The 70095-nt window shown below is 53.8% G+C and overlaps 1 protein-coding gene across 2 annotated transcripts; it reads right to left on the bottom strand.

The window, feature by feature from the left end:
• Positions 1-28924: 28924 nt before the first annotated feature.
• FGR (FGR proto-oncogene, Src family tyrosine kinase) lies at positions 28925-48153 on the bottom strand. Of its 2 annotated transcripts, none has more exons than XM_080802077.1 (13): positions 47968-48153; positions 40603-40664; positions 39398-39627; positions 38804-38906; positions 37888-37986; positions 33275-33378; positions 32899-33048; positions 32070-32225; positions 31813-31992; positions 31165-31241; positions 30756-30909; positions 29830-29961; positions 28925-29717 (listed from the first exon to the last, which is right to left on the bottom strand). In XM_080802077.1, exons 3-13 carry the CDS (start codon positions 39612-39614, stop codon positions 29509-29511), a joined length of 1581 nt encoding a protein of 526 aa, XP_080658203.1. In that variant the 5' UTR covers positions 39615-39627; positions 40603-40664; positions 47968-48153; the 3' UTR covers positions 28925-29508. The 2 variants fall into 2 exon arrangements, with proteins under 2 accessions (XP_080658203.1, XP_080658202.1); XM_080802076.1 differs by lacking the exon at positions 47968-48153 and adding an exon at positions 41679-41804.
• Positions 48154-70095: the final 21942 nt, after the last annotated feature.

Below are 70095 nucleotides of genomic sequence, written 5' to 3'. Positions count from 1 at the left end.
CCTTCAGCTGGGGTCGTGATCCCAGGGCTCTGGGATCGAGCCCCACACTGGGCTCTCTGCTCAGCAGGGAGCCTGCTACCCTTCCTCTCTCTGCCTGCCTCTCTGCCTACTTGTGATCTCTGTCAAATAAATAAATAAAATCTTTAAAAAACAAAACAAAACAAAAACCTGCTGCACGAACAATACTAACGATAACCCCCATTTATAAGTTTATTTAAAACTGCAATCACCCTGCAAACCCGGCCCTCCCCAAGCCCTTTCCCAGTTTCACTTTTCTCTGTGACACTTAGCAACATCTCACACACCATGCATTTTACTTCTTTCTGGGTTAACTGTTTCACCCTCTAAATGTCAGCTCCTTGAGGGCAGGGATACTACTTTGTTCTCTGTTTACTCTACTTTGTTCTCTGCTGTGTGCCCTAGAAAAGTACCTGACACTAAGTGTGTGCACTTGGTAGTTGAGGAATGAATGAATGAATGAATGGAAAACTCCCTGCGTGCCAGGCACTGTGCTAACCACCTCTCATGGGTCTTTCCATCTTAGATGGGTACTTTCATGAGTCCTCATTTTGAAAAATGAGACCTCAAGTGACTTGCTCTGATCACATGGTAGGAAGCAGCCCAGCTAGGACTGGACTCCAGAGCCTGCCCTCTTGATCACTCTGCTCTATTTCTGTTCAGATGGGGGCTTATTTCTACTTCTGTATTAGCTAAGCCTCTTGAATCTGTCACCCTCCCTATTTCCTTGGGGTTGTCACTCTCCTTTCTGCCCCTGAGGCCACCAGTCCTCCCAACCCTTATTCTGACCTCTTTTAGCCATGTCCTCCACTTCTCAGCCCTAAGCCAAGCTGCTCGTTCTCACCTCAGGGCCTTTGCTGATACAGTGTGCTCCACCTGGACTGAGCGGGCTCCCCATCTCTGTCCACTGTGCTCATTTCTCGAGACCTACCTCTTCCAGTCTCGATTTGCTCCCTTCCCTGAGCTCATACCTTGTTTATTGCTGGGAAAAACCACTGGGGGAGCAAACGCTGACTTGGTCCATTCCCTCACTGTTTCCTGAATTTGGAGGCCTCGTTCACTTATGTCTCCCTGCTGGTGAGGTCTCTCCCTCCCTCCTCTGCTAGATCACTGCCCCCACCCCACACCATCTCTTAAGCAAGTTTACAGCTTTGTGATTAAGAGCCTGGCTTTGGAGTCTCTGAGTCTCCAGCTCTAGCCCTTCCTAGCTGTGTTCCTCTGGGCAGGTCACTATGCCTCTTTGCACCTGTGTCCTATCTGCAAAATGGGGACAATACAAGTACCTGCCTTAGGAGCTAATGTGCCTGGCATATAGTAAGCACCCAATAATAAATCAGCCTGTTGTTACTTCTACAGCATTTTACTGTGTCCCTTATCCCCTCTAAAAGCCTCAGCCTCCTCTCTGAACAAGCCACCCCCAATATAATGAGGATACTAGTAAGATTGCTAACATGTACTGACCACTTATTATTTGCTATGAGTAGCAGTATGCTTGCCACCTAGCGGGTGCTCACTATTGCTTACTGAATAAATGAATTAACTAGTTTAATACTCACAACACCCAATGGGGGGGGCACTATTATAATACCCATTTTACAGACAAGGAAATCAAGGTCCAGAGAGGGTAAGTGACTCAGCATCTCTGGGATTTAAACCCAAGCAGCCTGACTCCAAAGGTGAGATGCTCACGGCCTTCCTTACCCTCACTGTTCCCGTCCTGATCTGCTCCAAGGGCAGCCCCGGGGTGGGGCGGGGGGGACCTTTCCTTCTCCAGAGGTGGGACCTGAGCATCTAGATGGCTGTTCACCGAGCCCCCGCTCCTGAGCGCAAATCCTTCACACTTCATCTCATGTGAGCCTTATCAAATCCTAGAGTCAGTGCCGTGTTTACTTCCCCTGGACAAATGGGGTAACCGAGGCTCAGAAAGGAGTTAAATAACTAAGGTTACATGGGGATCAAAGCTCAAAACTCTTTTCCTCTGCATCACATTTTGTGATGTTTTTCTCCTGTTGTCTTATAGAACTGCTGGTAACAGTTCAGACACACCTCCCTTGTTTTTCCAGTCGGAAGGCAAGCTCTCTGAGGGCGCCATCTGAGGTCTACCTTCACTGTCCTCCCCCCACCCCAGCCAGCCCTGCAGCAGGTGATCCAGGCCCCACGGAAGGTTTTCCAGTAGCTGATCTGCACCTCCTAGCCAGGCCCACATTGACGCTCTGACTGCTTCCTCCCATGGAACAGGTCTTAGCAGATTTGGGGTTGGTGAGGGTGGGGCCAGATCTCCCTTTGAACTTAGGCTCCAGGCTCCCCCAAGATTCCACATCTCCGGGGAATTCAGGGCTCCTATCTCCCACCTACAGCATGAAGAGGGTAGGATATATGGTAGCTCAGAACAAGGACTCTGGATCTCTGTGTTCCAAGTTCAAAGGCTGTCCCACAAGGTACCAGCTGTGGGACCTTGGGCAAGTTACCTAACCTTTCTAAGCCTCGGTTTTCTGATATGCAAGATAAAGATGAAAATAATAGGGCTACTAGGTGATTAAATGAGCATCTATTTCTAATGCTAGAAAAGTGCCTGGAATATGGTAAATGGGTTCCACCTAGCCACGAAAGGATCCCCCTGGTAGGGTACAGTGCAAGTGACAAAGCAAACCTCAGTTCCAAACAGACAACTGAAGACACGCAGGGAAATGGAAGCCGGACCTCATACCTTAGGAAGCCCCTTGTGGCAAGGACCCATTCCTCTCCCCACAGCCTCCAAAGTCAGAGGACCCCAGTCACTGGTCCCAATACCCCTACCCTAATCCCAAGTCACTTCCCTTCCCCTCCCTCCAACTGTTAACTTTCTGTGCAGCCAGATAGATTACAGCCAGAATCCAGGCCCTGCCTCTCTTAGTTGCTGTGTGACCTTGGGTAAATCACTTAGCCTTTCTGAGCCTCACTTCCTCATCTCTATAGAGAGTCCATCCTACAGATTAACCAATAATCGAAAACGTGCCAAGGATGTATTCACAGGTGGGTGGACATGCCAGCATCCTAAAGACCTGACCACACAGACGGGTATGCTGTTTGGGCACTGGAATGGGCGAGGGGGCTGCTGTTAAAGCAGATCCCCTCTTTGAAAGTTTCCCCAACCAGCCCCTAAGTACAGCATGGGTTGCAAGCCAAGCTCCCTAACCTTTAAACAACCACCCTATGCCATTAAAATCTATTTGCTGGGGGGGGGGGGGTGAGGGAGGGAGGCAGGGGCCTTGTGCCAGGCCTCTCTTCACCAAGTTACTGCACGGGGAGCCCTGAAGCCATACTGGGGAGAGGGGAGGGACCACAAGTGAGGGAGGGAGGGGAGGGCCCTTTGGAGGAGAGCCAGGGAGAGTGGAGAAGACCCCTGGGTTGAGAAGGGCAAAGGGGAGCAGGGACATGCCCCCAGGGCTCTCCCTCTCCCCCATGGCTAACTCAGCAGTTACCTGGCCTGGCCTTCCACCCCTCTGAAAAGGAAGAGGAGCCAGAGGCAGCAAGTTAGGATAGACGATTACCCGCCGTTAATTAATTAAAATAAACAGCAAATTAAATACAGCAAAATTAAAATAGCACAGGAAATTAATTCTCTACCAGCCCCACCTCACAGGTAAGATGCTTAAAGGGCCCCTTGCAGCTAGGATCCAGGGCAGCTGGGGGGGGTGGTCACCAGAACCTGCCTTCTACCACAACTTCTGGTGACCCCAAGTACCAATGGCGGAATCCACAGGCATTTACGTGCCTCCACCAGCCTGAGAGGGGCCTCCTGGCTCCTCAGCCCCAGGGGATCCCGAGCCCTAGGCCGCATTCCTGAATTCCAGCCCTGCTCCTCCCTTAGTGGGCAGGAAGGGTCCTGATACCCCTTGGGCCAGGGCCTGGGCACTGTGCCCTCCTGGGCATATGGCCCACATCCACCACTGCGTGGGTCAGGGCAGGAGGGAAGAGGGACCTTGGCCTTCTCTTCTAGGTTACCTCCGGGACTTGGAGTCAGACCCTGGCAAAAATGTCCCTCTTTTCATGCTAAGCTCCTGGTCCCTTACTCAGAGGGCCTCAAATCTGTCTCTGGGGAACCCCTCGATTTGCTCCTTTCTTTTGCTCTGAATGCTCAGGAAAAAAGCACTGCTGAGGCCCAGAATCCCAGGCCAGAAGATGCCCTGCAAAGATGGCTAGACCAACCCTTGGGACGTCATACCAGAATCCCCTCCTGTACAGCACTGATCACCTCATCACACAGATGGGGACACTGAGACCAGAGAGGGCAAGGCATTTGTCTGAGCAACAGCTTAGCAGCAGTGCCTGGATGGAGTCTCTCATGGGCCCATTCCACGTCACCACCACAGATCAACCCCATGCTGACCACCCCAGTCTGGCTGCCAAGGCCCCTCCTCCATGATTCCACCCCAAGACTCCAATCTTGTGTCTCCCACAGGGGCCGGATTAGACTCCTTGGCTTGCCCTCGGGCTGTTGTCCACATGGTCCTGAAGCTCTCCCTCCACCTCCACCTGCCCAAGTTCAACCAGCCTCTTCAGGGTCTGGCTCAATGCCAGTGCCGCCACGAGCCACCCAAACCCTGCCGGGTGCTGCCTCGTCCTTCTTTAATCTTCCAGGGGGCTTTGCCTTCCCCCTCACGCTCAGCTCTCTCCTGTCCCATGGTTCTCAGGTGTGTAAGCTGCCCAGAGTCGCAGACCACACCTCTGGGCCCCCGCACAGTACTAGCACGCAGTAGGTGCTCACGAAATCACCTCCTCATTCGATGTCCCCCATGTCCCACGGATACTGACAATAGTGGTTCTCACCGACTGGGCATTTACTACCAGCCCGGCTCCCGTCCTGTCCCATCTTCACCTGATGGGCCCAGCTTAGAGGCTGTGGGACCTTCCTGAGGTCACAGCTCTAGAACTGGGACACCACCGGTCCTTGCTCCTAAATGAGTCTCTTCTCCCATCCCATTTGCCTCCTCTAGATCAGACCAGCATCATCTCCTATCTGGACTCCTCAAGCCTCTCAACTAGCCTCCCTGCCTCCCATCTCTCCCCACCTTGTCTTGGTTCTAAAGTCTTCCCATGAGTCCCTGTGGCCCACTAGATGAGATCCAAACCTGTGAGTAAGGCATCTGAAGTTTGGGACACCCGGCTTCTGCCCTCTATGCATCTTCTCCTCTAGTCTCAACACTGCCCCTGTGCTCCTGCCACACCATACCTTGATTTACTTCCAGGCTTTGCATATGATGTTCCCTCTGTCTGGAACACCTTGCCCCTACTTCTCCTGTGAATTCCTACACATCCCTCAACATACAAGACCAAGGGTTACCTTAAAAATCTCATCAGGTGAGATAAGCAACAAACAAACCGGTCACAAAATTGAGAGCTCTATGCGGGAAGGACCTGTGTCCCCAGTGTCCCCAGTGCTTAACCAATAATCAGGGCCCAATCAGCACCGTTGACTGAATGCTCCGTGTATAACTGTTGGCTAAACAGAGCAATGACAGAAGAACACAAGGCCACAGTGTCCGGGGCTGGAGGTGAAGGAGAAGGGACCGAGGCCAGAAAGGCCAAGGACGTGGTGGAGAACAGTGACAAATACTGTCAGGGGCTGTTCTGCGGCAGAGCTACACTCTTGGCAGAGGGAGTGTTTGTGAGAGACAGAGGAAGGAAAGCGATGGTGTGAGGGAGGCTCTGAAAGTGTGTGTGTGCGCGCACGCATGTGAGAAAGTGGTGAGGATGTGTGTCGGGGAGTGTGTGTGTGTGTGCTGCATTTGTGAATGAGTCTGTGAGGGAGAAGGTGAGGATGTAAAGAAGTGCCTGTATGTGGGCTTGGGGGGGGTCTGTGGAGAAGGCGAGGGCGCACGGGAAGGAGAGCCCGCGTGTTAGATTGGTGGGTCTGAGTGAGAACAGGTGAGGGTGTGTGTCGTGAGGGTTGTGGGTGTAGGTGCTCAAGGCGGTGCATGTGTGCTCGGGGTGGGGGGCAGGGAGAGGCTGGGAGAGACAACCAGCAAGAAGGGGACTACTGGGGGGGGTGCGAGTGAGAAACTCTGTGTGGGCAGCGGGGTGCGGCGGTAAGCCTGTGCAGGGGGAGACGGCGGGCCTGTGTGTGTCCGACGGGCAGGGCAGGGTAGAGATGTTGGAGCTCCACTGAGGGTGTGGCTGCTGTGGCCTCGGCCACGGGCCCTGTGCCAGAGGTGGGGGCTGGCCCTGGGCCCAGGGTGGGGGGCTCCGACTGAGAGATTCCTCAGAGTTCTCCCCGGAGCCACAGGCGCCAGATTACCATGTCCCCGGGCAAGGAGGTCGGGGAGGCCCAGATGTGCGTGCTCCTTACATCTGTCCACAGCTAAACCTCTGGGCATTTATTTGTCTTTGTCTGTGTCCGGGTGTGCACGCCTGTGCCTGTGTGCGCACCGCCGGCTGTGTGTCTGTGCCTGTCTTTGTCTCTGTATGTATCTGGGCCTTTGTCTCAGTGTGTGTGGCTGTTGGTCTGTGCCTGTCCGCATGACTGTGTCTGGGTTCCTGTGTGTCTAAGTTTATCTGTGTCTACAGGGCACTGGGCGTCCTTGGCCTGTGCCTGTCCCTGTCCCAGTAGGGCTGCGAGCATCCCCCTGGGCGGCCTGTTTGGAGCTGTTGGGTCTGTGTGGCCTCGGTGTGAGGGAATGTTGTGCTTCCGAGGCTGTGGGTCTAGAGCTAAGTGTGAGTGTCTGCTTGTGTCTCTGTGTGTGAGACTCTGCTGTGTGCTGTATTATGGAAATGTTTATCTGTGCCTGTGGGATGTGCGTTTGTAAGACCAAGGATATGTGTGTCTCTGTGTGTGTGTGTGTGTTGGGTGTGAGGGTGTGAGGGGTTTGTCACAGACTGGTGAGCAAGTTAATCTCAGACTCCGTGACACGTGGAATAAAATCACGCTCCCATAATGGGATCATTCGTCTTCCTGTCCAAGGAGAGAACCAACTCTTCACCCTCCGCCCTGGGGGAGCCAGTGGGGCCAGGGCCAGACTCGGCCCCCATCCAGGCCCCCTCTGGCTTCGGCACCCCACCCCCACCTCTCCTCAGCCGCACCAGGCCCATTCTGCCTCCAGAGTGCCCTGGTGCCCACTGCGGGCTGGGCTGGGCTGGGCTCCAGGACATGTGACCGAGAGCCTTAGAGGCCTGTCCTGGGCCCCCCAGCCCCACCCACTACCAAGGAGAGCCCAGCCCCAGATGGGAGGGGGGAAATGCAGGAAGGAATCTTTGGGCCCCTCCTCCTCCCGGAGGGGAGGGATGAGCTGCAGGCCCGGCCCGGGATTTTCCATCTCTCAGCAACAAGATTCCTGGTGAGCAGGCTGCGGGGTTTGGCAGGACGCCTGCTGGAGACCCGCCCTCACCCGCCAGGACGCCTGGGTCCCCAGAGCCAGGCAGCAATGGGTTCCCTGGGGAGCCAGGAAGGCCCCAGAACTCCAGTTTAATGCTGCCCAGGCCTGTGGGAAAGCCGACACTTCCAGCCACCCCCCAACCAAAGATGGCTCTCCAAACTCCTAGGCAAACCAACCCCCTTAATCTACCCCCCCACCTTGGGCCTCCCCCTAGCCAAAGCCTTTGCTTCAGAAAACCATCACAGGCCAGCTACCCGGCACCACCCACTTCCCACCTGAACCTCAGCACTTGCCCAGACTGGGTTCTAGACCTCACCTCTGGGTTTGAGGGCTCCCAAGGCCAGGGCTGTGCTTCTCATCTCAGACTGGGGCTTCTGAGGACAGGGCCTTGTGTCCTGCAGCTGCAAAATCCCTCTTGGTCTTAATGCTCCTTCCTGATTGAGCGGACAGGCACCAAGAGAGGATTTAAAACTCAAGACTGGGGAAACTGAGGCATTGAAGCCCTCTGCCCTACCTGCCACTATGAATCTGAGGCCAAATCCAGTAGGCTGGACACGCAAGGTCTTAATCCTGCCCAACAGCAGTGGCTGCAACTCTTTCTTCCCTGTTGGGGGTACGTACGACTCCAGGAAGGGCCGCACATCTTGGAGGGTAAAGGGAATGGGAAGGTGGAGTCCCTCAAGCCCCAGTCTTGGATGCACAGCTGGAGAGCAGGTTTGGTAAGAGATTAAGGTCGAGGAGGAGGAGAACTGAGTTGCTCCAAGATTTACGAGCCTAATTCTTCTCTCTTAAATTCCCCCTCCAAGCCCCCAGCCCCAGCCTGGTCCCTCCAGGGTCATGCTGTGGCCCCAGGCCAATGTCAGGGCCCTAACCCATCCATCAGCTGTTGCCAGGGAGTTTCCACCCCAATGGGTTCCAAAGGGAAGGGCTCAAGTGACACTGGGGACCCAGACTGATGGGGAGGGGGCATGGCCCTAAAGACGCAGTCAACGGCCCCCTACACCCTCCTAGGAGCTGGGGGCTCACAAGCTCCAGGGCAGAAGCTAAGGCTGGTGGGTGGGGCCCAGGAGGAGGCCGCCTCCCCGCCAAGCACCACACCCAGCCCTGCCCTTTCAAGCGGCAGGGAGACCTGGGATCCCACGCGGCCCTCCAGCGCACCTCGTGTGTGACCTTGGGTGGTTGCTGCTTCTCTCCAGGCCTTGGTCTCCCCACCGCACAGGGCAGGAAGTGGCTCATATATCCCAGGTGTCCCCTCTTCAGCTCAGCTCTCTCAGCATTTAGCCCTGCCCTCCCTCCAGTCCAGAATCTGGGCCACATGTGGTGACACTGAGGCAGGTAGGTACCTGGCGGAGCCCCCCAAAGCCTCCCAAGACAGACCCGATGAGCTTATGGTGAATACCCCTCCACCACACATCTGTTTTCCAGAAGTGCAAAACTGAGGCCCTTGAAAGAGGGTCTGAGTCTGGACCAAGACCTGAGTTTTCTTGGTGGGGTGGTTAAGGGCATGTTCTGGGGACAGACAGAAAGACCGGAATTAAAATTCCAGCTGTAACAGAAACCGTGTTAAAAGTCCCTTGCCTTCTCTCAGCCTCAGTTTCTGCATCTGTAGAATGGGTAATGGGGCCTCCCTCCTGTAACTGGTCCAGTTGAAAAGAGAACAGGCATCTAAGGGTTTGGTGCGGGGGAGGAAATGCTTGAACGATGGTAGCTCTCCCATCATGGTAGAACTAACACGAACCCAAGCAGCCTCAGGGGAGGTGAGGAGGGGTCCCAACCTGGCTGGAGAACGAGCCATCCTCCAGCCAGATTGGGACCCCCAGGGCCTCAGCTCAGGAGGGCCAGCCAAATTCCTTGAAGCCCCCAGCTGTCTCCCCTATTTGTTAAAGGCCTCTCATTAGTGAGCCTGGGCACCTGCCCCTCCACATGTAATAAGCCTCATTAGTATCTTAGCCCCAAGCTCTGCGCCCAGAGTCTATGTGTGTGCACACGCACGAGGGCGGGGGGCTCCAACAGGCCACCAGCCAGGAGACGGCATCCTCGCCAACCACACCCCCTGCCTGTCATCAGCAGGGCCCGTCACCACCCAGCTTGTCACCTGCCTGCCTCGCACCCGCACCACCTGTCACCCACCCAGCTCGTCACCCACCCAGCCCATCACCTGCACCACCTGTCACCCACCCGGCCTGTCACCGAAGCCGCCTGACAGGCATCTGGGTGGGGGACAGGAGATGGGGAGGAGAAGACCACAGGGGTGTGGAGCTGGGGGCCCCAGAGACCCTGTAGGACCCCCACTTCAGCTCGGCATCCTGCAGCATCGCCATGGCAACCTCTCAGCCGCAACCACTTTCCCAAACATCCCCCGCCCACCCCCCCCCCAGGCCCTGCTCTTAGCTGAGCTGAGGCTGAGAAGAGCCTGAGTGACAGCAGAATGGGGCGGGAAGGAGGGGCTCATCAGCTGGCTGGCCTTGGCCATCCTTCCCTCTCTGGCCTCGGTGACTCCATCTGCAAAATGGAGGAGCTGGAATGGGTGAGGCCCCGCTAGAGCAGGCCAGCCCTTCCCGGCCTGGATTGGCTGAGCCAGCTACCAGCTAACCTGTGAGGGCTGGGGGTGGGACAAAAGGACAGAGCTTTCTGGGTTCTTCCACATTCCTTGGCTCCCCCCCTCCGCCCGCCCCCCCCCCCCGCAACCCCAACCCCGGCCCAGAGAGGCTGAGCTTCTGGCCCAAACTCACACAGCGAAAGAGGAGGAGCAGGCTGGAAGGGAGAGGGGCTCTGCCACAGGCCTGCCAGCTGGAGACGCCACACTGGGTGACCCAAGGTGACCGGGGGCTGAGCTGGCCCCCACCTCTGAGCTGCATTATTTATAATACCCGGAGCTTGGAGCTGAGCAACAGCTGCGGCGCTGCCCCTCCAGGGGGCACATGCCACAGCGGAATGGAGGAGACAAGGTGCCTCCTCCGGGAAGGCCCCCGGGGTCCTTGGCGCCCTCCGCAGCTGGCTAGGGCAGGGGCTGAGGTGGGAACGGGGCTGCTGCTCCATCCTTCCCCTCCCTGGCCCCTCTCCCCTCCACTCCTCCAGGCAGGCGGCGATAGGATTACTTCTGCATGACTGCCCGCTCCACGGGGTTCCAGAGACCCTCCTGCCTGCAGCAATCTTTAAAATTCCTCCAGCCCAACCTCGCTCCCTTTCTCCCTGCAGTGAATGCTCCAGCATCTACCGCAGTGTGCCCGCCGCTGCCACCACCAAGCGGGCTGGGGGCCAGGTCCCTGGCACCTGTGGGCAAAGGCGGACTGGTCCTCAGAGTGTATGTAGCCCGGTGACCCTCGGAACCCTGAGGGCTCAGGCCCTGGCCCCTCCGGCCCCCAGTGCTGGTCTAGCCCCACAAAGCATGGCTCAAACTGGGGTTAGGCATGCCAGTGGCACCAAGGTGGAGGGGCACAGACATGGAAACACACCTGCTGGGTCTTAGTATGCCAGCCCGTGTCCTCTGCTGCTGGAACCGAGTGGCCCCCTCTCCGCTCCCACCTCTCCCACCTGCTCCACCTTTCCGCTCTGACCCCCACTCTGCCTCACCGATCTCTGCTACCCCTGGGGTGGGCAGACAGCTGGGCTGGGCCAGAGTCTGTGGCTCCCCAGGGCAAAGAAACAGGCAGGAGATCGATCCACTGAATTTTTTAAGGCTCTAATGGAGCCGGCATCCCAGGACTTGGGGCCTGGGACACAGGCAGTATCTTGGGGACCCCTCCCTCAGTAATGCAGTGGCTTCCTCTTTCAGGTCTTGGGGGTCAGGGAAAACTTTCTCCAAGCCTTCTCCCAGCAAGAAGAGCCATGAGGGGCCCCTGGGAAAGAGATGGGATGTGGGGGGCTGAGAGCAATACCCAGAGCCCCCCCCCAATCTTCCCAGCCCTAATGCAGGCAGAAGCAGCTCAGCCTCTAAATCACTCCCCTCACGCTGCCCTCTGAGGCGGATTCTGTGCATCTGTAATTAGGGGGTGGAACAGATGGTGGAGATTCCGTTTAAAATCATGCATCTAGTAAAGTAACCTTCACTGTCGGAACTGACTCCCAGGGAGACCAAGTCCCAAAGCCCAGATGGGGGGGGGGAGTGGGGAGCATGTCAAGCCAACATCTCACCCATCTCTCTCCCAGAAGCCCCAGGCCCAATGTCCCTCTCAGGTAAGCCGGGGGAGGGGGGCAGGCTGGCAAGCACCTGAGAATGTGCAGGCCGGGGTAAATCCCCCTACCCACCCCCCCCAGCATACATGCCAGAGCCGGGGCAGGGCTGGGTACTCAGAGTTCTTGGCTGAGAGACCAGGGTGACCAGGTGCCAAGAGCCCCCAAAGAGGCCCCAAACCCCCAAAGCGCAGGCCAGGGTGCCCAGAGCACAGGGTCTTGGGTGGGGCAGCTCTGAACCAGATGCACAGCCTCACTATCCAGGAATGAAAGGCCTGGGGCAGGGAGGGGGGCGGAGATGCCTCCCCAGGCAGAGGAGGCTCTGGGAAGTGGGGGAGGACTGGACAGCAGAGAGGGAGAGAGAGCTACAAGAGCGAGCAAGTGTGTGTGCAGGACTGGCTGAGGCTGTCTGGGAGGGTGTGTGTGGTGGGGAGCCCCCCCCCCGACAAGAGGTGGGGTGGGGGAGCTGTGATGGAGAGTGCTGTGGGGGGGTGCTGGCATGTGTGGGGCTGGGGGTGAGAGCTACAGAGGAACTGAGCTGGGGTATGTTGGGGGGATGCTGGGGGGCGGGGGTAGGACAGAGCTTCGTGGTGTGGGGCTGTCCCTGGGCCCTGAGATGGCCAAGGAAAGGACTGAAACTGGGGCTTGCTGGGGACATACAGGGGATAGCCTGTTGAAGTGCTGGGTCTATGGCGGAGTGTGCGTGTGTGTGCAGGTGTGTGTGCATGCGCGTGCCTGGGAAGGTATGAAAAGCTGGGGAGACATTATCTGTTTAGAAGTGAAGCAGAACCGAAGCCATGTCTGTGTTCAAGGTACATGGCGGGGCTGAAGAGGGTGTTCTTGTTTGAGTGGGTGTTGAGCGGGCAGTGTGCGTGTGCGTGGTGAACGGGGGAGGCTGTGTGCCCAGAAAGGTGTAGGGGTTGGTTGGTGTGTTCGGGGAGGTGCGGGGCTGCAGCTGGGAGAAACGCTAGGGCTGTAGGGAGAGTCTGAGTGTGCGTCTGGTGAGGTGTTGGGGAAAGTTCGAGTATGGGGAAGGTGTTAGGGCTGCTCTGGGGTCCTGTGTGTATCCAGGGAGGTGGGGGGCTCAAGAGGGGGTTAATAAATGTGTGTCTGTGTGTGTTGGGTATATGCTGGGGATCCTAAGAATCTGGGTTTGGGTTCATGACTAGGGCTGTAACTGTGTGTGTATGTGAAGGTGTGTGGTGGTTGTGTGTTTGGGGCATGCTGGGGCCAGGTGTGTATATGGGGCAGTGGAGTGTCGGAAGGGTGGATATGCGTGGAAGTGTTTGTAGCTGGAACAGTCGTGTGTTGAGGGGTGTTGGAGTGGTAAGCAGAGGAGGGGCAGCTGGATATTCAGGTGTTGGGGGCTACAGTTGGGCCCCTGTGCTCAGACACGCAACAGGGCTCAGGGTGAGGATAGGTGCCCCTCTGGGGAGATGACAGGCAGAGTCCTAGCCTTTGCTTAGGGGCTGCCTGCTGGAACCCCTCTTTGGTGGGGGAGGGTGCCTGCCCACCCCCAGACCCTGAGTGGGGGTGTGGAGAACGGGGAAGGGGGGTTCGTCCATCTGTCTCAGCCTGCGCCCAGGCCAGAGGAGCAGAGCCGCCTCCTCGCTCCCTGGGGGGCAGCAGCGGATCTCAACCCACCCATCTGCCTTCAGATGGTTGAGGCAGGAGCTTCCACAAAGCTGCCTGGAGGGCATCACTGTGTTTGAAGAGGCCCAGGCTGGGGGCTGGGGGGAGCTGCACAGCAAACAGTCCTCATGGAGGCTCCTTTGAAAACCACTGACGCCAGGAGAGAGGAAGAGGGAGGACAGGGGCGGGTATGTCTGTCCTTGTGCGTCTGTGTGGGTCAGTGCCCAACTGTGAGCCTCAGAGCCCCTTCGCGTGTGTTCGTGCGGACAGCCTCTGTTCCAGCAGCATCCTGGCCTCGGAAAACAGCCCTCCAAGCCTGGCTGCGAGCTCGCAGCCTCACCCAGGCAGCTACCCCCCCCCCCACGCACACACGCACACACTGCCTACACCCACACGCAACCCCCCCCACACACCTTCACATCTGCATGACACTGCACCCTCACACACATGCAGCTCGCCCCCAGGGCCCTGTACCTGTATGTCCACACACCCACTACACCCCCCCACTCTGCAGACCCAGGTGGCAGCACACACCTGTGACAGGCACACACGTCAGCACACACATGCCTGACGAGCAGCCATCGCACACACCCCCACACGCTCCACGCACCTTGGATCTCCCCGTCACGCCCATGTCCCACCTCACACACGATCATCTCTTCCTCACACACGCCGTCACAGGCACCCGCCACGCTGTACCCGGACATACGTGCACATGTCTGCAGGTAGTGCACACACTCAGCCTCCCCAACGCTCAGAGAGCGTCTCTCCCATCACTCAGCCCATCAGCCAAGTCCTGAGGAAGGCTCCTGCTGGCCGAGACAGCCCCCCGGTCTCCCCCCACTGCCGGCTGGGAAGAAGTGGGAGGGCACACCACCCTCACCCTGACACCTGGGACCACTGAGCTTCACCTCCAGGCAGAGCCCTCCCTCTGCTCTGGAGTGACCGCCACTGTCTGGGTGAAAGTGTGACTGTGTGCGTGCATGTGTCAGCACGTCCTGGGACCCCGTGACGAGGCATGCGTGTCACTGCCTTTAGGGATGAGGAAGCATAGGTATGTGTTCCCCAGTTACACTGTGAGATGCGGGATGTGAGGGTAGAGATTCACGTCACAGTGTGTGTGTGTGTGTGTGTGTGTGTCTAGGCCTGTGCGGACAGGTATGAAGATGGGAGTGCATTTACACAAGGAGACACCCAGTGAGTGATGAGTGTGATATTTTCTGACACAAGAGATATGTCCATCTTGGAGCAGGGGTCAGGGCTGGGAAAACTGCTCTGAGTAACTCCCTCCCCTACAAAAAGAGCAGGGAGGAGGGGGTCTCTCTGCGTGCTTCTCCCTCTCTTGTTCTCTCTCTTTCTCTCTGACCTCTTTAGCAGCTGGAAACTGAGCCGGGGGTGGAAGGAATGGAGACTTGGCTGGCCCAAGGGCTTGGGGAGGGAAGCAGGAGAAAACACCTTCCAGATTCTCATCAAATCCCTGTTTGTGGTCTGTAGCCTCAAGCCTCTCCGCCTCTCCTCTCTCTCTCTTTCTCCATGTCTGGGTTTCCCCTTTCTTTATCTCTTCCTGTCTCTCACCCTCTCCCTGAGTCTCTCCTCCTCCTATCTCAGTCACCTTGTCTCCCTTCTGGGATCTCCGTGTCTCCATGTCTCAGTCTCTCTGTCTGTTTCTCTCTCCCCAGGCCCTTCCATTTTCCTGACTCCTCCTCTCTCTGCCAGCACCTCTGTCTGTCCGTCTCTCCCTGTCCTGGTCCATCTGTCCGTCTCTCTCCGTCTGCCTGTGCGTGGGTGTCTCTGTCCATCTGTTCCACCACCCATCTGTCTGGTTGTCTGTGTTAGTCCTTCTAAGGGTGCCCACTCGCTCCCCAAGGTACCCTCCCCCAGGTCAGCAAAGGCCTCTCCTGGCTCAGGGGGTGGGGGGGGGGTGATGCAGAGCTGCAGCTTCTGGAAGCTTCAGTAGCAGCTGGGCTGAGCTGGGAGTTCGGGGCCAGCCAGCTGCAGAAGCGGCCCCTCCTCTGGGCTCCCAGGCCAAGGACCCCAGAGCAGAAAGAGGAGAGAAAGCAGGGCCTCCCTGTAGCTGAGTCTGTGCATGCATAGGTAAGGGGGGAGGCAAGGGGCCTCACTTCAACAACACCCGCCCCCCCAAAGCTAGGCCTTGCAGGAGAGGGATCTTCGGTGCCCACCTTCCTTATCCCCTAGCCAATGGCAGAGATGCTGGGATCCGGGAGGGAGGGGTTGGGGGGATGCCAGGATATGGGAGAGGGAAGGGACTAAGAGCTCAGTTTCTTGTCAGCTGGGTGGGAGGGGGGTCCTTCTCTCATCCCTTCCAGGCAGTCCCTGGGGATGGCTCTAGTTCTCTCTCCAGCTCTAGGCATGTGGAGCTCCCACAGGGGCCATTCCTGCCTCCCAGTTTCTCTAGAGCCTCTGACCCATAGGGATTTGGGGGGGAAAATAGGAATATCTTCCCCATCCCCAAGTGGAGGTTGGTTCTGGACATGTGGGGACCTTGATCCTGTCTAGGCATTCGCCATCTTGAGAGACCCCAGGCAGCCCACCTACCACTGCCAGGCCAGCACCTCATCCTCTCTCTCTCTCTCACACATACACATGCATGCACACACACACACACACACGCACAGAGCAAACCCTAGCAACACATGGCCTGCCACCCCCACTCTCCCACCCAGCAACTCAGAGGACTCAAGAAGAAGCCCCACCCCAGAGACATGTGCCCTGCCCTGTGCTGGTGGCAGGCTCCAAGAGGACCTCCAGCACCCAGCCAGCAGCTAGGTGACATCCCTCAGTACCCTCCCAGTCTGCTCTGTGCCCCCCATTCCCTCTCCAAGAACAGTCCAAATCCCACAGTCCCACAACAGATGGGGAAACTGAGGAAGGGATGGGAGGTCACAGTTATTCCTCCTGAGACCCTGGTGTGGAATCACAGAGAAAGAAAGGGACGCTGACCTACCATGAGCAAAGTCCATACTGGCTGCTCCCGCAGCACAGCCCTACCGCTGGGCCAGGGCCAGAGGCTGGCTCCCTCCCTCTAGAGCTCTCCTTGCCCCCGGCTGGGCCCCCTCCCTTTCTGAGCTTCTGAGCAGTCCTCCCTGCCCTCTCCCTCCCAGCCCTGGCTCTCTCATCCTCAGCTCTTGGAAGCCTGACTCACTGTTTCCCCTCCTCTCTCCCCTCCCTCCCTCTCTCTCCCGGCAGCGGCGCCTCCCCCTCCCCTGGGGGGGCTCTGGCCACAAGGGTGCCCGCCTGCTCCTCTCTCCGGGCTCCAGGCCCCCTCTGCACCCAGGAGGCCCCCTGCAGCTGTCCTTATTCTCTAACTACAGACTGCTAGAGTGCAAAGAGCCTAGGTCCCAGGCCTGGCATTGCCGAGTATCTGTGACCCTGGGCAAATGAGTCCCTTCCCTAGACTGGGATTTCTCCTGTCAAACAATGTGTGAGGGGGTCCAAAGGGACAATGCTCCTGGCATCTCTGGGACGCTAATGTTCCCCGCCTTTAAAATCCCAGGTGCCTCTTGGCATGGAGCACATACAACCTGTGGGCACCTACCTGCCTCAGGACCCGCCCCCAGGTCCAAAGAACAGCTCTGTTCTGTTCCCAGACTTTTGGAGAAGGCAGAAGGGAGATGCTACCCTGGGGCAGGACCATTAGACAAGTGACCCCTGGAATCCCCCTGGATCCCTATTCTCCCTCCTCCTGTGGGCATCTTTCCCTCTCTAGTCCACCTGTCCTCCTCCCTCTTCCCAGAGACATTTGCTTGTCTCTCCTCCAAAAACAATGCCTGCTCATTCCAGGCTGTGGGGTAGCGAATGGCACATGCCTAGGGCCTTCTTGGTCCCCTGGGCCCCACCTCCAGGGGCTGTGATCCTGGCTCTTCCCCTCTACTGTTTGCTCTCTCACTCCCTCATCACTGGCTTCTGCCACCATCTTTCCCTTTCTCTACCTGGCACGTGGCTGTCTGGGTCTCTCCTCTCCTCTCCTCGGTCCCCTAGCTCTCTCCCTGGGGGAGCCCATCTGCTGGCATTAGCAACAATGTTATCCTTGCTCCCTCCTGCATTCCCCATCCTGGCTCCCCCTCTTCGGAGCTGTCCCAAGAGACCCAGGGGGCCCAGAGACAGAGCTGGTCTCCATCCCATCCCATAATAGTGAGTCTGCTTGACCTCACTCAACCAGACCAGAAGTGTCTGGGCATCTGGTATGAAGGCATAGCACAGCACCCCCTGGTCTTGGGTGACTGGCATGAGACACAGAGCTCCGTATTCCACAAACAAACAAAAAAGTTGGTCGGGGGTGGGGGGGGGGGACATAGGGGGTTTGAAGGGAAATGGAGGAGATCAGGTTAGCCATGAGAAAGCCCCTAGCCAATGGGAAACAGAAGCAAGTGGAGGGAGTGGTTCAAAGTCAATGCTCCAGACTGATCTGAGAACCAGCAGTGTCCCTCTAGGGCTCTGCTAGTCCAGAGCAGCAGCTCCCCCCCCCCAACCCCCCACCAAGTTTCCAGCCAGGGACATTTGGCTCCTCAAGCCTGGAATACAGCAAAACCTCAGGTGGAGATCCCACCCCTTAATCTCCTGTAGGGTTCAAGTCCAACCTCCCAAGAGTAGACCTCCACTTTAGCTCAGCAGGGGGTCCAAAAGCCTCCCTGCCAAGATCTAAGCAGGTGGAATGGGGTTAACAGAGCCCCCCAACCCCCAAGCCCCCCTCACCAAATTCCCACTCAAGGTCTGGGAAGCAATGCAAAACAACTCTGGAACGCACATACCCCCAAAACTGAGACGCTAAGCTGTCCACCCACAGCATCTGGGGGTGCTGGGGCTCCCTGCCCCCCGACCCTGTTCCAGACCCCCCAGCCCAGCAACCGTAATAAACAGCAAGCTCTTTTTCTTTATGACACCAAATTTCTCCAAGCCCAACAGCTCCTTCCATCACTACCTCAGCCATAGATCACATTAAAAACTCACAGAGGGCAACTTAAACACATCACATTTGTTTCTCTCTATATTATTTCAAAAGTAACGGCATTAAAAATGGATTTTACTACAGAAAATAAATATCAGCACGTGGGCCGGGAGCCCAGGCAGGAGGAGGGAGCCCACCAGGAAAACGTCCCCAAGGGTTTGGGTACAGCTTAGGTACTGACCAAGGAGATAGCTGAGGCCAGACAACACCCTGGGGCCTGGGGGGGGGGAACGTCTGGGGAGGGGGGAGTACCTGCCCACCCAGGCACCTGCCCCAGTGCCAGACCAAGAGGGACAAGAGTCACTGGTTTGGATTGGTGCCCACTGGTCCCCCTAAGCTCATACCCTCACTGATCTGTGCAAACCTCGGAAGGGTGGGAGCTCTGGGGCAAGAAGTTCACCAGTCTCTGAGGGTTATTCCAACTATTGACACAGCAGGAGAAGAAAAATGAATTCAACTTACTATCCAGTTTGATTTTCCATTGCTATAAAAATAAATATACATCTGCTCAAAGGAGGGAGATGGCAAGCAGCACGCACATGCCACCTGGGGGGTCCCCCCACAGCTCACCACCACAACCCAGCCTGCCCCCCTCCACACCAGGGGTGGGGGGGGGAATGGACAGACTGGTAATCTTTCACTTGAAAGCCCCAGCTCACACACACACACACACACACACACACACACACGGGGCCACACGGAACAGGAACAAGCCAACAATAGAAACACCCCAAATACTCCTGGCAGGACTCTGCCCAGGCCCGGGCACATGCCCCCGCCCCGCCAACAGCAGCAGCAGCAGCAGCAGCAGCGGACAGAATGTGGCCACCCTGACCCGGAGGCAAAGCTTGTCCTCACACCCTGAGCTCTGCCCAGGGAGCTGGGGCCAAGTCCCGCCTGACACCAACTGGTCCGGCGGGAAACGCCTGCCCAGCCAGACAGGCACAGGCCCCCCAAGGGTCCCTCCTTGTGCTCAGGGACCAGGCTGGTGCAGCCTGGCCCTGCCTCCCAGGGTGACGCCTGGGCCCAAATTCAGCTGGCCCTGCCAGTCAGGCACTGGTGCAGAACCGAGGGCACCAGGCTCAGCCCCTCCCAGCCCAGCCCCAGGGCCCCCAAGCTAGGAGGGAGGGGGGACTCCCCACCCCTCCACATCTGGCCCTGGCCCCCAGGGTCTGCGGTAGAGAATTCCCGCCCCCGCTTCTCTCTCTCTCTCTCTCTCTCCCTCCTCCCGCTCTGTGCCCGCTGCCCGCCTCAGGGACAGCCCCAGCTCCCGCCTCCGGCCAGCAAGGCCCACATCCTTCCTCCCTCAGCTGGCCCCTTCGCCTGGCAGGAGGCTGGGGGGGTCAGGCTGCAAGGGAACCCCTCCAGCTCCCATTAGTCCTCATCCCCAGCCCCCAAACTCTGGGTCGCTGTCCCTTTTCCTGTAGAACAGGAAACAAGGTTATTTCCTAGACTCCGAGCCAGCCCCCTGCCCCTCTGGCTCTGCCCGGGGACCAGGACCCAGCAGGAGAAGGCGCCCTTAGCCAAAAGGCATAGGGATTCAGCAATTCACCCCCAGCTCCCGGCCCAGGGGGCTGACAGCTGTCACTCAGCACCCCACCCCCTGGGGAAGAGGGGGCCCGATTCAATCTGAGCCCCAGAGGAAACGCATTGATAGGCGATTATTTATTTATTTATGCAAAAGTGAGCCGACTTTGTTCGCCAGGTAACCGGGCACGCGGCCCAACCCCTCCGGCCCTGGCCACCCCCAAATCCCTCCTCCGCCCCACACCCCCTCCGGGTCATTAGGTCCCCGCCCCTCAACTCCCAGAGCACCAGCGGAACCTTGGGATTTGGGGGTTGGAGGGGAGGGGCTCCTCCCTCCGCAGTCTCCCCCTTTCCCAGCGCCGTTCCTAAAATCCAGCCTTGTTCTCCGCTCCCACGGTCCCCCCTTCATTCTCTCCCCCCCCCCACCACATTCTCAGCAAGCTGGAGAGCAAATTGCAGTTTTAAATCCAAAGACCGAGGGAGGAGGAAGGAGGAGGGGGCGCGCGGCAGCGCTGGGCGCGCACCTCGCCCCCGAGCCGGGGGAGCTGCGGGGCGGCCAGGAAACCCGAGAACCCCCCCTCCCCGCCCCCCCTTCTCGTCCACCTCCCCCTCCCCCTTCCCGGCGCTGCCTGCCAGGCTTCGAGCCGAGCCCAGCCGAGCCGCGGGCCCCGGTGGAAACAAAGACCGATCGCACCGCGGGCACCGCAGCCACCGGGTCCCGCGGACCGGACTGGGGCGCGCGGAGGGGGCGCGGGCCCCCCCCCCCCGGTGCGCTGCACAAAAGAGCCCGGCCGGCCGGTCCCCAGCGGGGTCTAGGGCTCGGGAGGAGGCGCCACTCACCGGAGTGCTGGGCTGCCGGCTCCGTGGGTCCGAGCCAGGCGAGGGGCTTTGGGGGGCGTCAGTCTTCCGGCGGCGGCAGCGACGCGGGCGCCCGGCTGCTGGGGAGAGGAGTCGTGGAGGAGCCCTGAGCCGCCCGCCGTTGCTGACAGCATGGCTCGCGTCTCGGCTCACATTCTCCGCCGCTAACTCCGCTGGACACGGCCCCCCGCTCCCGCGGCGCCCCCCCACCTCAATCACTCCTTCGCTCTCTGCGCCCCCCTCGCTCCCCCCGCCGCGCACACACTCTCACAGCCCTGGACACCCCCGCCCCCACCCCCCCATTGCAAACCTGGGAGGGAACGCGCCCCGCGTAGTCCTCCTCCTGCTCCTGCTCCTCCTCCTCCGCCCTCCTCCCTCCCGCTCTCTGGCTGTCTGTCTGTCTCTCTTGACTGTCTCTATCTCTCGCTCTCTCTGCCTTTCTCTGCTTTCCGAGCTGGGTGGGAAAAGGAAATGAGGACAGAAAGCAGACGCTGGCTTTGGGTGGTGGTAGCTGGATTCCCTCTCTCCCTCCCTCCTCCTCCTCCCCTCCCTCCTCCTGCCTTCTGCTCTCTCCGCTGCGAGCGGGGCTGAGCGCAGCCTGGCGGGTGGCTCGCTCTGCCCGCCCGCCCGCCCGCCCGCCTGTCTGTCTGTCTGGTCTGCCTCGCTCGCTCCCTCCCTCCGTCTCTCGCCCTCGCCCTGCCTGCCTGCCTCTCTCCGTCTCCGCCGCCGCCGCCGCTGCCTCTGCGAGCTCGCCTTACCTTCGCCGCTCACCATCCGGAACCCCAGGGGGGAGCGCGCGCGCGGCACGCCGGGACTTGTAGTCCCCACCCCGGCCGCTCGGCGTGCGGGGCGGGCGGGGCCGAGCCGGCTGCCCCGACGGCGCGGCCCAGAGCCCGCAGGGACCGAGCGCGGGCCCTTCGTCGGGGAGAGGGGCACGCCCTCAGTTTACCAAGGGTGCTGGTTCTCCCGAAGGACTAGGGGTGTTTCCCTCGTTCCTTGTTCCCTGCGGGGGGCTCTGGCTTGAGCGGAGGTTGCGGGTGGGAGCGAAGGGGCGGGGTCTGAGGATGGAATGAGTCGAATAGGGAATCAAGGGATTAGCCAAAGGGTCTGCGACTTTCTGGGGCGCCCCAATTAAATGATAGACGAAGAAGAGAGAGGGGAGGACCGGCTTTCTGAGTCTGGGGACGTTGTCTCTTCCTGAAAAGGTTTCCTACTGAGTAAAGCACGACGTTCTGACGTGAGCGGGCTCCAGAAATCTCAAAGCCCCATCACCGCTTCCTCCTCATTCAGGGACTCCCGTCCCAAGCTCTGAGCTCCGGGTTTAGCCCCTCCAACTCTTAGTTTTCCTAGAAGTCCAAGGGTGACCAGAGCACAGAAGTCCTGGCTAGTCCACAAACAGCACCCCTCCCCCTTCCTGAATTCGACTGAGCATTTTGGTTGGGTCAGGAAGCAAGATTCGGATTCAACAGTTCAGAGCTCCTGCTGCGGCCTGGGGGCTGGGCTCAGCACTTTCACCTACCTCCTCTTCAGGTCACATCTGTTATCCAGCCCCTAACTCCAGGCCCCCTGCCTGGCCTATCCCCACAGATGGGAATGTGCCCTGCCTGGGCCTGGTTACCAAGGGGGAAGTGGCTGGACAGCCCAGGAAGGGAAACTGCTGTTGCTGCTGCTGCGATTTACTGGACACAGCAGGACCCCTCCGTTCACAAAGACCCAGTGAAATGGTGCGATTGTCATTTCCATTTTAGAGATGAGGGGAGCTAGACCCAGATTCCCTCATTTGGGAGCTGGACTGGGGACAGTCTGATCCCAAAGCCCACTGCTTAATCTCTGGGCCATAGCAGGGGGTTGTGACTCCCAGGTCTCTGACCTTCTTTCCCAGCATCCGTGTGTCCTCCCTTGGTACTTTAATTCAACAGATGTTAACGGAGATATGCAGGGCTCACAGGGGACACCGGGACACCAAGAGGAATAACGCAGGGTCACTGTCCTGTCTCTAGTATCTACCAACATCAGCCCTGACTACTGTTCTGCTAGTCCCGTTTCCTCTGTGTGTCTGATATTCCTTGGCCCTGTGTCTGCTGGCTTTGTCTGTCTCGCCCCTCCATCTAAAGGCACTTCCACAAGTGCCTTTGTTCTTGGGCCACCTGTTTCTGACTCCTCCTTTGGCCCTGTAGGGTGATGGCCAGAGTGTGACAAAGGCAGGTGGTGACATTTCCCCAACTACAACTCCCCTGTCACCACCTTCCCTACACCTCTCCCCCTCCCAAGCACCTCCTTTAGGACAGTCTGAAACCCCAAAGGGCAAAAGAAGAGGGTTCTGGGGAGCACTCTCTCTCGGCCCTTAGATGGAGGCGGGGCTAGGAGGGCAGCAGCAATGAGAGAGATCTAGGGTTCTAAACAGTGTAAACAGTCCACCTGTTTATCTGGCACCAGGGGGCTGGCATGGCCAGCTGGAGAGGCCCCCATTGGGAAGCAGCTCCTCTTTGTAGGCAAACGGTGGGTTCAGAGATTTCTTCATTGATGGGAAGTATTATAAGGTCAGATATTAATGAAAGCAGTGGTTTAAGTTGTTAGGGGCACTTTTGGGTCCAAAGCCTGAATCTAAAGTTATTGCAAATAAATGAGGCTTTGGCATCTTGCTCTAGCTGATACCCCATGGGAGACACTTTAACATTGGGAGGGTGGAAGAGGCTCCCCTTTATCCCCACCCCACACACCCGGACCCTTACCTTCATGACATACATGCTTAGTCCTTAGGCTTTGCCCCAGAGCATGAAGATCCTACCTAGTCTGATCCAAGTTTTGGGAGGAAGTTGGGTGTTTTAGGGGAAATGGGAAGCCCCAGGTAGATTGAGATGAAGAGGAATTTGGGAAAGTCCCAAGAGGGGAGAGATTTAGTGATGAGGCGCAGAGGGCAAGACCAACTGGGTGGACCATGGCACCTGGAATGAGAGAGTAAGAGAAGTTAGGTTGTGTTTTCCAAGCACGTGCCTTCCATCCAGGCTGTCTCAGGTGGACAGGGTGGCTACTATTAACCCCTAAGGTACTGAGCATCGTGGGACACCGGGCATTACCGGGTTTTCCCCGTCATTTAGAGGCTGGTCTTTCTCTTGGAGCTTCTCTAAATTATGTCCGGCTGGGGGGCGGGGGGAGGGGGGCGGCGGTCTTCCCAGACAAACGCCGGCAGATTCTTCCCGTGGGCTGCTGCTGCCACCTAGTGTCGAATCTCCACATCTGCTTCGGTAGCTGCAGTCTAAAAGGGGGCTACCCAGTCCTCAGAAATAGCGTCAGAGTCCCCACAGGCTGGGCAACGGGAGCTCTAAGCTCCCCCAGAAGGCAGGCTTGAAGGAGAAGACCTGCTGTTCCCGGAGAGCCTGCATCATCACCTTTCCGAGTCTCACAGTTCTCCTACGTGTAAAATAGAGGAGTAATCCCTTCCCTGTCTTACAGGCAGGGCTGTGGAGATTTACTGAGCACAAGGATATGAGAGCACTTCGACAACTGGCAAGGACGAGCTGAGGGACTGAGTCATGAGAATAACAATGACAATAACTGAGAGGTCACAGCAGCCTGGAGCCAGGCCCTTGGGGCTCATGGAAAAGGCAGAGGGAAGTGAGCGTTGGGTGGTCATGGGCACTGCCTTCCCCGATTACAGAAATTCTAGGGCTAGCCCCACTCTTGGAGCTCACCTCAGGGGAGGTGTGGTTTGCTAGAGAGTGGTTCAGCCTAGTCCACAGAAGGAGAAACTGAGGCTGAGAGAGGTTGAGGGGCTCTTCTAAACCTCTGAGCTACCGATCCAGGAATCAAGAGACCCAATGGACTAGAGCCTTAAAGGCCTTGGTCTTCCCCTCCTCAGGATGGGAACAGCTCAGAGCTAGGGCCCTAGAGACCCTGGAAGCAGGAAGCCCCTCCTCATAATGGTACAGTGGGAACTAAGGCCCCCAGGCCCCCATTATCCCTCCTCCTGGGCTAGCCTCCCCCACCCACCAAGTCCTCCCACATTCCTCCAGGCAACAGGAAACCCCAGCTGCAGCCCAGACTTCAAACAGCTCCTCCCTCTGGGCAGGGGGTGTGGGAGGAGAGGCCAGAGGCCAGAGGGCAAAGGTCAGCTTTGTTCCTGCTGGAGGTGGTGAAGGACGGGGGTGGGAGGGGGGATGGGGACACAGAAGGGGGCAGGGTAGGGCCCTTGACAGCCACACTGCATGTGTGTGTGTGTGTGTGTGTGTGAGTGTGTGCATGTGCAAGAGAATTCCTGGGTCTGTCAGGGTACGGTATGTGTGGTTCTCACTGTCAGCCTGTGTCTGGAGGTAACTGTATGTCCTTGGTTTCCCTTGGGCTCATGGACCTGAGTTATGCATCTGAGTGTGTATTACTATGGATTTGTTTGTCTGTGGGTGCTCAGCCTGGGATCCCACAGACATGTCTGGAGATCACATCACATGTATCAATATGTATGGTTCACAGACCTGTTCAAAGCTATGCATCTTTCTATTAGTGGACCTGGTATGGTTCTTTGTATTACGAGGTATATCCCTGTGCTAACTCTTCCCCTCCCATTCCTCCTCTGCATTGGTCACCAGAGGGTTCATTCTGAAAAATGAATCTGACTTTGTTACTCCTTTGCTCAAAATCCTGTGGCTTCCCATTATCCACGGCTTAGAATCCTAGCCCCAGACATGCCACATGGTAACCTACCTGGTTATCTTCATCTTTAGCCAGTAATGCCCCTCAAATTTTACACTCCAGTCACACCTACCTAATTGTAACTCCCTGCATGGTCCCCTCTGAGCTCACTTAATTCTGTCAAGTCTAGGAAGTCCTTCTCTTCCTACTTTACCAAGCAAATTTTTACTCCCTCTGCAAGTTTCTGGTGAAGCTACACCTCCACTGAGAAGCCTTCCTGACTTCCTCCTGTCCAGCTGAATTAGGACCGGACCCTTTTCTCCTACACACCCTTTATCGTCATTTTCAGCCTGTGCCTGTCCTATTCTCCTCACTACTATTAAGAGAGCAGGAAACTCCCATCCTCTGGTGGGAAGTTCCAAAAGGGACCTAGTCTTCCCTTCCCAGGGGAAAGTTTCCGGGAGTTCTGGGTGTAGTACCCAAAATGGACACTAGAGGGAGTATGGACATCACTGTAGGACAGTCCAGGAGCTGGGGTGTGTGTGTGTGTGTGTGTGTGTGTGTGTGTGTGTGTGTGTGTGTGTGTGTGTAAAATGGGGAGGGGGAGAGAACTACTGGAGTAGTTAGTAGGTCCACCCAACTCAGTACCAAAACAATAGGATCCAGTATATGTACCCCCAATAAGTCCTGGCCATCCCCCATATTTCTTCTGTGATTTTTCTCCATGACTCAGGGGCCATACCCCTTGGATTTCTGACCCTTCTGCCTTTTGCCTCTGACCTCCCAACCTTCTTCTATGCCTCATCTGCACCCTCAATCCTCCCATACATAATTATTTGCACTTGCCTGACTTGGCCTCGCTCTACCGTATCTTTGAGCCCTTGCACATGCTGTTCCCCCCATGTGAGATGATCTCACCCTCTGGCTGCTTCATCAGGCAGACTTTTCTTTCACATCCTCCAAGAAGTCTCCCTTGGCCTCCAGACTGACCTTGCCCCTAAGTGTTGTAATCATTTACTGCTCTGCCTCCTGGTCAGGACTAGCTTACAGGAGACATCAGTAAATGTGTGCAAAATTACTAAATGACTTGGTTCTTTTATGAATATAACCCTCGGCATATATGGGGGTGCTCCAGACTCATCTGCACCATGCCCTCCCCGAACTCTCGACTCTAGGTTGGTATTATATGTTTCCATGCTGCTCCATTAAATAAGAGACTATGACACAGTGTGATTGCATGAGACTTTGAAGTGCAAGGGTTCAAATTCTGATTCTGCCATCCAGCTGTGTGACCTTGGGCAAATGTTGAAGCCTCTCGGAGTCTTCATTTCCTCTTTTGTACAATGGGAATAATCACATTTCTGCACAGCCTCGTAGTGGGGATCAAATTAGATGATGCTTGTGAAACACCCAGCATTCATCAATTAGGTGTCCTCCTCCCCCACCACGAACTTGGAAATAAAATTGTCCTCTGAGTCTTAAGCCAGTAAAACCCACACAGCATCACAGAGGAGAAGAGCCAGGTGGGGGAGTGAATGAGGCGAGAGATGGTTTCGTAAATGACTAAAGAGTTTTGTGAACGGTGGAAACCACAATCAAGGTGACCCGCCTGTAATCTCAGGGAGGCAGGGCCAGGATGTGATTGAAATTGAGAAAACAGAGGTCTAATCAATTGCATTGTGCTCTATCAGAAGGGAACAGAAGGATGCACAGAAAAGGGGGTGCAAGGGAGAATTCATTTGGCTGCACTAGAGGGAGGGTGGGGAACCAGTAGAAACAGGGATTCCAAGCTCAGTGGGCTCTGGTCTCTGCTGCAGAGCACCGAGGGTCAACTCCAAGAGGTTCACTATTCTGCTGGGCCTTCATTTAAACTAAATAGGTGTCCAGGTACAAGGTATAGCCCCATTGGAGAGGCAAGAATATTCTGGCCCCAGGATAAAGAGCTATAGGGATTAAGCACACTGATTTTGGAGTCAGAGGGCCTAGTTCAAGCCCCTGCCCTACTACTTAAAACTATTTACTTCACTGTGCCTCAGTTTCCTTCCTAGTAGAATGAAGATACAACAGCTTTCTCCTCATGGATTTCTGTGAAGTTTCAATGGCGGCAAGCGCTCAGCAGGACACCCAGCAGAGAATACGTAATCTTTAAGTAGTAGTGACAGAGAGGGTGAATACAAGTTGAACATTTTATTCCCATTTCACAGAGGAGGAAACTGAGGCTTGGAGAGATTAATAACCTGTCCCAAGTCACACAGTGAGCTAGTGGTGGAGGCAAGCTTCGCACCAGGCCTACAGCTCCAGAGTGGGACTCTGATCTGCTTACTCCATGGAGGCAGACACATTTGGCTTCTGGCTTGGGTGTCAGGCTCATGTGAGTTTAGTCAGCCGGAGACAGGCTCTTGGGAAGCCACGGCCCCTGAGTTCGAGTGTGCAAAGCTAAGGATCCCACCCCTCAGCAGCCTCTTGGCCTCTCTCCATCTTACTGCTCCCATACAGGGATCCCCAAGACGGCTCAGCACGGGGAACTCAACCTGCATTGGCCACCTTGTCCCCTTTCCTTAGGATACTCAACGTGGGGGCATTTCCAGGAAATCTTTCTAAAAATGTCTAGAGGGGGGAGTATCCTCCAAATATCTACCTGGGGTAGATCAGATCTCTTCCCAAATCCCAGAGTCTAGAAAGATCATGGGCCTTGGTATGAGACCTAGGTTCACATCCCAGCTCGGTCCCATGCACCTGTGTGACCTTGGTACACCATGTAACCCCAGAGCCTCAGTTTCCTCATCTGTCAATGGGGGCTAGTCATAGAACCAGACTCAGAACTGGATTAAATGAAAAGATGGATGTAAACACATTCTGGCATGCAGTGCTTGATAAGTGAGTTATTATGATTCCTTTTTCTCCCCATCCTGGCCGTGAACTCCTCCAGGACAGAGACAGGTCTGGGGTCCTGCCTAGCAAAGGGACCTTCCCAGAGTTAATGCTTAGTAATTGTCTGCCAGTTGCAGCAGTGACTCCTAGCTCCCAGACTCTTCCCCGCCCCCAACCCTGTCCATTCCCTTCAGAAGTCAGCAGTCCACGACCTCCTGATGGGACAGGTGGGACCCTTATTCCTGTTCCTTTTGTTTCCACCTGGAGGCACATCAGTGGCCAGAGTCTCTCACAGCAGCAGCAAGGACATGGAACAATTCTTCATTGCTCAGGTGCCTGGCGAGTTGTTTAGTACCCCCAATCCCTGTCTCACTACATGCCAATAGGAGCCCCCAGTCCTTGTGATGCAACAAAACTTCCTTCAATCCTCTCCAAAACCCCCTAGGGGTTAGAGTTGCTTGGAGTGAAATCCAATGAGCTAGACTAGCTCTCAGACCTCTCTCCCTTCCCCACCCTTCTATCCTTTTCTTGGGAAGCTGCAGAGAGTCCACCCTGGTCTTCCCCACTGCCCCTGCTCTTGTGCCAGTGATGAAGGATATATCTGCTGAAATCAAGTAGGGAATTAACAAATCCACGGCACACAGATTGAAAGCCACTTCAGTAACAAAGGGGACATTTTAAGCTCCAGTTGCCTATCTTCTGTATCCATCTCTCAACCTGTCCTAAACTCACATGGGGACAAGCCTCAGGACTTCCGGGTACCCCCAAACACACTGTGAGTCCCCTGTGTTCAGTAGGCATTAGGGCACGCTCTCACCTCCCCCTCCTCCCAGCAGCCAAAGCAATCACACTCACCTTCCTCTGGCCACCGTTCCCCCTAACAGAAGGGATTTTCATGGCTCAAGGATTCATATTGTCACTTTTCTTATTTACAAAAAGCAATAAGCACACACGTGATTCAGAGAGGCAGTGGGTCCTCAGCAAGCCTCTCCCTCACCCTGGGCTTGGACCCCAGGCCCGGACCACAGCGTCCACCCAGCAGGAAAGGGATCCAGCAAAAACTTTCCCTGTCTTTGCAACTTACAGACGCAAGAGAACTGAGTAGGAAGTGAACTCAGGGTGGGATGATACGGTAAAAAAGCAGGGATAGGAGGTAAGTGATGGAAAGGATATACAATTTTATAAATAACTAGACAAAGTCTGAGCATTTCTTTTGGGGGAGAGGTGGGGAGAGAGTCTAGAGGTAGGAGCCTAAGTGGGAAGGGGAGAAATAGTGCTTGGGGCCAGAGTGAGGGATGATCTCTAAGCCTGGAATGGCCCCATCCTTAAAATGAGTGGGGTGCCCTAGGTGGTGTCAGAGCAACCTGCTTGTTCTGACATGCTAGGATCCTATAGGGTTCTAAGCCTGGGGGCTTTGGGACCAGAGCCCTGGGGACTGGAAGGGATTGGTGGGCACCCCAGAAAGGTGGTGAATGCCCAAACAGGCTATGTCTGATCCCCAGGCTGGTACTGGGGTTCTGTGGAGGTGAAGTAGTCCTCAAGGAAGGACTGCAGGTACTCGAAGGTGGGCCTCTCCTCTGGGTCCAGACGCCAGGTCTGCTCCATGATTTCGTACAGGGATGCTGGGCAGCCTGGGGGGCACGGCATGTGGTAGCCATGCTCCACCTGTTCCAACACTTCCCGGTTATTCATGCCTGGAGGGAGAGGCTCTGTCAATCAGGGGGCCTAGCCCCTTCCAAAGAGGCAACCAGGAGGAAACTGTCCCCATGACCGCCCACCCTTTTCCACCTCCCCACCCCAGCAAACCTGGGTAGGGTACTCGGCCCTTGCTGATGAGTTCAGTGAGCAGGATCCCAAAGGACCACACATCTGACTTGATGGTGAATCTACCAAAGAGAGCAGCCTCCGGGGCTGTCCACTTGATGGGGAACTTGGCCCCTGGAGAGATTGGGAGAGAAGGGGGAGTCATCGAGGAGGTCCCTGGAACAGCTGGATTAAGAGAATGGCATGTTGGAGCGCCTGGCTGGCTCCGTCAGAAGAGCTTGTGACTTTTGATCTTGGTGTTGTGAGTTCGAGCCCCATGTGGGCTGTAGAGATTACTGAAATAAATAAACTTTCAAAAACTCACGACCCTGAAATCAAGAGTTGCGTGCTCTTCCAACCGAGCCAGCAAGGTGCCCCTGCCAGGCACTGTTTTAAAGTGATTTACAGGCATTAACTCATTTAACCTCACAAAAAAACCCAAAAACCCTGCGAGGTAGATACGATTATTATCCTCATTGTACAGATTTGGAAAAGGAAGCACTGACTAGTTAAGTGACTTGCCCAGATCACATAGCTTTGAAGTGTTCAAATTCACTCCCAGATTCACTCCCAGACATTCTGGCTACAGAATTCACACCATTACACTCTACTGTCTTTCCCTTGAGAATTACGGTAGTGCCTGGCATATACTAGGTGCTTGATAAATATCTGTTGACTTCCTTTTCTCTGAATATTTTCATTTTAGTTATGAGAAAAAATAGCTCACAGAGGTCAGGTGACTTGCCCAAGGTCACTTGGATAGTAAGCAGAGGAGCGGGGCAAACCTAGAGTTGCCTCTTCTACTACATCAGGATGGGAGTATCCCAGATGTTCTGGGAGTGGAGGGAATGGTTCCTGAATGTGTGGGGCCCTGTGACAGCCCCTTAGTGCACCGGGGAGCTCTTGGAAGGTGAGATGAAACGCGGCACCTTGCTGGGGGTTGTACTCATCATCCTCAATGAGACGGGCCAGCCCGAAGTCAGCGATCTTGCACACCAGCCGTTCCCCAACAAGGATGTTGGCTGCCCTCAGGTCGCGGTGGATATAGTTCATGCGTTCCATGTAGGCCATGCCCTCAGCCACCTGGGGGGGGGGCAAGTTATGGAGAAATGGGAACAGAAACACCATGGCTTGTGTGAGAGATCACTTGAAAACCCCACTTTCCAGATGAGGAGACTGAGGCTCAGAGACGGGCAGTGCCCTGTCTCAGGTCGCACAGATGATCCAGTGGATGGGACTGTATGTACTTCTCGGGGTAGGGCAGGTGTTTGAGGGCAAACGGATTTGTGGAGGTTAATAGGAGAGCAGTCTGAAATAAAGGTTGCTGTCCCAGTTTACCTGGGCTGCCATGTCCACCAACTGGGGCAGTGTCAAATCCTGGCCTTCCCGGTCCTTGAGGAACTCCAGCAAGCTACCTGAGGAAAGGAACTCAGAAATATCAGCAAGACCACCCCTAGCTCCAGGCCCGCCTTCCCTCGCTTGGCTCCGCCCCACCCAGTTCGCATCTCACAGCTTGGCCCCGCCCCCTGTCCCCCGCCCTCTCACTTAGACCCGCCCCCACTAGGAGTCAGCCAGCTGCCTCAACCCCGCACAGATCTCGCTCAGGACTCGCTCCCACAGACACCCAGACTCTGCCTACAGCTCGTTTCTTCTCCTCCTCCGTTCCCCTAGACACGCCCCACTCAGACTGCGCCCCAAATCCTTCCTCATCACAGATTCGATCTTCATTCGTCCAAGCCCCACCCACCAGAGGAGACCCACCACCCCACCACCATCCGCCCCCAGCCCCCCATTATCTAAACTTGGACCCGCCCCCACTCCCAGGACTCACTTGGTTTCACTCATCCCGGCCTCTTTCTCCGGACTCTTGCTCAAAGTCCCCGGTCCCATCACAGGTAGCCCCTCAGGTCCCTCCCCCCCCCCACCCGTTTGAACTTCGCCCCAAGTCCCGCCCCCCAGACTCCGCCTCCTCACCCCGCCCCTCACCGTGGCACATGAATTCGGTCACGATGTAGATGGGCTCCTCCGACACCACGGCGTACAGCTGCACCAGCTTATCGTGCCGCAGCATCTTCATGATCTGCGCCTCCGCCAGGAAGGCCTTCGGGGACATGGTTCCCGGCTTCAGGGTCTTCACCGCCACCTTCGTGCTGCCGTTCCACATGCCTGCCATGTGGTCGCGGCTCGTCAGCACCGGCTCCCCGATGTCCCAAGCCCTCGCCCCGCCCCCGGGACCTCCGTACCCAGCCACACGTCCCCGAAGCAGCCGGTGCCCAGCCGGCGCTCGAGCGCGATGGAGCTGCGGCTGATCTCCCAAGCGTCCTTGGCCAGGCCTATTGTCTGCGGCTTCATGGTGGTGCAGGCCACTGTGAGCAGGTGGCATAGCCCGTCGTTCACCTCTGGGGAGCAGGGGTGGGGGGGGGTGTTGAACGTCACAGGCAGGCCAGGATGCCCCACACATTCCTCATTCCATCCCAGTCACCGCCCCCCCCCCATCAGTGGAGAGAAACTAGGCCACAGGTGAGGTCACAGACTGGGGCAGAAGGCCACCTGATCCACTGAGTAGGTGACCATGTTGGTGCCCAGGGAAGGAGGTGGCCCCAAGAGAGAGAGATGATCCCTGCAGGGTTTGGTTTCCTTCCTACAGGAGGTGGCCTCCAGCTGGGTGGGATTCTGACAGGTAGAAATGGAGTTGGGGATTCGAGACCGAGGTGTGGACATGAGGCCCTCACCCTTCCATGGACTTCACCTTTGTTGTAACTAACCAAAGCAGAAACCTGGGCATTGATTCCCAGCTCCCTCTCTTTCCTAAAGCCCATCCTCCAAGTCAGGTCTACTTGGCGTCCTGCTCAGCTAGACAGTAGGGGGCGCCCTTCGGCCGGGGACAGCCTCACACCTGTTTCCTCGGAATCCTACGGAGCAGGATCCTGGGCTGGGAACCCAAACACTTGGGCTCCAGTTCAGCCCCCAGCCACTACCGCTTTGGGGGCTCCTTTCCTTCTCTGGGCCTAATTCTCAGCGGGCTGGCTCGGGGACCCAAAGCACACACCAGCCCGGGAAGCCAGCCCTCACCAATGTAGTGCTGCACCAGCTCCTGCACGGAGTCGAACTGGGCCCGTGTGGTGATGTAGTAGCCACCCGTATCCAGCTTGCGGACTTTGTAATGCTTCACATGGTCGCCTCTGGCCTGGTCCCAATCCCGGATGGACAGAGAGTAGCCACCTGTGGGCAAGGGTCACCTTCAACTCGGCTTTCCTCCTCGCTCTCCATCTTGGAGCTTGAGAGGCCCCAATAGGATGGCCACACCCCCTGGAACCCAGTCCCAGTCTATCTCTGCCCTCCACCCCAGTCCCGGTCTGGGCCCAGGCCCTGACCCAAGCCCCTTACCACTGCTCCTAGCCCCACCCTAACAACTGGGCCTCCCAATTGCCCCTTCCCAGGCCCCCACCTTTGGTAGTCTCACTCTCACGAATAAGAAAGGCCCCTCGGGGGTTCCCGGGGGAGAGCAGCTGCCTCTCTGCATCCTTCCTCCCGATCTTTCCAAAGTACCACCTGTTGGGAAGGGCCAGCAAGAGTCAGAGACGCCCAGTTCAACCCCCAACTCAGCCTCCTGCGGAAAACCACCTCACTAGCCAAGATTCAATTTCCTCACTGGTTAAACGGGGCTCCTACACCTGCTTCATATCCTGGTCATGAGAAGCACAGAGACAGGAAATGTGGAATGCTGGGCTCGAAGTACATGCCCAGTAAATGTTAGGCTCCTCTTCGCTCTCTGGGTTTCTCCACAACTAAAACTGCTAAGACCCCAGTCACTAGTGACCTCCTCAGGGTGCTACCAGTTCCTTAACGCATCTCACAATGGCTCCCCTGTGGGCTCAACGTTGCAGAGGCGGAACTTGAGGCTCAGAGAGGGGAAGTGACCTTCTTGCAGGACTCGCTGATGAGGTCTACCTGAAATTCTCTGCTGCTGAGTCTAGTTCTTTTTCCACCACCCAGGCAATCTCTCATCCACCCCCCACCCCCAAACCTTTCCTCCTGTGACTTCCAAACAACAGTCTTTGCTGCTGCTTTTCCCCTCTTGCTGACTGCTCCTGCCTGGCTCTGACCCGCTGCTTTTCCTCCACTCTCTGAAATTTGGATGTTCTTAGAAGGCTGGACTTCAATTTCAGGTGGCAAGCATTCCTGTTTTGTCTCGGATATTCTTCCTGGGACTGAACTGTAGTCTTAAATCCACTGTGGAAGTACTCCAGGGGGAATTGAAGGGCCTCCGCAAGTGTCATAGCAAACTCAGATGTCCTTTGATTACTAAATCGGCCAGTATGGGGCACCTGGGTGGATCAGTGACCTAAGGTGAAGTATCTGCCTTTGACTCAGGTCATGATCTGGAGGGTCCTGGGATAGAGCCGTGTGTCCCATGTGTTGGGCTTCCTGCTCATTGAGGAGTCTGCTTCTCCCTCTCTCTCTGCCCCTCCTTCTCTCCAACACCCCCCCCATGCATGCATGTGTACACTTCTCCCCCCCTGCTCTTCCTCGTCTTGCGTGTGCGTGTGCGCACATGTGCTCATGCTCTCTTTCTCTCTCTTTCTCAAATAAATAGATACAATCTTTAAAATAAATAAGCCAGTCCACACCTAGGTACTAGGCACAGTTTGGGGAACAGGGAAGGCACTGGCAAGTGGCGTGTCCAGGCGACGAGGAAGGATGGGGAAGGAAGAACTGTTGAAGGACTGTGTAAATGGGACACGCTCCCAAGTTTTTCCAAAGCCCTGATCCCCCCCATAATACCCTTGATAGTAGTTACTTCCTTAATAATTAACTTAATAATAGCAGTACTTATTTTCTGTCATGTGCTGCTTTAATACATGTTATATTCATTTAGTTCTTTTTTTTTTTTTTAAGATTATTTATTTATTTATTTATTTGACAGAGAGAGAAGTACAAGCAGAAGGAGCAGCGGAGGGAGAAGGAGAAGCAGACTTCCCTCTGAGCAGGAACCCACCAAGCGGGACTCGATCCCAGGACTCCGGGATCATGACCTGAGCCGAAGGCAGATGCTTGACTGACTGAGCCACTCAGGCACCCCAGTATTTATTTAGTTCTGACAATAACGTTGTGAGGAAGGTCCTATTATTAAGCCCCACTAGACAGATGAGGAAATGGAGATTACTAGTGGTTAAGCAACTTGCCCAAGGCCACACGCTCTTAAGCTGTGTTGCCAGAATAGGAACGCAAGTTGTCTGCTCGAGGGCCTGCACTCTTAACCACAACACTACTCTTAGGCATGACACTGCACTGAGTGCCTCTCAGGGCTTCGTGACACTGCCTCTAAGCTGTGGATGCAAGCATGAACCCCCAGTACCTCCCACTTTCTGCATCATCACCCCTTCCCTCCCCCATGACTCCTACCACTTTCCCCAGATGAAGGCCTTTGGGCTCAGGACCCCAACCACTCCCCTCTGCTCAGGGACACCTCTCCCCTACCAACCAGTCCCCTCCCCACCTCCCACAGCCTTTCCATCCCACCAACCTCTACATATACCCCCATTTCTTCCTCCTCCACCCATAACTTTTCTAAGCCCTAACTTGCCACCAACATTCTGTTCTATCTCTCACCTTCCCTTCACTTGAAAAAGCACTTCACACTTGGGTCTCCACTTCCTCACCTCCTACCCACCCCCCCACCCCCCCACCCCCGCCCCAGGCTCTGCTGTCTGGCCCCCACCCCCACTTCACACAGAGAGATCTCTCACCAAGGTCACCCCCATTGCCAAATCCAGTGGCAGCCTCTGACACTCCCTTTCGTGTTTCCTGCAACCTCTCCTCCACCCTCTTGGCTGTTCTGACTTGGCTTGGCCTGATTTTTCAACAGCAACTTCTCCTTCAAGGCAGCTTTCTCCAAAGTTGGGTCCTAGGGCCAATCTCTCTCTCACTCTCCTCCCCATCCTTCACCCTCCCATGCAGCTTTGTCACTTCCACTCTGAAGAATACCCAGGGGTTCCCTCTGCAAGAGCCATAGCAAACAAAGAGCCTTGGTGCCAACTGGGAAAAGATGCCCCTTCCTCTGGGCTAATTCAGCGGCCTAGCCTGGCCTGGGTCTGGCGCCTCTCATACAAAGCACAGCTGAGGGGCGCCTGGGTGGCTCAGTGGGTTAAAGCCTCTGCTTTCAACTCAGGTCATGATCCCAGGGCCCTGGGATTGAGCCCCGCATCGGGCTCTCTGCTTGGCGGGGAGCCTGCTTCGCACCCCCCGCCTGCCTCTCTGCCTACTTGTGATCTCTGTCTATCAAATAAATAAATAAAATCTTAAAAAACAAAAACAAAAACAAAGCACAGCCAAATCCTATTGCTGGCAGTCTTCCACCAGGGTGTTACTCTCTGCGAACCTTAACCCAACAAGTCCCCCCACCAGAACCCAGACACCTATACCTGCTCATACATTCCCCACTTTAGCAAATGACACCATCACCCACTCAGTTCCTCAGGAAGACTTTGGGTCACCCTTGATTTCCTCCCACTCCCCAAACGCAATGGCAAATTAGTCACCAAGTTCTGGTGACTCCCACTCTGCATTCTCTCCAATCTTTTCTTTTCCCATACATGTATATATATATGCACACAGATTAAAAAAAAGGTTTTTATGAGCCCTGGTTTTCTCATCTGTAACATGGGACAACAATAATATCGATATTGTAACTAGGAGAATTAAATGACTCAAGGTACGTAAAGTCCCTGTTGTCATATCTCAGGTTATGATGGTACACTATGAATGATAATTTCCTGTCTCATTAACAGAATTAATTCTTTCCCCTGTCAAGATTTGATTGATTTATTTATTCGAGAGAGGGCAAGCAAGAGAGAGCACACACGGGTGTGTGAGTGGTGGGGAGGGGTAGAGGGAGAGAGGCAAGCAGACTCCGCTCAGCTGTAGCCAGATGCAGGGCTCTGTCCCAGAACCCTGAGATCATGACCTGAGCCGAAATCAAGAGTCAGATGCTGGGCCCCTGGGTGACTCAGTCTGTTGGGCATCCAACTCTTGGTTTCAGCTGGGGTCGTGGTCTCGGGGTCATGGGATCTGGCTCCGAGCTCAGTAGGAAGTCTGTTCTCTCACTCTTCCTCTCCTTCTGCCCCTCTTCCTGCTCGTGCTCTCTTTCTCTCTTTCTAAAATAAATAAATGCGGGGTGCCTGGGTGGCTCAGTGGGTTAAGCCTCTGCCTTCGGCTCGGGTCATGATCCCAGGGTCCGGGATCAAGCCCCGCATTGGGCTCTCTGCTTAGCAGGGAGACTGCTTCCCTTTCTCTCAAAAATAAATAAATAAATAAATGAAACAAAACAAAATAAAATAAATAAGTGAATCTTTAAAAATAAATAAATAAATAAAAGGGTGTCTGGGTGGCTCAGTTGGTTGAGCGACTGCCTTTGGCTCGGGTCATGATCCTGGAGTCCCAGGATCATCAGGCTCCCTGCTCAGTGGGGAGTCTGCTGCTCCCCCTGACCTCTCTCCTCTCATGCTCTCTCTCTCTCAAATAAATTAATAAAACCTTAAAAAAAAAGTCGGATGCTTAACCAACTGAGCCACTCAGGTGCCCCTTTAACAGAGTTAATTCTAAGCAATATCCCCTTGTGTTTGTTTAGGGTTTTACAATTTTTTAAAGCTCGTATGCTGTTGTTATCACTGAGAGTCAATATGTATAATGCTTAGCAAGTGCCCTCAGACTATCTGCGTTCAAATACAAACTCCACCGACTTACTAGCCATGTGAACTCAGGTAGAATATTTAATATCTCTGTGCCTCACTTGCTTCATTCATAAAGCAGGATAATATTAGTTCCTCACTCTGCTAATACACAGAAAGCCCTTTGAATAGTGCCCGGAACATAGAACATGGTACATAAATATTATTTACTCTCATAAACGTCATTATTCTCTTCCCTTATTCTCACAATGACCTCACAGAAATATAGGCAAGAAGATAGGCTCAGAGTGGGGCTGTGACCCAGAAGTGTCTTTGGATGCCAGGTTCCCATCCTGTCCATAGGGATAGCCACCTCCTACCCCCTACTCACTCTTCAGCCTGGATGGAATCCACAGGGGCCACGTAGTTGCTGGGAATATAGCCAGTTTGTCCAGAGCTGAGAGAACGAGCTTCCCACCAGTCACCCTCACTGCAGACACAGGACACAGGGCATCAGTGGCAGCCCAGCCCCCCTGGAGCACCCTGGAGCCTGGCAGGGGCATGCGAAGGCTCAGGAGAAGACTAGCCCTGCCAGCCCCTCACCTTGGACACCCCCTACCCCCGCCGCCCCGGGCTCTTGTCTGTTCTGCTCTCAGCCACTGAAGCTACCTCAGGAGACTTTTCCCTGCAGAAGTAACATGTCTGGGGACGCGTGGGCCTCCCGGCTTTCGTCTTTGGCTCCTTAGCTGGGCTGGGGGTTGGGTGGGCAGTGGACAGGTAACTCAGTCACTTCCCCACTGAAATCCTCCCCTACCCCCAAGGACAATATATTTCCTTTTGGATAAAATCCAAATTCTTCAATATGGCTTAAAAAGAATAAATAGAATCTGTTTCCCCTGCCTCTGTAGTTTCTGCTCTGTCCATTCTACACCTCATACTTTATGATCCACCAAGACCAAACCACTTGGTGGTTTCTAGAAGTTATCATTTATTCTCGTGTTCTATCATTCTCTCTTCCTCTTTTCTCACCTCTTCCTTCAACATCTATTCATTTTTCTAGTCTCCCCTTAGAAATCACCTCCTCCAGGAAGCCTGCCTTGATCACTAGCCTCAAGACCGTATTTAGTGTTCCTTCTGGGCCCATATGTCCTCATGCTCCCCCTACATAGTAGTGATTACTCAGAGTTGTTCTTGTCATGTGTCTGTGTCCCCAGCTAGGCTGCTTTCTGAGGGACCAGGCAGGATTCCTCTCTGGGTCCTGCTCCCAGCCCCAGCCACATCCTGAGCCAGGTGGCCTGGTTACTTACGTGTTGTTCAGGATGTGGAACTTCTCACCCTTGGTGAAGGGGAGGTCATCCTCTGTCCGGGCCTCATAGTCATACAGGGCGACGAACAGGGTCACCCCAGTCCCTGCAGAGTCAGGGCTACTCAGCAGAGTAGGGCATGGGATGCGGGCTCCAAGGGGCCTGCAACCCCAGAGTCCTGTTCCCCAACCATGCTCTGTGCCCCCCCATGGCTGCAGTGCCTGGTCCCCAAAGGCCTTTGGAGTCCAGTGGATTTCTGATTTGAGCTGATTTCAGCTTGGCCTCCCATGGATTCAGGGCACATGCCTTCCAGCCCATCCCTCCCACCCTGGGGAGCTCCCATCACCCATTCCTCCTCTTCCCCACCAAGACTCCCCGCTTGGGCCTGTCATCAGGGGCCCTCTCTCAGATGGGAACAGAGCTATCTTCCCCTCAGACTGGTATTTCTGAGGTAGGGCTGTACATTCTCCCTCAGACCGTGCTCTGAAAGCAGGGCAGTGTCTCCCACGTCATACTTAAGCATCCTAACGATGCTTCCCTTTCCCCCAGGTTCCCCCAGGGGCCAGATAGGGCTTGTCTCCAGCCCACTAGACTCACCTGAGATGCCCCTGATGGTGCTCCCATCGAGAAAGGCGGGGCTGGTGGACTGAGTGGAGAAGTTGTAGTTGGGGATATGGGCAAAGGAGGACACAGTCCGGGCCTGAGTCGGGTCAGGGCCATAGCGGTCCGCGGCCCCACTGCCCCTGAAGTCACTTTCCAGGCCAACATCCTCCTTGAGCCCTGGCTCCAACTTCTTGCAGAACACACAGCCCATTCCAGGTGCCCTGCTATAGAATGGGGTATACCTCACTCTGGGGCCCCTGCCAGATAGGCCCCCTGCCCGTGTACACACGCATGCACACGTGCACACGCACACTCACATGGGCGTGCAGTTTCCCCTCTGGGGTCCGCCCTGGCGAAGGGTAAAGGCGAGGCGAGGCTACCTTTGGGTCTACGTCCCAGCTGCTGTTGTAGGTTTGCAGACAGACTGTATACCCTTAGTGCGCTGGTTTTCTGCTTTGGGCTGCTGCTGTGTTTATCGATTTTTTGCCTCCTCTTGCTTCAGTACATCGTGTTTTTGTGACTTCTTCAGAGTGCTTGGATATGCTTGTCTCTTTGTGTGTCTCTAAGTATTTGTGAGTTCCCCGTGGATATGTCTATGCGTGTGCAGCCTCTTGTGAATGTTTGTGTGTCTATGTGAGTATATGGGTGTGGGTATGTGTCTCTGGGCATGTGATGGCTCTGTGTGTGTTCATGTCTTCTGAGTGCGTACGTGCAGATGCTGTTTCTGTGCAAGCACATATGTGTGTTCCTCTGTATGTGTGTGTGTATCAGGTGGTCTGTGTGAGTAGGTGCCTCTGTGTCCATGTGTATGACAACGTGCATAGCCCTGTGTGGGAGTGTATATGCCTCTGTGTGTGTGTGTGTGTGTGTGTGTATGTATATGCGGTCTGTGTGAATGTCTCTGTGATGTGTGTGTCCGGGTCTCGAGACAGGTTTGTGCGTGAGTGTGTGTGAGGCTCTGTGTGTCTCTGTGTGTCTGCACCTGGAGATTCCCTGCAGAGGGGGATCAAGGCCATTTCCTGTTGTGGGTCCAGCCTCTGGCCTCTCAAGCTGCCTCTTTGTGGTTCCCCATCTGTTACCTAGCAACAGGGCTCTTGGAGGAGGAGGGGGCTGGGATGAGTTGTGGGGCTCAGGAAGGCCACCCCACCCCTTTTCCTGACCCCTTTTCCAAAGCCCTCAGTTCTCCCCTCCCTGCTCACCCTCAGGCCCCTACTGCTGGGTCAGCGGGGCTGCGGCATGGTCCTCGGGAGGGGCCAGAGACCTGAGGGCGAGAGAGAAGGACATGGAAGGGGAAGGCTCTGCCAAGCCTCCTGCAAAACAGCTGCCAGCTTCTGCCCTCTTCAGGAAGCCAGGCCTGGGCTCTGTCCCAGCATGACTTCTGCCTCCGCTTTCCTTCCCACCGCCCCTGGCGAACTTACACATCCACCCTCACACGTGACACACCGCCCACACCAACCCTCTCACACTCATAGCCACCTGACACACCACCTCACCAACACGCACACACACCAGCACAGAGTCACACACCAACACCCACAGTGGACACTTGAGTGAGTGTGCTCACCAACAACACCAACACACTAACACAACTGAACTCTCATGCGAGGCCAAGTTCTGACGCATGAATATACACGCACACGCATGTGCGGGCACACAGGCTACCTCTCAGGGTGACAGACGCCTCCTCAGAGACTTAACTGTTTGTGTCAGACCCACCGCTTTCGTTGGGTTTCTATCACACCGCGCTCAGCTCCCTCCCAGGCGCCCCCATCACTGCAGGCTGCCTCTGCTCCCACCCTGGGCTCCGTGATCCTCAACGGTCCCAGGGTCACACCTGGTGGCAAGGTGAAGGTGGACACCTACCTCCACAGCTCGCTCCTATCCCCACATCAGGGAAAGGCCCAGGTCAGAAGCCAGAGCCACCAGTATTCCTTGGGGAGCCCCCCTACATGAGCCGAGACTTTCCCAAAAGCTACATTCTCTGAGCCACAGGACAGGCAGGTCATTGAGCAAGGGCTCCCCACGCCCCACCAGAAACTCTGCCATTGCAACACTCAGAGAGGAACTGCCGGGGAGAGGGTTTCTTAAGATGTGAGAGGAATGGAGAGTAGCAGGGCGGGGCCAACCCAGTGAACCCTGATTTCCCCCAGAGAGGCTGAGGACCCTTGTGACAAGTGCCCCCGCCTTGCCTATCCTGACCCTCAAGTCCAGTTCCCTTATGGACATCCTCCTCCCCTTCTCCCTGGGTCCTGCTCCTCCTACTGCATATGCTCACCTCTTCCAGGAAGCCTTCCTAGCTCTACCAGATCCAGCCGCCTCGCCAATGGCTCTGTCACATCGGTGTCTTAACCTCTACTCTCGACCCACCAGCCCCTTTCACTCTTCACTGTAACTGTTCTCCGGTGTGTGTAGGGGAGTGACACCCATCTGGCGAACTGCGAGGCGGGCTGTGGTGAGAACTAAAATAGCCTGTGTTCACTAAGCCATTGCTGAGATCTTCACCTCAGGACCCCTCCCCTGGGGTGCAGCCACTGTGTCTGAAAGGCCCCAGGACACTGAGGGCTGGTCAGGGCCAGAGAGAGGATATAAGTGGAGATGGGGGCATCCAGGGCCCAGGGAAGGAAGGGATTTCAGGCACGGAGGGGACAGATGGGGGTAAGAAGAAAACAAAGGTTACAGGGTGAGAATGAGGTCTTCTCACAGGAAGACACCAACCCATCACAAATGGCTCCCTGGGCCTACACCCAGATCCACACAGCCCTCCTGACACGTTCTTGGTTGCACCTCACAGAGACTCTGAGCTCCTTTACACACGGACATCTTTGAGGATAGCCACATCCCCCTCACAGACACCCCTGGCCCTCACCCACCCACACGCATAGGTGCACATACACACACCACACACGCCTCTCCGCGAGAACAGCACGGACAGGATTTATAGCTCTCACGAGGGGCTTACCACAGCACTAAACACTTGACATACGTTATTGCATTTTATTCTCATAACGACACTCTGACGTATGACTATTATTGATAAGGCAACTGAGGCATGGCGAGCTTGAGAGACCAGCCTGAGGTAGCACACATGATGAATCCTGACATTTGGCTCCAGAACCTGAGCGACTTCTCTCCATCGCCTGGTCACAGAAAAGGATAATGACAGCCATTCCTGCCAGCATGCACAGAGGCACAGAACCCCCAGAGGGAGTATATACACAGCGATATACAGAGTCCTCTCCCAAGTCATAGACCCATACAGAGCACCTCCCTAAAAGAGACACAGATTTTTTTTTTTTTTTTTGAGACACGGATTTGTACAACCTCTTGGGTCCCCACATAGATACAAGGTTCCACTTCCAAAAACACCCAGATAACTATCACCACAACATTTTTATTTTTTTAATTCTTTTTTTTAAGTAAGCTGTAGGCTCAATGTGGGGCTCGAACTCACAATCCAGAGATCAAGAGTCGCATGCTCCACTGACTGAGCCAGTCAGGCGCCCCTCCCCACCCCCCACATTTTTAAGTCAGCCTAATGGGAGTCCCACATGCTGCATGCCTGGAATGGGTTTGGGGTGTGGGGGGGGCTGTTTACAAACTGTGAGCCTTTGAGAAGGAGGTAGAGGTCTCTGTGGGCTGAGGTAGAGCCCTGACAGGGTGGACAGTGTGAGGAACAGGCAGTGGGGACCAGCTCTCAGGAGGTGGTACTCCTTGGCTTGCTGGGGACCAAAGTCCAGGGCTAGGCATGGCTCTCTGGGTACCGATATGCTGACGGGATTGGGGGGTGTGGGGTGAGGGAGTGGGGCACAGGGTCTGGCATCCGCATGGTCCAAGGCCTTGGTGGGGGGGGGGGCACGCTGGATGTGACCACACTCACCCAACTTTGTCAGAGGAAAGAAAGAGATGGGAGAGATGGAGAAAGAGAAGACAGAGAGAGAGAGAGACAGAGATTGAGAGATACAGAGAGAAAAGAAAAACACAATGTGGTGGGCTGGCATACTGACTCTCAAAGGAAAAAAAAGGCCCTGACTTGTAGCATTTGCTGATTTCCGTTGTATAAATATTCCCACCATGGCTGATTTCAAGTAACCGAGGTGACTTCTTGAGCGCAGGGCTGGGGAGAGGTTCATGCAATCAGCTCCCCAGAGCCCGGGCTCGCAGGCTCCAGCAGCTCACTGCCAGGAAGGAATAAAAAGAAAGAGACAAACAGAGACAGAAATGAGAAATAGAAAGACAACAGAGAGACGCAGACCAAAAAGGAGAAAGGTAGAAATTAAGAGAAACTCGGGGAACCAAAGAGTCAAAGGCAGAGGAGAGAAGGCAGAAGAAGCAGGTTGGGTTCTCTGTGCTCAGGCATCAGCAGACAGACAGCCCCCAGGACTCTCCCTCCTTGCCCACCTCAGATCCTAAGTGGTGCCACCAACTCTGCCGAGGGTCATTTGACTTCCTAGAAGTCTGGGTGGCAATAACTATTGGCAAAAAAATTTCTAATTTATTAAATACTTACCCAGTGCCTGGCATTGTGCCAAGCAATTCCCACATATGATCTCATTAATAACCCTAGAAAGGAGCTTTCATAACTACCCTTCTTTTACAGATAAGCAAACTGAGTCGCAGAGATGTTAAGCAACTTCCCCAAGATCACACAGCAAGTAAGGAGAGGCAAAAATGCAACACCAAGCCATTCCAAGCACAGTTCTTTTTTTTTTTTTTTTCTAAGCACAGTTCTATTTTGTAGCCCTAGTAGAAGCAATAATGTGTGTCCCTTCAAGGCAAAAATGCAACGCCAAGCCATTCTAAGCACAGTTCTTTTTTTTTTTTTTTTTTTTCTAAGCACAGTTCTATTTTGTAGTGCTAGTAGAAGCAATAATGTGTGTCCCTTCAAGGGCACCTACAATGTGCCAGGCCCTATGCTACCTGCTCTCAGTCCTCGTTGCAGCCCAGAGAGGCGAAGCCATGAGCATTCTGGTCACTGTAGGGACTTGGGTCTGTTTATGCCTCTTAAACACCTGGTTGATAGGAGTTAGTTTCCAGAGCCTCACCTGTATCAAAATCAGGTTGCGGGCATTTGAGCTGAGGTCCACCCCTGGACCAGGGTGCTCCTGCCTTCAACATCTCTATCTGTGTGGCCCTCCCCAGCCCTATTCTCTTACTTTTTTTTTTTTTTTTTTTTTTAAGTAAGCTCTCTGCCCCACATAGGACTTTAACTCATGACTCCTGGATCAAGAGTCACGTGCTCTACTGATTGAGCCAGCCGGGCGTCCCTGTTCTTTATATTACATTATTAGCCTGGGACCCTGGATGAAGGCTGTCAGCCCTCCAAGCCTCAGTTTTTGCATCTATACCTTCTGTTGTGGGGAAGGCTTGAAGAGACGTGCCTCTTGCCCTGTGTGCAGTGGCCAAGTGAGGCTGAAAACTGTAAGCGGCAAAGCTAGAATGCCCCCCACGGACCATTTATCAGTTCACCTCCCTCTGGTGTGTAGAGGGGAAAGTGACTTGCTCAAAGTCAGACAGCCCCACAGGGGATTCAAAGCCAGGCCCATTAATTCAGGTCCAGAGTTCAGTTCACACCGTGGCTGTGTTCTTCAGAGCCTGCGCAGGAGGTCACGCTGTCCCTGATGAGTTTACGTCATATTCCCAGCCCATGGCCAAGGGAATGTACCTCCTCTGCCATACGGCAGCTGGCCACTCGGCAGGGAGTCTGCTTCAGGCCTAGCCCTGCTCCAGAACATAGGAGCCCCAGGCCCACCCACCCTTTCTTGAGGTCCCCGCTTCCCGAAGCCGCATCAGGGCTTTAATGTAGACACAGGACATCCTGTTCCCCCCAACCCCTGCCAAGTATCTGTGGGACATCGAGACAGATTTCAGCTTAATTCTCCATGGCCTGACAACTAGTTTGAGACATTGGGGAAGTCAGTTCACCTCTCTGAGCTGTAGTTTCTTCGCCTAGCAAATAGGAATATAAATCTCCACCTCATGGGGCTGCTTCTGAGCATCAAATGTGAAAGCACCAGGCACACAGCTGGTGCTCAGCGAACTTTCACTTCCGCTCCTTTCCCTTGAGGAAGGCCCCTCCAAGGCCCAGGGAGGGGGAGTGGCGGGGTGGGGGGGAAGAAAAAGAAGTTCCCAGGGTGAGGTGGGAGGGCTGAGCTGGTTCAGTGCCTGGGGGATTTCAAGAAAGAGGGAACTGGGACTTTGGGCAGCAGCAGGAAACCACCGTCCTGCAAGAGTTCCGGCTACTCTTCAGGGCTCCGGGGTGGCCAGGGGCAGGGCACAAGTCTCAACCCAGCTGTGCCCCATCCCCTCTGTGAGGCTTCCATCGCTCACCCACAGAGGCCCTCTGCCCCTCCCTGAACTCCAGTGTCTCTTACTAACCCCAACCCTTTCATGGAGGCCTCCCCTCTCACTGAGCCTCTAACCATCCCACACCACTCTCTCTTGAGGCCTTATAACACCTCACCCCCAAGACCCAAGGCCTAAGAAGACATACCCCAGTCTGACTCTACCACTTGTTGGGCCCGATGTGGTGGAGGCATGTGAGGGAGAGGCCCTAGCTCTATCCCCCATGTGATCCCAAAGGTGTCAGCTGAATTTTCTCCACTTGAGGTCTGCTTGGTGCACAAAGGGACCTGGCTTCCCCTTCCCCTGCTCTGGGGTCCCTCTACCCAGCCTCCCAAGATCTAGCCACTTCCTTTGGCCACAGTAGCTCCAGGTGGCTAGAGAACACCCAAACACCCACACATACACTCACAGGCTCGGGCTCATTCACTCAAAACCCAAACCATACTCACACTCTGACAGCTCACTCACAGCTTCAGGCCGACTGGGTTCATGCCGCCTATGAACTCCACACCTCCCACAATTCATCAGTTGCCCGGTCCCCTATCCACAAGGCTATAAGGGGTCTAGCAGGGATGAGGAGGGAACACAGGCCTCAGCTCTGGCTACTTCTTTCATCACATCAGGGACAAGATGCTCTGGATTCCAAATCCCTGCTTCTGGCCCTGTCAGTCCTTGACTGCTGAACCTCGCTCTTCCTATCCGTGAAGTGAGAACAGAGCCCTGCTCTCCCATTACACCACAGATGCAAGGATACCAAAAGACTCAGGGATCACGGGGGTGGTACCATAAGGGTTGGGGACAGACCTCAAACCTGCTGACTTCCCCAGTATGGGACTTCAACAGATCCACAAACATATGTTTACTAGATGTCACTTGTGTGCTGGTCCTGGAGGCCCTGACAGGCTTTCTGTACCCCCTCCATGCTTTCGAGAAGGTGAAAGAAAGCATCCCGCCTAGGTCAGGCAGGAATAACTCTTAACCCCTCCAGGACACTCTGCAAAAACCGCTTTCTAAAGCACCTGATTCTGGGGATTGGGGAGGGGGCGGGGGATGGGGCCTGATAGGGACAAAGGTGATTTTCCTCCATAATTCAAATGAGGAAAATGAGGCCCAGAGAAGCCCCGTAACTTGTCTAAAGTCACACAGCAATCAAGGGCCCAGTCTGGCTAAGCCCCTGCGACTGCAGATCCTCGCCCCAGGATGCCTGAACACTGAGCGTCACTGCCTTACTCCTCTGCCCAGAAACCTGCCCCTGACTGAGGATCTAAAATGGGGGCGGAGGGGTAGCAAGGGGGCTGCGTAGGCAACGCGCCCAACAGCAGCGAAGCGGGGCTCCGTCTCTCCACCCTCTGGTTGCTACGGAGACAGCCTCTCCGGGCAACTGCGGTCAAAAGCAGGATTTCCGTCGGGGCTGCCAGCAATTCCCGGATCCCATGGGGAACGTGGACCGAGACCGCCCCTGGAGGCGGGAAGGGGGCACCCAGAGAGGCCCATCCCTGCTGAGGGCGGGGACTTCCCCAGGAAGCCGGGACCCACGCCTCTAGCGCCTTGGAGGAGTCCCCTCGCCATCCGGGAACCGCCCACCAGTGCGGGCGCGGGAGGGTGTGGGGGGCTGCAATCTTGGCAGCCTCCGCGCCCCACCAGGCTACGGGCTTCACCTTCGACTTCTGCTGATTTAGGATAGGGGGACTTCTCGGACTCACGGAATCGTGCCCCACATTCTGCATCCTCCAGAAATGTTTCTCCTTGACCTCCTCCAGCAAACTCCCTCACCTGGTCTTCCCAGCAACCCTCGCCCCCACACACCTAGTTCCCATCTTCCAGAACGCTCAGCTTCTCCCCAGAGCCTCACTTTCAAGGTCCCCTCAATTTATTCCCCAACCCCCTTGGGAGGGTCTCCTTAGTCCCTCTCCCCTGACTCAGCCCCCTTCCCAAATTCTATTAATTTCACTCTACAGGTTCCCTCCGTTTTCCCTACCGGACCTTTTTAGGGGATCCCTTTAATCTGCTTTCCTCATATTCCTTCAGCCCCCCTCCCCAGATTTTATCCGTCTCCTTCTCCAGGTTTCCTCAGTTTCCCTCCTGAGGTCCTTTTCGGGGGTGCGGTCCCTCCTCCTCCAGTTCAGCCTTCCTCTCCACACCACCCCCGTCCCACCCGGGCGCCCGCGGGCAGGAGGCGGAGCACCGCGCGGCCCGTCCAGCCCCACCTGACGGCCGCCTACCTGGTCCCCGGGGAGGCCGCCTCGGACGGACCCCAGGCGAGCCGGCCGGGTTCCCAGCAGCTGCGAGTGCAGACGTTGTGGGGGACGGGGTGGGGGTGGGGGTAACTGGGGAGCTGCCGGCCTGTGACCGCCGCCCGCTCTGGTTCGGGAGGAGGAAGCCGCCTCGGACTTCTCTTATTGAAGCCCTGTGGCGGCGGCGGCGGCGGCGGCGGTGGCGGCGGCGGGGAGGACTCGCAGTCACGCCCCAGCCCCAAGCCGGCTGCCCTAGGCGGGGAGGGGCCCTCAGATCCCAGGCCCGCCCGCCCCCACTGCCAGCCTTCCCCCGGGTGATGGGGGGAGGGTGTTGGGCACTCCCAGCCCTCTCCCTGCACCCCAGCTCCTCCCCGCAGACCAAAGCCCCCAGCACAGCCTTTCTAAAGGCCCAGTCCAAAGGGGCAGGTTCCTCAGCCCCAGAAGCACCTGTTGTTTTAGGCTGATTCGATTTCAGCTTAAGAAGGAACTTTTCTCTATTACTGAAGCCCACCCCCACCCATTTTCGCAGCTGGGAAAACTGAGGACCAGATGCGGGCAGGCCTTACCCAAGTTCTCCAGCCCGTTGACTTCAGATCGCTGTCTCCAGAGCCACTGCGGATCGGATCACCTTGCTCGCCTTCCCCAGGAGCAGGACAAGTGGGGGCACAGGACTGTAGGAAGGTGGGGAGCAGCGGGGGACCCTTCTCTCAGGAGACTGCTTTTCAGAGGAATCGGCCCTCAGGCCACACTGAGGAAGGGGAAGCCTGTCAGCCTTCCCCTCCAACCACACCCAAGATTTAGAGAAACTGAGTGTCATCCTCTAGCACAGTTCCCAGCCTATGTGACTAGGAGGGATCCCTGATCACCACCCCCCACATACCTGGGGTTCAATCTCACCTCCCACCACCGTGCCTTCCTCACCTTTAAACCAAGGACCAGGAGAATCCCTCCTCCTCTGGGGAGGAGGAGATGTGTGTGTGGGAGGGCTGTTTGGTGGAGAAGTGTGTGTATTGCGATATGAGGGGAAGGCAGGGAGGGTGTGTGAGCACAGATGTGTGTGTGTGTGTGTGTGTGTGTGTGTGTGTGTGATTGTAGGCAATGAAATCGATGACTGCAATTTTGTAATCAACAACTGACTGGGACATATTTTGCAGGCACCTGTGTTTCTATGTATGAGCAGGGAAGTGTGTGTGTATGTGTGCTTGTGTGTGCATGCACGCTCAGGTATGTCCCAATGTGACTGGGATGTAGATAAGAATGCTCTTCCCTTAGGAAAATGGAGGGAGGGATGGGGAAGAAGACGCCGGGTACAACATAAAGGTGCAGGGATTTGGGAATGGTGATTCCATGTTAGCTGAGCAGCATCGAAGCCATCAGCAAACACTCCCTAGCTGGCTATTGGTCCACATGTCAATTAACAAACAAACAAACAAATATTTATCATTGTCTGCCAGGTGCCAGGCTTAGGGGACACAGAGATTAATGAGACTGATCCCTGTCCCTAAGGGATCCCCCAATTTACCAGGCTCTCTCTGTCATCCTTCAAGTTCTGGCTTCTCAAGAGGCCTTCCCTGACTGTCACCCCTATCCCCGGTGGAGTACTCAGCACCTTCTACACGGTGACCCCTGCTTCCTGGGTTTTCCTTGAGGGCAAGGACTGACTAGTTCTTGTCAATGCTCCTAGCACCCAGAGTAGTACTGACACAGAGTAGCGTGCAATCTCTGGGCGTAGGAATGCATGAATCAATCAAGGAACAAAGGAACTAACGGGTGAACAAATGAAAGCCCAATGAAAAGATAAATAATTGAAGGTCAAAGGTAAAGAATGAATGAAAAAATTCAAGAATCAAAGACTGAATAAGCAAATGAATGGAAGAACAAAACTATTTATACTTAAAAAAAAAAAAGATTTTATTTATTTATTTATTTAAGAGAAAGGGTGAGTGAGAGAGAAAGCATGCAGGGAGCCTGATGGGGGACTTGATCCCAAGACCCTGAGATCATGACCTGAGCCAAAGGCAGACTGAGTCACCCAGGTGGCTTTTGAAATACAAATTGGACCATGTAAGTTCCCCACTCAAAATTCTCCAATGGCTTACCTCACAGTTTGCTTGGAATAATAAACATAAAATAAAATGCAATAATAAGGGGCACCTGGGTGACTCAGTGGGTTCAGTGCCTGAAATCAGCCCAGGTCATGATCTCAAAGTCCTGCATATGGCTCTCTGGTCAGCGGGAAGCCTGCTTCCCTCTCTCTCTCTGCCTGCTTCTCTGCCTACTTGTGATGTCTCTCTCTGCCAAATAAATAAATAAAAATTTTTTAAAAATTCAATAATAACAAAAAAACAGTAAAATTCAAGTGCCTTGTCATGGCCTCCTGGGCCTTGTGTGCCTTGTCCCTGTCTCCCTCTCCAGCCCCACCTGGGCCATCTTTCTCCTCAGCTACACTGGAATCCTTCCCAGTTCCCAGAAAAACATTGAATTTTTGCCTCAGGGCCTTCTCACATGCGGTTCCTTCTTCCTAGAACACACTTTTCCTTGCCTTTCACAGTACTGGCTCCTGTCTATCTTTGATCTGAAGAATGACCTCCTCAGAGAAGCCTTCCCTGACCACCCAATCTAAAGAGGTCCCCTCATTCTTGCTCTCAGCGCCTGGTTTGTCTCCTTTGTGGCAGTTATCACAATCTAAAAGGCTATATTTCTCAGCTCATTGTTTATTGTCTATGAACCTCTTGATTAGATCAGGGCTCTGACCTCAAGAGATGCTTGGCATCACTCAGGGCAGACAGGTAGAGTCTAGACCCTCATTCATCCATTCAGCATAACCTGGTGGTTAGGGACACAGACTCTGGGCCCAGACTGCCTGGTTTGTAGACCAACTCTGCCTCTCCTAGCTCTATGACCTTGGACAAATTACTTTACCTTTCTGTGCTTCAGTATCTCCATCTGTACACTGGAGATACTAGTAGACTCTATCTTATGGGGATCCTGGGGAAAATCAAGGAGCTGTTAGACTAGCGCTTGGTACATAGCAAGAGCCATAGAAGTGTTTGTTGTCATTTATTCAAACATTCCATCAAACCTCAGACCTTTCCTGTGACTTCCTTGTGCCAGGCTGGGGGCTGGGGTCTCAAATAGGAATCAGGCTCCAGTCCTTGCCATCTATGTGGCAGAGGAGGCTGGTGGGCACGGGACAAAGAGGCCATAGGAGGGGCCTGTTGAAATCCCCCATTATCCTTCTAGCCCCCTCACTCACATTTTCCATTCGAACAATTCTGAAAACTCGTACCACAACCAAATACCAAAGTCCAGCAAAACTGCGGAGACCTGCCATCCATTTCCCATCTAGCCACCACTCTCCTCCTATTCTCGCTTCTGTTTTCAAGCAGCCTAGATTCTGTTGTCGGTCCTTATATCCTCCTTGGCAAAGAGAGTGCCCTGGTCTGCCTCCCTCCCCTTCCCTTGTTCTTGCCTGGAAGTCCCCAAGCCTGTAGCAAGCCAACTACCCACCTTCTCTGGGGATGGAGGAGAAAAGCATTTACCAGGCAGACAGGATCACACCTCCCAGCCTCAAAAGGACATGAACCAGACCCCAAAATCCTCCAGTGGGTTTCCCAGTAAGCTGGCCCTATTGGTCTGCCCAGAGAACCAGTTCTCATCCTTTCTTCTGTCTTCTACCTTCCCTCCTCCTCCCTCTCCGCTAGCGCTCACAAATGCCCTCACCTTTTGAGTACTTCCCACCTTCTGAAACCCACTCTCAAGCATCATCCATCTCTCCCTTTCCACAGAATTATCCTTACAGCATACAAATAGGTTCTAGAATTTCCCATTGAAAAAGAAGAAAAGCCAAAAACCTCCCCTGAGAGAATTAAGCATTTATCCTGCCTTCTTAGGAGGAACTGCATGCAGTTCATTCCTAGTTGATGAGGGAAAGCTTTTCTTTGCAGAAAAATGCCAACTAATACACTAGAAGGAATGTGAGAACTAGAAAAACCCCATTTGCAGCCCCAGTTAGATAATCAATTTAGGCAAGAATCATCAATGATGTGCGAGTGAGCTTGGGCAGCCATGACAAAATACCATAGACTGGGTGGCTCACACAATTTATTTCTTTCAGTTAGGGAGGCTAGAAGCCCCACATCTAGGTCTGGTGGGATTGGTTTCTGGCGAGAGCTTTCTTCCCAGCTTTTGGACAGCCACCCCCCTGATGCATTCTCACATGGCAGAGAGAAGGTGAATTCTTTTTTTTTTAAGAAAAGCATTTTATTTATTTTATTATTTTTTAAAAGATTTTTTGTTCATTTTAGAGAGAGAGAGAGAGAGTGCACACCCACACGCGCGTGGGAGCGGGAGGGACAGACAGGGAGGGAGAGGGATGAACAGACTCCACACGCTCAATCTCATGGGCTCGATCTCGTGCCCTAAGACCACGACCCTGAGACCACACCCCAAGTGGAAACCAAGAATCGGTTGCTCCACCGACTGGCTACCCAGGTGCCCTGGAAGGTGGACTCTTTAGCGTCTCTTCTTAGAAGGACCCCAGTCCGATAGGATTAGAGCCCCACCCTTATTACTTCATTTAACTTTAATTATTTCCGTACATGCCCTATCTTCAAACGCATTCACACTGGGGATTAACACTTCAACATATGAATTTTGGGGGAAACACAGTTCAGTGCACAGTAGATGCCGAAAATACCAGGTGAAAGGTTTTAAATTTTTTTTTTAAGACTTTATTTGAAAGAGGTAGAGAGAGAGCACAAGCAGGCAGAGCAGCAGGCAGAAGGAGAGAGAGAAGCAGGCTCCCCGCTGAGCAGGGAACCTGATGCGGGGCTCAATCCCAGGACCCCAAGATCATGACCCAAGCCAAGGCAGACGCCCAACCGACTGAGCCACCCAGGTGCCCCCAGGTGAAAGGTTTTAAAGAACAGAATGTTCACACGGTCCTGAAGGAGCCCCCGCAGCTGATCCTGTATTTACAAATGGGACCTTTCCTATTTAGTGGGGACATTCAGTGGACACCTCATAAATGGAATCAGCTGGCACTGTGTGCCTCCTCACGCGATGACTGTTAAAGCTTGCATCATCACCATGAAGAATTCTTGCTACAGATGCTTAATCTAAAAGCAATCAAGGGGTCAGCAAACTATGGGTCCTATGCAACCCTCTGCCTGTTTCTGTGCATCCCCTGAGCTAAGAATAGCTTTTACATTTTTTAAAAGATTTTATTTATTTATTTGAGAGAGAGAGAGATGAGAAAGAGAGAGCATGAGTGGAGAAAGGTGAGCGGGAGAACCAGACTCCCTGTCGAGCAGGGAGCCCAATGCGCGACTCAATCCTGGACTCCAGGATCATGACCTGAGCCAAAGGCAGCGGCTTAACTAACTGAGCCACCCAGGCACCAGGCTTTCACATTTTTAAGTGGTTCCAAAAGGCCAAAGGAAGAGGGATGCCTGGGTGGCTCAGTTGGTTAAGCGTCAGGCTCTTGATTACAGCTCAGGTCATGATCTCAGGGACCTGGGATCAAGCCCCACACTGGGCTCTGTGCTCAGCTCAGCTCAGAGTCTGCCTGCACCTCTCCCTCTGCTGCTTCCCTTCCCCTGTTCCCCACCCCGTGCTCACTTGCTTTCTCTCGCTCTTTCTCAAACAAACAAATAAATAAATAAAATCTTTTCTAAAAAAGCGAAGGAAGAATAATACAGCATGACATATGATAATTAGGGTAAATCCAAATTTTACTATCCATAAATAAATTTGTTTCGAAGCGTAGCCATGCTCCAGCAGCATATGTATTATGTGTGTCTGCTTTCATGTTATAATGAGGGTCGAATAGTTGGAACAGAGGCTGTATGATCCGCAAAGCCAAAAATATTTAGTTGGCTTTATAGGAAGCTTGCCAACCCTTGCCAACCCTTGCTCTTGACCTAACTTCCAGGTATAAGATACAGAGCTTAGAGGATTAAGGTAAACCACACTGTGAGGGGAACTTCAGACCCATCTACAGTATGGAATATTCTTTCTTTCTTTTTTTTTTTTTTTCTTTTTTAAGATTTTAACTGACTGCAAGAGAGCACAAGCAGGGGGAGCCGTAGAGGGAGAGGGAGTGGGAGAAGCAGACTCCCCGCTGATCAGGGAACCCAACGCGGGGCTCAATCCCAGGACTCTGGGATCATGACCTGAGCCGAAGCCGAAGACAGACGCTTAACCCACTGAGCCACCCAGGCACCCCTATAGTATGGAATATTCTATGAGACAACTGTCCTGGTCACTTTAATAAGAAGGAAAGAAAGAAAGAAAGACAGACAGACAGGATGGGGGTAACCATTCTAAACTGAAAGAGACCAGAGACCAAAGAGGCATCACCACCAAACATAGCGTGTGAACCTTGGTTAGATATTTTTGGAGAAAAACCCACTATCGCAGGTAGTGGTCGATGTGTTTTCTTCTCTCTCTCTCCTAGATTTCCAGCTCCACTAAGGCAGGGGTTTTGTCTCCAGATCTACCCAGCACCCAGGAAGTGCCTGACACCAAGTAGGTGCTTGATAGATACTGGTTGAAAACAGGAATGAAAGAAGGAGTCAGTTTTGCTTAAGGGACAGGGATGACCTCCAAGAGGAGACAGGGTCCAAGTGGGTTCGGAAAGACAAATAGGGGACTGCTCAGAGGCGAAACTTCTGATAGAGTCCCCCAGCGCAGTGGCCGGACTGACTCTCATTCCGGGCGCCCCGAGAAAACAAGCAGAACTCTGACTAGTCGGGGGAGGCTCAGGCCAGCGCTTTCAGCTCAAGAGCAGGAAGAACTCCAATCAGTGGTCAGAACAGCTGAGCAGCAGAATGGTTGCTCTCAGGAGGCGCCAGAGTGAGCAAGCTGAGACCCACATGTGGGCGGTGAGGCTCCATGATGCTGCACACCACCACCAAACCTTTGCACCGAGGTGTCCCCCATTTGGGGGCCTCTCTCCTCTTTTTTTTTTTTTCCCCAGGGTCCACCGTCCAGGCAGGGGCGATTTTCTCCCAACTGGGAACCTTGAGCCCTTCCTGTCTGCACCAGTAGGGGGCGTTCTGCACGCTTGGTCTTTTATGGGCAGGAAAGCCTCCACCTGGTTAAAAGGCAGGGCCTCTCACAGGCTGTATGACCTTGAGAAAGCGTCTGCCTGTCTCTGGGCTTCTGTTTCCTGATTTTTTTTTTTTTTTTTAAGATTTTACTTCTTCATTTGACAGAGACACAGCAAGAGAGGGAACATAAGGGGCGCCTGGGTGGCTCAGTGGGTTAAAGCCTCTGCTTTCGGCTCAGGTCATGGTCTCAGGGTCCTAGGATGGAGCCCCGCATCGGGCTTTCTGCTCAGCGGGGATCCTACTTCTCCCTCTCCCTCTGACTGCCTCTTTGCCTACTTGTGCTCTCTGCCTGTCAAATAAATAAATAAAAAATCTAAAAAAAAAAAGAGAGAGAGAGAGAGAGGAAACACAAGCAGGGGGAGGGGGAAAAGGAGAAGCAGGTTTCCAGCTGAGCAGGGAACCTGACGCGGGCTCGATCTCAGAACCCTGGGATCATGACCTGAGCCAAAGGTTTAACCATGGAGCCACCCAGGCGCCCCTGTTTCCTGATCTGTACAAGGATACGGAGGAACAAGACACGCAATGAGAGCTCTTCACTCTCCAGACGACTTTGCTTGAAGCCCGTCTGGTCCTCTTGGCCTGTATATGATTGGAGACTCCTGGGGAACAGAGAAAGTACTGGCTGAAGCCCTCTGTCAGACTCTCAGGAAGAGACAGGGCTCATGTCCACACAGCATAGGGCCAAGGGGATGGGTGGTGGGCGGTGGTGGTAATGGCTTTGGGGGGCGTGGTGATGCTATGACCTCCTTACTGGTCAAAGGCAGTGAGGTTCGTTCTGGCCCCACGAGTTACCAGCTGTGTTATCTGAGGCAAGTGACTTAACAATTCTAGTCTTTAGCTTCTACATCAATAAAACCAGAACAGTAACAGCTTTCCTCCAGGATGGCGAGTAAAACAAATGAGGGCTTTGAAAGCACCTTTACCCGATATACAAACAGCCATCAGGAGCCAGCCAGGGGTGGTTATTTATTTATTTTTAATTTAATTAATTAATTAATTTATTTTTAAAAGATTTTATTTATTTATTTGACGGACAGATCACAAGTAGGCAGAGAGGCAGGCAGAGAGAGAAGGGAGGAAGCACGCTCCCCGCTGAGCAGAGAGCCCGATGCGGGGTTCGATCCCAGGACGCTGGGATCATGACCTGAGCCGAAGGCAGCGGCTTTAACCCACTGAGCCACCCAGGCGCCCCTATTTTTAATTTTAAAAAGATTTTATTTCTTTATTTGAGAGACAGAGAGAGAGAGAGAGAGAGCGAGCGCACAAGCAGGGTGAGGGACAAAGGGAGAAGACTCCTGGCTAGCAGGGAGCCCTTGGGGCATGATCCCGGGGCTCAATCCTGGAGGTCCTGGGGCTCCGGGTTCATGACCTGAGCCAAAGGCAGACACTTAGCCAACTGAGCGACCCAGGCACCCCTGATCAAGAGTTTTAGAATCTCTCCCCCAACCACTCTTTACCCTGGTCGTCCTTCCTCATACGCTGATTGATGCAAGGAGAAATCATAAATACTTTCTGTCTATGTCTAAAGCATAGCCGGCCCACAGTAGGCACTCATATATCTGTTAAATGAAAGATTCGTTCCATAACCACTATCTCACTTGAGCCTTGAAGCAAACTGAGAAGGGGCAAGATAGTGGTTTTCTGCTGTAAGGGTGAAGCCACTGCAGCTCAGAAAGGGAAAGTGACTTGCCTAACGTCACACAGAAGAGCCGGGTTTGGAACCTGGTTCCTTTGCCCTGCAGAATCCAGAATTGAGATCCCATGCCATGCAGCCCTCCGGGGTCAGGCGCTTGCCAGGCTCTGCCTGTACTCACCCTCACAGAAGGGCGACCCAGTGGGTGACACTTGGACAAGTCTGGGGGCTCAGCTCTGCTCCTTGACAGCCCAGAGGCTTTGCTCCTTGGACAGAAAGGCAGCTTGCCTTGACTTAGCTGGCCTTTTATCAACAGACCCATGGAGGCACAGGACAAGTATCCCAGAGCAGGTCAAGGGGAAACTGGCAGAGTGCTGGGGTTGGCTGAGCCTGTGGGACTGCCTCTGGGCAGCTGCCCCAGCCAGGGGGCTCACGACAAGTTGACTTGGCAGGTCAGGGGTATGCCACCCCAGGGCCTGGATGCTCCCAACCTTTGGGGACTACTACTGTGTTTTTGGTTAGTGGAGCTCTTATCCTGGGGATTGCAGGGGGAGGTTTCTAGAGGAGGGCAGTGCTTGGCTGCAAGCACCATGAGGAAGGCAGTGGGATCATCTCCCAGATTTCTCCCACCAGGGGTGTTGACACTCCCCTACCCTGATGCCCAGGAGCTGTTTGAGGCCCAGGAAGACTGGAGAACCAGCAAGGAGCCAGATCAAGTAGTTGGTGTGCCCTGGGCAGGCCTTGGAATCTCTCTTTCCCTGGGGGCAGGACAGAACATTTCAGAGGTGTTAGGTGTCAAAGTAGGGCTGGAGTGTTCCTGAAAGGGCAGCAAGATTTTCACAGGGGTAGGGGTGTGAGGGGGTGGGGAACTCTAATAGGAGGGAGAACTAGAGTATTAAAGTGGGGTGCAGAATATTATGTGTATTGATATGTTTTGGGGGACTGGGGTATGACGGTCGGAGCACACATTTTAAGGTTGAGCTGGAGGGCAACGCTCTTGGGTCCCCTCCCTCTTTGGTAGCTCTGTGCGAACATTCAATCAACTTTGCTGCCCACCAAAAAAAAAAAAAAAAAAAAAAAAAGTTGAGCTGGAGCATCACAGCAGGGTCTGAAGTATGTCAGAGATAATAGGGTGTTGTGTAGTGGGGGTTACAGAATGTCACAGAGGACTGGGTTGTTTCAAAAGGTGATAGAATATTGTGGGGAGTGAGGAAGACCTGGAGTATCTCAGAGGGAGGCTGGAATGTTATGGAGAGGGCTGAAATCCCCTGGGAGAAGCTGGATTATTTGAGGGAATAGGAGTTCTTCAAAAGGGGTAGAGTCTTTTATGGGGGAGGGGGTTAGGCTATCTAAGAGGTGAATGAGAACAGTGTTGGGGATGGTGTGGGGCCCAGAGGCTGACAGGGGAGCCCCCTTAGCTGTGAATCTGCAGTCCAGATTCTAGGGGCATCCCCGGGAGTCCAGTCTCATGATTGCTCCTGTCTCCTCCCAGGGGAGGTTGTCACCTCCAGTTCAGTCATAAGCAGCCCTTAGCTATGAGCTACAATGAGATGCTGGTGACCGTGGCCTTGGGAGCCAACATCCGTTGCCTCCAAGTCAATGGCACCAAGGAGAAGCCAGTCCCAGTGCAGAATCCTGCCTGAGTTCTGGGGCCTCCATTAAGGGTCAGGCCAACCTGACCATTCCTCTGCCTCTGGGCCAGACTCCCTTCCTCTTTTCAGCAAACTTCTCCCGAGAGTGGGGTTCCCAGTTGAAGTAGGGAGCACTGATGGGCACAGACCCCTCTGGTTTCAGGGGTCTCTTTGCAGTCTGCCCACAATCCACTCTGCACTGATGGGGGCGGCGTTGCTGGTTTGCTCACTATGGGAGCCCTGTTGGGGGGTGTGGGAGCCTATCTGTCTCAGTGCTCCTGCAGCTTGTGAGATCTGAGGCCCTTGGGGGCCAGGAGGCCTCAGTGCTGGAAAGGGTGTTCATAGGCAGGGGGGAAGAATATGTGCCAACTCTGGGTGGCCTCCGGCCCTCAGGAGACAATTCCCGTTTGTTCTGCCAGGCACGGCTTTAGCGACCTGTTGGGCTCTCACTTCACCAAGTATCAGCGGGACTCTGGCAACTTCTCCAACCGCTGTACACGTGACACGTTCCACCTTGCAACAGGTGAGAGGTCCCGGCTCACTTAACACAGGACAGAGCCCCATACACCCTCCCGGCCAGAGCATCAACATTTCTACCTTCCGTGTCTATACCCCAGCCACACACGCTGTGCAATGAGGTGGCACAAGGCTGTGGTTTCTCCCCATTGCCAGCCTGGGGCTGCTATCTCCCCTCTCTGAATGTGCTATGTCCCCATCAAACTAAAGACTATCCTCTCACCCCCCAGCAGACTCCCTGGGAGGGGAAAGCTCTTGGGGTGGGGGTGGAGCTTCCTGTAGACCGCAGGCCTTATCAGAATGGGAAGAAAGAACATAAATAGTGCCTCTGAGACAGCCTGGTCAGCCCGGCCTGGCATATGGCCAGGCCTGGAGCCCCTGGCAGAGGAAGGAAGGGAAGAGGGATCACCTTTCATTGAGCACCTACTGTGTATCAGGCCCTGTTCTAGACATTCTACATGCATTATCTCCCTGTGAGGTAGACTTGCTCTTCCTTTTATAGGGATAGGGGAACTGAGGCCTGAGAGCTCCAGACACTTGCCCAAGGTCACACAGCTAGTGCATGAGTAAAAAGAGCTGGGTTTTGGTTCAGGGTCTACCTGAACTGACTAACACCATCTTCTCTCTATAACCCTGATGTGGGTCACTGGACAAATCCTCATTCCTCCATCTATTGGCTGAGTGGCCTTGAACAAATTGCTTAAACTCCAAAAGCCTCAGTCTCCTGGTCTGTAAAATGGGTATATTAATAAAATCTATGTAATATGATGAACAGAGATGATGCATGTGAAGTGCTTGTTGTATTGTCTTAGTGTGCAGAATAAATGTTAGGTGATGCCCACATTTGAAACATACGGGAGAGACATAACCCTGCCTCCAGTTTCAAGAAAGGGATGCAGCTCTGCCCTGGGATCCCCTAGTCTGAAGGAAAGACTAAGCAAAGTGGCAGAAATCACTCCACATCTGAGTTCATCAGGTCCAGGGAAGGGAGAGGCATTAAGGAAGGGACCACTAGCCCCCAGCCCCACTTTGACCCCAACTACTGTACCCTGTTGCTTGGGGTTTATTTTATATTGTTTCTATGTCAGCCTTTCCCTCTGGACCCTTGAGAGGCTGGCCCAGAGCTGGCATCTCTCAGTACTGATTATGTTGAAAGTAACATGTTTATTAAATATTTACAATGAGCCAAGTATTATCCTAAGGGCTTTTTGTACATTTGTACATTTGCTCATTTGATCTTCATAATGACCATGTTAGAGGGGACTATTATTCCCATTTTACAGACAGGGAAAGTGAGGATAGGGAAGGTTAGAGGTGGGTGTCTGGCATGTAGTTGGTTCTCCATGTACTCTGAAAGCCTGAATGAATGGATGAATACATTAAGAAGGGGGAGGTGGAAGCAAGGAGGTCAAGGTCACAGGTATCCATCTCTCCCCTCATCCAGCTTTATTAACAGCCACAACTGTGCCCATCACACCTTGTGCCTGGCCCCTAATTACCTGATGGACACAGTCCTAGAGAGCTGGCAGCTCTGTGGGGCCTGCTGACATCCTCTGAGCTGAATAAAGGAGAAATCTTTCCTGCCAAGCATCTGGCTGGTGTGTCTCGGCTTGAGAACCTGACCTGGAAATTCCATGGTGAGGGCCCATTTCCAAGTCTCTGACAACCAATAAAGAATACAGGAAAACATTGCCCAACTGCTCTCTCAGAGGTTCTAAGGAACTAGGAGGAAATTCATTCTTTATTGCAGCAAGAAAGATTTCAGTAAGACTGCAGAAGGAACTTACTGACAGAGCAGGAAACAAGCCTGGGCCTCCTTACTAGAGTTAGGAAATGACACCAACCCTGTAGTTGGCTCCACAGTCTGAGCCCTGGGAAAGGAGGGAGCCTGAATGAGGCTGAACCATAGTCCCAAAGTTCCTGCACAGGGGGACCACTGTCTAATGAAAGAGACATATCACACCTCTAGGTCAACAGCCGACTGCGAAGTTACTGGAGGGGAGAGTTGGAGGATAAGGGGGGTCTGAGAGAAGGAGCTCATGTGGTCACATGGGAGGTCCTCCTGGGGTGCGGGGTGGGTCACAAGAGCGTGAAGATGTCCAAGGCAAGTGAAGGGAGTAAAAGGGGACCCTCTGCTGAATACCAGGCACCACACTCAACCTTTACATGTGGTGTGTCATTTCACCCACCCGCCCAACAAATATTTATTGAAGGGGCCAGGCTCTGTGCTAGGGACTTAGACCACAGCTGTGAACAGAGCAGACACAGTCACAGTCCCTCCCCTCCTAGAACTTAGAAGGGGAGGAGACCATCAACAGAAGCCTAATATCAAGGATGATGTGTGCTTTGAAGAAAAGTAAAACAGGGAAGGAGATAGAATAAGGTGGCAACTGGGAGTCAGGACTCTTTTTTTTTTTTTAAGATTTTATTTATTTATTTGACAGACAGAGATCACAGGTAGGCAGAGAGGCAGGCAGAGAGAGAGGAGGAAGCAGGCTCCCTGCTGAGCAGAGAGTCCGATGTGGGCTCAATCCCAGGACCCTGGGATCATGACCTGAGCCGAAGGCAGAGGCTTTAACCCACTGAGCCACTCAGGCGCCCCTGGACTCTTTAAAAAAATAAAAAAGATTGGGCGCCTGGGTGGCTCAGTGGGTTAAGCCTCTGCCTTCGGCTCGGGTCATGATCTTGGGGCCCTGGGATGGAGTCCCACATCGGGCTCTCTCCTCAGCAGGGAGGTTGCTTCCCCCTCTCTCTCTGCCTGACTCTCTGCCTACTTGTGATTTCTCTCTCTGTGTGTCAAATAAATAAAATCTTAAAAAAAAAAGATTAACTCATTTAATCCTCATAACTCAACCGTATGAGGTAAATACTATTAGTCCTACTTTACAGATGAAGAAACTAGGGCACAGAGTGGCTAAATTATTGCCCAAGATTGCACAGCTTTCTAAGTAGCCATGTTAGTTTTCTAGGGTTGCCATAACAAATTAGCACCAACCAGATGGCTTCAAACAGAAATTTGTTCTCTCATAGTTCTGGAGGCTAGAAGTCCAAAACTGAGATGTCAACAGGGTTCATTCTTTTTTTTTTTTTTTCCCAAGGATTTTATTTATTTATTTGAGAGAGAGAGAATAAAAGAGAGCACAAGCAGGGGAGTGGCAGAGGGAGAGGGCAAAGCTGACTCCTGGCTGAGCAGGGGCTCCATCGCAGGACCCTGGGATCATGACCCGAGCCAAAGGCAGATGCCCAACCGACTGAGCCACCCAGGTGTCCCTATTTATTTATTTTTAAAGATTTTATTTATTTATTTGTCAGAGAGAGAGAGAGAGAGAGAGAGCGAGCACTGGCAGACGGAGGCAGAGGGAGAAGCAGGCTTCCTGACGAGCAAGGAGCCCGATGTGGGACTCGATCCCAGGACGCAGGGATCATGACCTGAGCCGAAGGCAGCTGCTTAACCAACTGAGCCACCCAGGCTTCCCCCCACTTATTTTATTTTATTTTTTTTTAAGATTTTATTTATTTATTTGGCAGACAGAGATCAGAAGTAGGCAGGGAGGCAGGCAAAGAGAGGAAGGGAAGCAGGCACCCTGCTGAGCAGAGAGCCTGACGTGGGGCTCGATCCCAGGATCCCAGGACCCTGGGATCATGACCTGAGCCGGAGGCAGAGGCTTTAACCCACTGAGCCACCCAGGCGCCCCCCCCCCATTTATTTTTTTTAAGTAAGCTCTACACCCAGTGTGGGGCTTGAACTCATGATTATACCCATTGAGCCAGCCCAAGCACTGCATACCTTCCTTTTTAAAGATATTTATTTATTTACAGATATTATTTACAGATATTACAGATATTATTTACTATCCCTGCTCATGAGCAGGGATAGGGGCAGAGGGAGAAGAAGAGAGAGAATCTTAAGAAGACTCCATGGGGGGAGTGGGGGAGGGCTTGATCCCATAACCCATGAAATCAAGACCTGAGCTGAAGTCAACAGTCAGTTGCTTGGGTCCTGGGTGGCTCAGTTGGTTCAGCGACTGCCTTGGGCTCAGGTTATGATCCTGGAGTCCTGGGATCGAGTCCCACATTTGGGATCCCTGCTTGGCAGGGAGTAAGCTTCTCCCACTGACCTCTTTCATGTTCTCTCTCACTCATTCCAATAAATAAAAAGTAAAAAAAAAAAAAAAAAAGTCAGTTGCTCAACCAACTGAGCTCCCCAGGCATTTCACTTTTTTTTTTTTTTCCGAGATTTTATTTATTTATTTGACAGAGAGAGATCACAAGTAGGCAGAGAGGCAGGCAGGGAGAGAGGGGGAAGCAGGCTCCCTGCTGAGCAGAGAGCCCGATGTGGGGCTCAATCTTAGGACACTGGGATCATGACTTGGGCTGAAGGCTAGGGCTTAACTCACTGAGCCACGCAGGAGCCCCTGGCACCTCACTTTTTAAAATGAATGTCCATTAAAGAAGTTTCTTGGGGCGCCTGGGGGGCTCAGTCAGATGACTGACCGACTCTTGATTTCAGCTCAGGTGGTGATCTCAGGTCATGAGATTTGAGTTCCTCATTGGGTTCCATACTCAGCAGGGAGACTGCTTGAGGATTCTCTCCCAGTGCCCCTCCTGCCACTCACGTGCTCTCTCTCTCTCAAATACATGAATTAAAAAAGAAGAAGAAGAAGAAGAACTTTCCCTATCAGGACATACTGACTCTCTAGTTGTTTTTCATAGCTGTATAGTGTCCCATTTAATAGGTGGGCTGTCCTCTACCTAACCTAACCCCTTACTAACGGACAATTGGGTTATTTTGGGTCTTTTGCTGTTGCTAACAGTGCTGCAGAGAATAACATCATACAAACTTCATTTCTCACCTGTGCAAGCATATCTGAAGGAGAAATTCCCAGAACCAGCGTATCTGGATGCATTGAATTTTGATAGGTTTTTGCCAAAATGCCCTTTTGGGGGCCTATACCGATGTATATTCCCGTGTGTGAGAGTCATCTAGGACAGCATGCACGAGAATGTGGTTTCCCCACAGAAGAAGCTGCAGACTATGTTATTAAACTTTGGCATCTTACGCCAGAGTGATAGGAAATGGTACCTCAGTGGTTTTCCTGATTTTCATTTCTCCTGAGTTTGAGCTTCTTTCCGCATGTTGAGAAGCCGTTTGTATTTACCTTTCTGCGAACTGTCAATTCATATCCTGTGCCTATTTCTATTAGGTTGTTGGTCCTTTTAATGATTTTCCAGAAATGCTTTATTTTTTTAAAATTTTTTTAAAGATTTATTTATTTATTTATTTATTTGTCAGAGAAAGAGTGAGCATAGGCAGACAGAGTGGCAGGCAGAGGCAGAGGGAGAAGCAGGCTCCCTGCTGAGCAAGGAGCCCGATGTGGGATTCAATCCCAGGACGCTGGGATCATGACCTGAGCCGAAGGCAGCTGCTTAACCAACTGAGCGTGGCGTCCCCAGAAATGCTTTATAAATTAGATGACCCTTTGTCTGCGATCTGAGTTGACTTGATTGGAGCATTTTACCTGCAAAAGGTTTTGGTTTGTATGTACTTGACTTTAATCAAACTTTAAAAAAAAAGATATGTGAAAGAGAGAGAGAGGGCACGAGCAGGGGACGGGGAGGGACGAAGGAGAGAGAGAAGCAGACTCCTCATTGAGCTGGGAGCCCAATGCGGGACTCATTTCCAGGACCCTGAGATTATGACTTGAGCTGAAGGCAGAGGCTTCACCTACTGAGACAGCCAGGGGCCCTGATCAAACTTTTTTTGATGACTTTTTGGGTTTGAGTCATGGTTAGACTTTTCCCACTCTAAGATTATAGATTCTCCAATGTGTTCCTCTCATTCTTTTTTTTTTTAAAGATTTTATTTATTTATTTGTCACAGAGAGAGATCACAAGTAGGCAGAGAGGCAGGCAGAGAGAGAGGGGGATGCAGGCTCCCCGCTGAGCAGAGAGCCTGATGCGGGACTCGATTCCAGGACCCTGAGATCACGACCTGAGCTGAAGGCAGAGGCTTAATCCCCTGAGCCACCCAGGCGCCCCTGTTCCTCCCATTCTTCCTCTAGTGTTTTATGGTTTTGTTTTGATTTTTTAAAATATTTAAATATTTGATCCCTTTAGAGCTTATCCTTAGTGAGGTACTCGATACGACGTACAGATCTGATTTTTTTCCCACTTGGCTACCAAGTTGTCTTTTAAAAAAAATTTATTTATTATTTGAGAGAGAGAGAGATTGAATGAGTGAGGGAGAATCAGACTCCCCGTGGGGCAGAGAGCCCAATGCGGGGCTCGATCCGGGACCTGAGCCCAAGGCAGACACTTAACCAACTGAGCCACCCAGGTGCCCAGCTACCCACTTGTCTTAACACTGTTTATTAGAAACAACAACAACAACAACAACAACAAAACAACAAAACAAAAAAAACCCCACTGTTCATTAGAGTCCATTCTCCACTTTGAGATGCCGCATTTATCAAATATTAAGTAACTGTACATTGAATCTATTTCTGGACAGTCTATTTCAGTCCATTGGTCTGCTTGTCACCTGCACCCAAATCATTTGACCCCTTTATTGACCCTTTAAATATGATCTATAGAAGTGAAGTTAGTCTTGTCCTCTCTGCCCCCGCCCCGTGCAGTTTCCTGGTATTCTCCATCCCCCCCCACCTTTTTTTTTTCTCCAAGAGTGGTGAACCTTAAGGAGATCTCATGGGACTTATACTCTGTAAGGAAACACACAATAAACAATAATTACATGTCACTTGGTAGTGGCAAGGAAAACAATAAAGCAGATAAAAGGACCGAAGGCCAGTAGGGAGTCCCATTTAGGCAGGCAGCCAGGGGAGGCCCCCGGAAGAGGTAGATACACCTGAGGGAAGGGGTGGAGGCCACACAGATCCTGGCAGGAGACACTCGTAGCAGGACCAAGGACAAACGCAAAGGCCTGAGCCAGGAGCACGCTTGGCATGTTGAAAACAACAAGGCAGCCAGTGCAGCTGGAATGGAGAGCTCAGATGGGAGAGTGGGAGGCGATGAGGTAGATCAGGCAGGCCTTGCAGGTCGTAGCAAGGACTCTGGCTTTTCCTTGGAGATGGGGAGCTGTGGGAGGGGACGGAGCAACCTAGTAACGGGTTCTGACCTCCCTTTTTATAAGCTGCAGCATGGAGAACAGACTGTGCAGGTGAGGGCTGCAGCAGGGAGGTCAGCAGGATTTGGGATGGGAGAGTGGATTGTAACTCAGTTTCCTTGTCCGTTTCCCCCACTGAACTGTGAGCTTTACAAGGACAGGCAGTGATCTATGCACTGAGGAGGCATGGATAAACATTTGTGGGGGGAAGAAGGGAGGGAGGATAGACTGGAGCAGGCAGGAGACGCAAGTTCCCCTGGGGAATGGCCCTGCAAAGGCCACAGACTGTAGAGGGAGCAGATGTGATAACAGAGCTGGCTCCCTAGCAGAGATGAAGGCTGAAAGGGGCTGAAGTGGTGGTGCCCACCCAACCCAGGATCTGTAGCCCCCCTGCCCCCAGTGAAGACAGGCTGTGTGCAGTTTAGGCTGGAGTTTTGCTACCACAGGGACCCTGGAGAGGGGCTCTGTTCCTCAAGGACAGAAGGTTCAAGGGTGAGGTAGTCTGGGAGAGAGAGCAGCTTTCCTGAATTCTGGCACACTGAGGCCTTGGGAAGGGATAATTTGTCCTCTTTACAGATGATAAATTGAAGACTGAGGCTCCAAGAAGGAAAGGAACTCACCCAAGGTAACATAACAAATAAATGGCCCAGCCCAGTTTCAGGGACTTGGTATCTATAAGACAGCTCCTTGGCCTGGTCTGGGTCTGGATCTCTCAGCAGTTTTGGGGAGTGACCGGTGCAGAAGGAAGAGATGACTCCTGACATTCAGTCAGCCCTTACCTGCTGCCCAGGCACCGCTGCTGATGCCCCAGTGGGGGTGGGACCCAGCTATGGGGAAGAGGAGAATGAGACCCTTCAGGACTTCATGATCCTTTGAGCAGAATGGGCCTGGCAGGGCAGGTATATAAAAGGCACCAAGCTAAGGGGCAGAGGAAAGAGGTTGGGCTTTGAAGTACAGCTTGGCTTTGCTACAATCTCACTGTGTGACCTTAGGTAAATAGCATCTATCCAGAAGCCTCGGTTTGTGCATCTGTCAAATGGGAATAGCATCTCTTCCCTACAGGGCTGGCATGGGATTGAATGAGGCAATAGGAGTCCAGTGCTGCCTGAAAACACTTCCTTTCTGGCCTTCCCCCACCCAGACTAGGGTGCTGGCATCCCTGTCGCCTGTCCACTGCTCCTGGGTGAAAAGGAACATGAGTTGTGTCTCAAGTCCCAGGCCTACATGTGAATCCAGGCTATGGAGAATCTGGCCAGTGCTGGTGCCTATTAGGGTCAGGTGAGCTGCATGAGCCCCCAGGACAGGTGAGTGGACCCTGCTCTGCACCAAGTACCTCAAAGTACTTGCTCACTCTGGGCCTCAGTTCCAGGGAATCTTTTGAGTACTGGTTGGGCATCGGCAGGAATTGGAGGCCTCCTAATGGGCGGATGGAGTAGGCTGATTCAATAGTAGTGAGCTTCCTGTCTCTGAGGTATGTAAACAGAGACTACACAAGCCCTGAGCAAGGATTCACTCATCAACAGACATTAAATCGTGGCAAGAAAGAGCGTACAAGATATGGGAGGGGATTAAGAAGTCAAGGACTGCTAAACTGAGTTCTGAAGGACCAGTATGAGTTAAAGTAGGGAAGAGAAGAGTGTTTAGGTCTGAGAGAACAGGAGGTACAAGGCCTAGAGGCAAGAGAGAGCCCCTCATTTTCAAGGAACTCAAAGTTTAGCATGGCAGAAGGGCAGAAAGCAAAGGCCAGTGACTGAGTTCGGTGAGGTCAGAAGTTACCAGTCCTCATCTAAAAGAGTATCCCGTCTTAGAGGTCAGTATCCACCCTGTCCCATGATGGTCAAGGATGAGGAGTGAGCCAGGTGAGAGGATAGGGCAGGGAGGGAATCCTCTGTGCAAACACCTGGAGGAAAGGAAAGAGAGTTGAAAGCAGCTCAGTCTGGATAGGGTCTGGCTGGGAGAGAGGACAGGGAGTGTGGCTGAGACTAGAGATCCAGGTAGGGCCTGGTGGGTCTTGCTGAGTAGCCTGAGGGCCACTGGGAGTCACCAAAGGGTTTTACACAGTGGAAGTGTGTGTGTTTGGGGCAGGGGGGCAGTGGTGGTGATCCAATCCCAGTAAAAATATTGAGGAAGGATATCTGGGATGCCCTTTAAAGTCCCTGCAGACCCTAAGACCGAGCAGAAGCTCTGGGGAGTCCAGCTCTCTTAGGCACAACCCCATTAGAGGCGTCTCAGGGAGGATGAGGAAGTTCATTTGTCAGAGGAACCTGAGAGAAGTCAAGTGACACCTGGAGGTGGTGTCTCGTCTCAGCTCATCACTACGATTCAGTGAGTCAGTAAGTCTTAGTTCTCAGAACGTAGGGGCTGGAAGGACAATTTTCCCGTCTTAAGATGAGGAAGTGAGGCCCCCGGACGGAGGGGGTGAAGTGAAGTGAAGTGAAATTGCTCCAGACTTAGAGAAGATCAGCGGCAGGGTCCGGTCAGGGAGCAGGAAACTAGTATCTGCTGAGGACCTAGTACGTGCCAGTCCAGTGCTAGGCACTGTTACATCACACCATTTAATGCAGTACCGCTTCGTTCCGCAGAGCAGCGGACTCGGGTGCAGATGGCAGGACTCTCGCTCCGGCTCATTCGGAGGTAGGGCTGGAAACCAGGTCTGCGGACTCCTCGTCCGGCAGCACTTTCGAGTCTACATTTAAGGTAGGGGGGACGGAGGCGGGGCGTGTGCAGCAGAGTGGGGGGGAGGGTGGGGCTCTGTCTCTGGGACTTTCCTCTCTGAGATCAGAGACCCGAAATAGTTGCGCTCCAGTGGGCGCCCCGAAGCTTGGCCACACTTTCTCAGCCCCGCCCGCTGCGGGGAGCGGTCTAGACACAGCGCGCGTCACCTCCGCCGTCCCATCTCCCCGGAGCACCGCGTGAGCCTCGCCAAACGCTCGGCGCGCCGTGAACGTGCCCCGGGGTATCCGGGCGCGCTGAAGCTGTCGCCGCGGCGCAAGGGCCTGGCTGCCCGCCTCGGGGAACACATAGCCGCACACCTCTGTCTCTCCGCTCCCAGCGCAGCTACTCCGACGGCCGTGCCCGCCGCCGCCCCGCGCCCCCCAATTAGGAAGCAGAGGCGGACTCCGGGCACGCCTCCCCTGTGACGTCACGCAGCCATCCAGGAAGCCCCGCCCAGTGGCCTCCCCTGGGAAAGGCCTTGGTGCGGGGGCAGTGGAGGCAGGCTCTCTAAGGGTGGAAATAACTCCCGGGTGAATCGCACACATTATACCTGCCCTGAGAAATTGAGGCAGAGTGAATAGTCTCCTAATTTTAAAATGTACTAATTCACTCAGTTGTTCTTCATCCACCCATCCGTCTGTCCATCCGTCTGGACCATGCACTCAACCATAGCTCTTGGACGCCTTCTGTGTGTGCCAGGAGCTGAGCTGGGTGCTAGTGATAAATAACGATGAACCCTGTGCTTGTGCTCAGGGAGCTCGGATTCTAGTGAGGAAGTCTGACAGTAACAAATGCTTACACCCATCATGCTTTTATTACAATCGTGATCCGTTCTGGGAACATAAGGTACAGGCTGCTGGGATAACGGAGTGTTTAATTTAGATTGGGGGCTTGGGTCTCTGGAGAAGTTCTGTTTCAGCTGACTCCTGAGGCAACAAAAGTGTTGTAGGCTGTGGGAAGAGCTTGTGGAGAGGCATTGAGGTTGGCACGCACTTGGAAGGTTCTGGAAAGGATAAAGAGGCCAGTATGGCTGGAAAAGAGTTGGGGGAGGGAAAGCAAGGTGAGGTAAGACTCTGGAGCTTTGGAGGAGCAGATTATTCAAGACCTTGAAGACAAGAGTAAGGGAGTAGAATTTTAAGTGTGATGGGCAGCTCCAGGGGGCCTTTGAGCTGGAAGCAAGGGGTCATTTTGTTTTGCTTTAAGATCTTCCTGGCTCTGTGTGGAGAATAGACAAGAGTGGACACAGGGAGACCCATTAGAAAGACCTTGTAGGTGACCTCCAGGACTGAGGGTAGTGCGCTAGATGATTGGGGGTGGGGGGATCATGTTGGTGGAGAGCCGTGAGCAGACTCAAAAAATAATTAGAAGATAGGATCTACAGGC

This window comes from Martes martes (genome assembly GCF_963455335.1).
Source record: "Martes martes genome assembly, chromosome: 4".
Lineage (NCBI taxonomy): Eukaryota > Metazoa > Chordata > Mammalia > Carnivora > Mustelidae > Martes > Martes martes.
The sequence above is the reverse complement of the archived record's forward strand: the minus strand, read 5'-3'. Positions and strand labels throughout refer to the sequence as shown.

What these genes read in the sequence shown, in the direction of transcription:
- FGR (XM_080802077.1), bottom strand. Translation starts at nt 39,614, where the DNA reads ATGGGCTGTGTGTTCTGCAAGAAGTTGGAGCCAGGGCTCAAGGAGGAT. An exon ending in CACCATCAGGGGCATCTCAG is followed by an intron (nt 38,907 to 39,397) that starts GTGAGTCTAGTG and finishes CTGACTCTGCAG; the next exon opens with GGACTGGGGTGACCCTGTTC. An exon ending in CTTCGGGGACGTGTGGCTGG is followed by an intron (nt 31,993 to 32,069) that starts GTACGGAGGTCC and finishes ACCACATGGCAG; the next exon opens with GCATGTGGAACGGCAGCACG.